General features: G+C 42.5%; 3 protein-coding genes across 3 annotated transcripts; all 3 read left to right on the top strand.

Moving 5' to 3' along the window:
- Window positions 1–19,959: 19,959 nt before the first annotated feature.
- uts2d (urotensin 2 domain containing) lies at window positions 19,960–22,080 on the top strand. The gene is made up of 5 exons (XM_014149649.2): window positions 19,960–20,236; window positions 20,776–20,880; window positions 21,021–21,058; window positions 21,332–21,419; window positions 21,580–22,080. Exons 1-5 carry the CDS (start codon window positions 20,137–20,139, stop codon window positions 21,603–21,605), a joined length of 357 nt encoding a protein of 118 aa, XP_014005124.1. The 5' UTR covers window positions 19,960–20,136; the 3' UTR covers window positions 21,606–22,080.
- A 17,161-nt stretch (window positions 22,081–39,241) lies between these two features.
- Window positions 39,242–50,338, top strand: LOC106574088 (leucine-rich repeat-containing protein 15-like). Its single transcript, XM_014149633.2, has 2 exons — window positions 39,242–39,499; window positions 46,259–50,338. The coding sequence occupies exon 2, from the start codon at window positions 46,264–46,266 to the stop codon at window positions 47,977–47,979; it is 1,716 nt and encodes a 571-aa protein (XP_014005108.1). The 5' UTR covers window positions 39,242–39,499; window positions 46,259–46,263; the 3' UTR covers window positions 47,980–50,338.
- A 1,658-nt stretch (window positions 50,339–51,996) lies between these two features.
- On the top strand, window positions 51,997–55,520 carry LOC106574087 (carboxypeptidase N subunit 2). Its single transcript, XM_014149632.2, has 2 exons — window positions 51,997–52,133; window positions 52,409–55,520. Exon 2 carries the CDS (start codon window positions 52,414–52,416, stop codon window positions 54,973–54,975), a length of 2,562 nt encoding a protein of 853 aa, XP_014005107.2. The 5' UTR covers window positions 51,997–52,133; window positions 52,409–52,413; the 3' UTR covers window positions 54,976–55,520.
- Window positions 55,521–72,089: the final 16,569 nt, after the last annotated feature.

Here is a 72,089-nt window from a genome sequence, read left to right on the forward strand (position 1 = left end):
TACTGAAGGCACAAGGACACACTTAATATTATAGTATTGATGACATTATGAACAACGTGATTCTGTAGCAGCTGGCAAAGTCACAGTCTATTGTTTGTACTTCGTACAGGCTGATGTTTAGAGAACATTTTGTACTGTCTGATTGGACTATAAAAAGGGACCATCTCCAAGAGGCCATAGACATTTTCTATGCTTCTGTTCTGAAGGTGTCTCCTTAAAATTATTGTATTAAAACTGGACTCATCTTTGATTGATATTATCAACGACCGCTCTACTTTTTGGCTCCCCTGAAAATTCCCGTTACAGCGTATGTGTTTTCTCCCACATCCACCCAAATTGCTTCTGCTGTGCCATGGTCAGTGTGTGATGGAATGATGTGGTTAATATTATCTCACATGTCTCTGTGCTGTCTGTGGGCCTTGGCCTTGGCCCTCCGGTCCTCCTCTTCCTGCAGCTGCTTGGCCAACGCAACGTCCTGCTGCACCAGACGGCTCTTGTGGACGTTGGACGCCAAGTGGCTCTCGACTGTGGGGACAAACACAGCAACAAACACAGCAGTCAGAATCAGTACACACCCAAGGCATCTCTTCTTCACTCTCTCACAGGTCATCCGGCCAACCCACAATGCTGAGGAACAAAAAAAATGGACGACATCATTCACAACCCTCCAGTTTAATTTGTTTTGGTGCCTTTTAAAACCGCAGGTCTTGGATGCAAGTACTTGAGCCGAGAGGGTGTTTATTTCAAACATAAATTTGGATATCCATTTTGACAAGACGAGTAGCATGTTTAGTGTACACTGTGGAGGAGACGAGGGAAATAAACACGGACGCTTCGGCCCTGAAGTTACAGAGCCCAGCTCAATGAGTCAGGACATGACAAACTAGCCCAGGTGAAAGTTAATGACGAGCTGCCATTCCAAGGCTGGCCCCACTGGATGAGAGACCAAAGAGCTGGACAGGGAAGGCTCTAAATCCTCGTTGCTGACGCACTCCCAGCTCAGAATAGGTGGAGGAGCATCACTCAACCCCTTGCTTTGCTACTCATTCAGCTCCTCTGGACTGGTTATTTATCCACTGGTAGGTTCCAAGTGAAAAGTACCAAATTACGCCACAATTTACTACAGGCTCCATAAAGTTCCTACTCGGAGATTGCGAGACGACAACGGAGGAGGAGGAGAGGGGGGGGGGGGGGGCAGTGAATCACAGCTATATGAAGGAAACCAATAGGCTGACATATCGATTATAGGTCGACGCTGATCGATTGTGTAGTGGGTTTTCGGTGCCACACAAAATTGAGGGCAAACATACGACGTCAAAAAACGAAATATATTGTTACGTTCAATGCCATTTTTTTTTCCTCTGGGGGAAAACAAATTACTGTTGGCCGTATTTCTAAGAACTCAAGATAAAGGTTTCGTGTTTACTCAACCTTGGCGAAGCCTCAGAAGTTTCTGAACGGACTAATTCTTCCAGTTCTCTGCGGCTGGCATCCAAAAGGGCCAGACGGCATTGGACAATGTGAGTGCAACAGATTGCATGAGACAGTGATGCTGGACAATAAGTGAAATCATTGAGGCTTAACAAGACCCTAGTTTATAGGCCTAATGTGGTGGAGACATCATCAGCCCTAGTTTATAGGCCTAATGTGGTGGAGAGACAACATCAGCCCTAGTTTATAGGCCTAATGTGGTAGAGACATCATCAGCCCTAGTTTATAGGCCTAATGTGGTGGCAGTTTCCACTGGATTCATTACGCTGTGGCCCTGCTCCAGTCAAGTCTCTCCCCTCACCTAGTCAAGAATCAACCAGTGGCAGAGGGAAGTTTCACGAGGACCCCAGCAAATATTCAATATGATTTTTCTATGACAACCTCATCTCTGTAGCCCACACATACAGATAATTGTAAGGTCCCTTAGTCGGGCAGTGAATTTATTTATAAATAAATAAATAAATAATATAATAAATATATATATATATATATATAAATAAATAATATAATAAATATATATATATATATATATATATATATATATATATATAAATAAATAATATAATAAATATATATATAAATAAATAATATAATAAATATATATATATATAAATAAATAATATAATAAATATATATATATATATATATATATATATATATAAATAATATATATATATATATACACACACGTTCAAAAGTTTGGGGTCACTTAGAAATGTTCTTGTTTTTTTTAAAGAAAAGCACATTTTTTGTCCATTAAAATAACATCAAATTAATCAGAAATACAGTGTAGACATTGTTAATGTTGTAAATGACTATTGTATCTGGAAACGGCAGATTTTAAATGGAATATCTACATAGGCGTACAGAGGCCCATTATCAGCAACCATCACTCCTGTGTTCCAATGGCACGTTGTGTTAGCTAATCCAAGTTTATCATTTTAAAAGGCTAATTGATCATTACAAAACCCTTTTGCAATTAGGTTAGCACAGCTGAAAACTGTTGTGCTGATTAAAGAAGCAATAAAACTGGCCTTCTTTAGACTAGTTGAGTATCTGGAGCATCAGCATTTGTGGGTTATTAATGTTGTTGATCACTATAATAAGTCAGAAATGGAAGGGGAATGGAAAAACTATCTGTAGCCCCATAAAAAATAAAAAAAAGCCAAAACAAGCTGTACTGAACTAAAATATAAAAACGCAACATGTGTTGGTCTCATGTTTCATGAGCTGAAATAAAAGATTCCATAAATGTTGCATACGCACAAAAAGTTTATTTCTCTCAAATTCCGTGCACAAATTTGTTTACATCCTGTTAGTGAGCATTTCTCCTTTGCCAAGATAATCCATCCACCTGACAGGTGTGGCATATCAAGAAGCTGACTGAACAGCATGATCATTACACAGGTGCACCTTGTGTTGGGGGCAATAAAAATCCACTAAAATGTGCAGTTTTGTCACACAACACAATGCCACAGATGTCTCAAGTTGAGGGAGCGTGCAATTGACATGGTGACTGCAGGAATCTCCACCAGAGCTGTTGCCAGAGAATTTAATGTTAATTTCCCTACCATAAGCGGCTTCCAACGTCATTTTAGAGAATTTGGCAGTACATACATCCAGCCTCACACCACGTGTAACTAAGCCAGCTCAGGACCTCCACATCCGGCTTCTTCACCTGCGGGATCGTCTGAGACCAGCCACCCAGACAGCTGATGAAACTGAGGAGGAGTACTTCCGTCTGTAATAAAGCCCTTTTGTGGAGAAAAACTCATTCAGATTGGCTGGGCCTGGCTCCCAAGTGGGTGGGGCTATGCCCTTTCAAAGCCCACCCATTACTATGCCCCTGCCCAGTCATGTGAAATCCACAGAGTAGGCCCTAATAAACTTATATCAATTCACTGATTTCCTTATATACACTAACTCAGTAAAATGAAATAGTTGCATGTTATGTTTATATTTTTGTTTTGTATAAATACTCAATGTATGTATACACTCCTATTGAATATGCATGCACCTATATTGTGAATAGGTCTAGGCTACATCTTGACTTAACCAGTTTATCAAAAGAGATTTTCCATTCAAATAAATGTTTACCATTATGTTATGTAGTTAGATGGTAAAAGTTTCTAAAAAATGTAAATTGATTTGAAAATAAAAATACTGATTTCGGTTGGTTTCTAGTGTAGCAGGTAGAACAGCAACTGACACAATGCCGATGGCAACGCATAGTATAGCTGACTTGTTAAGACCTTAACATCTCCCCATCTGGGTGATCATGTTTATTTGTGCAAGTAAGAGGAAGACCTTGTTATGTCTGTCCTCAGAGGCCTGGGCTTTCATCTATTCTGAGTTGTGACCTTTTGACCTCAACAGCTAAGGAATACTGGGAGGGAGCCAATTACAGTGCCGAGTACAGTGAGATGACATGTCCGTTATAGAACGCTAGGCTTGGAGTGAAACAGTGAAGAGGGGCTTCACAACACACACAAAGAAACTGATATGGCAAAGATGACATTCATCTAAAAATACTCAAACTAAGCTGAACTAAAATGAATTTGATTAATTCTAAATGTATGTTTTGCGAGATATTCCGAATGCCTGTATCGCAAGAATCAACGTTCTGTTATTTTCCATTTTTTTGAGAGTTTAGTGGGGCTTTTTCTCATGTTGTATGTTTGGTCGTCTCCTTCGCTCCTCTGTCTGCACCTTCCCATTTACACCAGAGATCTGTATATAATGACGCGGTGCACATCACCGCCCTAACAAATGGGAGTCGTTGTCCCAAAGGCAGGAAGGCAGACGACAAACTTAAGTCCATAGAAACACATTGGCCTTATTTTGGTAAGATTTTAACTTTCACTTTACCTCTTCCTCTATGGTTTCCACACAACCAAGCCCTTCCCCCTGCCTCTCACGCCAACAAGGTTGAGCGATCACATCTTACTACCTGACAAGAGGTTTCAACTTGCATTTGAGGTTTGGTCTAACAGAATCGTTCATATGGACACCAAAACACACTGAGACATTATTTTACTGTAATAAGAGATATATTTTCTAACGATACCCTTATGGTTCAACTACTCAAATTTCACACAGAGCAGACACCTCTAAAACGAGTATCAATTTACATTGATTCTGGCCCATTAACGCTAAGTGAGTCACATTAGGGTACCACTAGCACCATTTTAACCAAAGACACTTATACTAGCTGTCTAGTCTGTGTTTTAGAAATGTGCAATAAGTATAACACATACATATATATATGGAATTGGCAACTTGTTCTCATTCTGAGAAATGAGGTAGGCCACTTGATTTCAACATCAGAACAAAGTGGACAGGCTAACATGCTTTTCAAACTGTTGGAGACAAACAGAAGGGTGTGTTCATAACAATTAAACTGTTCAACTTTGTTGGCTAGCAAATAGATCCAAGTTGGCTAAACATGAAATATAAAGATTAGCTGGCTACTCACTAGCACATGGGCTTGAGAGACTGTTGATGAGACCTGTGTTAATGTTCTATAGCATAATGCCTGCTACAAGAAGTTAGTCATTATAAACTGGGTGGTTCGAGCCCTGAATGCTGATTGGCTGACAGCCGTGGTATATCAGACCATATACCACGGGTATGACAAAACATTTATTTTTACTGCTCGAATTACATTACATTTAAGTCATTTAGCAGACGCTCTTATCCAGAGCGACTTACAAATTGGTGCATTCACCTTATGATATCCAGTGGAACAACCACTTTACAATAGTGCATCTAAATCTTTTAAGGGGGGGGGGGTAGAAGGATTACTTTATCCTATCCTAGGTATTCCTTAAAGAGGTGGGGTTTCAGGTGTCTCTGGAAGGTGGTGATTGACTCCGCTGTCCTGGCGTCGTGAGGGAGCTTGTTCCACCATTGGGGTGCCAGTGCAGCGAACAGTTTTGACTGGGCTGAGCGGGAACTGTGCTTCCTCAGAGGTAGGGGGGCCAGCAGGCCAGAGGTGGATGAACGCAGTGCCCTTGTTTGGGTGTAGGGCCTGATCAGAACCTGAAGGTATGGAGGTGCCGTTCCCTTCACAGCTCCGTAGGCAATCACCATGGTCTTGTAGCGGATGCGAGCTTCAACTGGAAGCCAGTGGAGAGAGCGGAGGAGCGGGGTGACGTGAGAGAACTTGGGAAGGTTGAACACCAGACGGGCTGCGGCGTTCTGGATGAGTTGTAGGGAGTTCGGAGGCCTCAGACCATCATTTGAACAGCTGCCTTGACTATTTTGAAGCCTCAACTACCGTGACTTGTATGGCTTAGCCTATAACTGGTCATACTTACACGTTAATGTTTACAATAACGTAGCTGGCAAATTGACTCAAATCTAGTTAGACCAAGACAAATGAGAATCACCTAGCTAACGTCAGCACCAAAATAGAGAAAGCAGTATGTTAGCACTCAAAAAGCTCTGACGGTCGGTCCCAAGTGAATTTCCCCAATTACATTGGTAACCAGATTATAATAGCAATAAGGCACCTCAAGGGTTTGTGGTGTATGGCCAATATACCACGGCTAAAGGCTGTATTCAGGTACTCCACATTGCGTCGTGCATAAGAACAGCCCTTAGCCGTCATATACTGGCCATATACCACACCCTCTTGTGCCTTATTGCTTAATTATGCATGGTTCTAGTTACATTTGTAAAAAGGGCATTTTCATAGACAGAGTTGAAAACTAGATCATGGATTATTGCAAAAAATAAAGCAGGTTAAACTATTTTGACCAAACAATTAAATTATTAGTGGGTCTTATGGTTGTGGAATGCTTAAATTTAGCCTAGGTATAACGTGAAGCCCCTCTTCACTGTTTCACTCAAAACACACCCTTCTGTTTGTCACAAGCCCTGAATTCATTAGATTATTGCTGACTGTTTAAAATGCAGTGTATTTTACAACAATGCTTATTTAGAGAAAACATTCACCACTATATTTTTGCTGATACAGGCGATGCACAATATATATTGTAATTTTCCCCAGAACTGATATGATTTTTAGGCTATATATCCCTAACTCAAAAACGCAATCAATAATTCATGCAGGGATACAAACACCAGACATACACACAGGTTTCTCAAGGAAAATCATAGAATCTCTAACGTTTCCCTGATGACATCCCCAATCCCTGCTAAGCTGATTGTGCTGGCCTAACGTCCACCCAGACTGGACTGGTTTGTTGTACTACTGCAGACGGGCATGAATAATGTGATCCAGACACAGTGAGCAAACGCCCAGCCCAGCCCGCTAACAGCCACCAAAGAACCAGTGTGCCATTGTTGTGGCTGCAGATTAGCAGCTGTGTTTTACTGCCTGCTACCACTGACGCTGAGGTTTAGGGTCAGACATGAGATTTTCAGGGGGAACACGGGACCATTTGTGTTTTCATTACATACTTTTCTAATTCCAAATGCATGGAACATTGAGAGTTTGTATTCCCATAAAGAAAGCAAAAAAAAGGAAGGGTGGTACTTGGAATACTTGACATGAAATAGCCATACGCTGCAAAGAAAGCTCAATGTGCTTGCCTAAAATAGTTAGTACTATTATAGATAATGAGACGTAAAGGAGACTTCGATGGAGGAGGTTTACTGTGCACAAAGCGGACAGTCTGCATCCAGAGGGCGCTGCTTTGGGAACAGCCGAGACGACCTGAAACCATTAGGGATGGGAGAGTAACGCTGATTCCAGGTCATCCTCAGGTGAGGTGGTATACTTACTTTCCTGCTCCTGGAGGTTATGGGCCAGGCAGTGGTCCTCCAGAACAGCAAAATCCCGAACAACTGTAGACAGAGAGACAGGAAGTTACTTCAAAATGAAAGTTTAATGAAAATAGGCAATACTACTCCACACTTGGGAAGTTATGTCTGTGTTGTTGCGATATTATGTCTGTGTTAAAGTTGTCTGTGTTGGGGCGATATGGCTGAAGTATTATGGAAACACAGACCAAAAGGCCTTTTGAGAAGCTGTTTTTTTGTTGGTACTGTATGAACTCAGCTTGATAACCATTGTTTCATGTTACGAGACATTGTGTACACCACCTACACATGATGTTCTACTACAGCACTGATAACAAAAGATACAACCTGATCAAGGGCAGGAAATTAACTAGAACAGAGCACCAAAGACTAAACAAGGGTTTTGTGACCCTAATAACAAAAGCGCCACCAATTTAACCTTGACGGCTAATCTTACACTTTGCACCTGTGGCAGCTATTGGGGCTGAACTACAGCATCAATTGGAGAAATGGCAAGGCCGTTGTAACAATCAGACAGAACATCAGGCCCACAGAGGGGAAGCCCATGACCCGCTTTGTGGTCAAAAGGACGATTGCTGCACTAACAAGCCGTCTCTGTTTGATGCCTGTTCAGAGATCTAGAAGACAAAAGGAGAAGCTGAACTTGCCCATGTCTGAAGTAGGGGCCCTAAAAGAAGAGCCTGTATTTAATCGCTCTGTAAAAGTAAGAGAAAAGCCTTAACTGAAAGTGGGGTTGAGCAAGCGACCCTGTTCTTTCATGGTGAAATCATCTGGGCTAAATAAAGATTGATGATATTGTTCTGTTGGCAGAAGCAAGTTTTTTTTTTCAACAAATCAACAGATATGCTCATTTCGAATTAGGCTAGGCCACATCGCTTTCTAGACGGTGTATAGGCCTACCTAAACCAAGCCTAAGCATTTTCTTTATGTAGAAAAACAAACTGCCAGTAATAAGTTAAGTCTTATAAGAACTTAAGTCCTGGCTTCCAAGGCACGACAGCATGGCAAAGTGTTTGCTATAATGAGCCTTCTTAGATGTCACTCAGTCAGAATAGTAAAGCTCTTTATTTGCTGTCTCTGGGATATGTTGGGCCACTTCTGAAATCACATGAACTTTTGCGAGGACATGCAAACCTTTTAATTAGTTTATGGGGAAAGAGGATGGAGGCAGCAGCTTCCAAACAGTAGCACAACACTGTCAAAAAGCATTCAGACTGCCAGACGGAGGCAAAGCAGTTGTGAAGATGAAGTGGCAAAGTGCCATAGCTTAAGACGAATCAGCTCAAGAGAACAAGAACAATCACAGGAGCAGAAATTACAGACAGAAGAATGGAACTCATGGAAGGAATCTGAAAGTCTGTCTGAGATGATGGACGTCTCTGACAATGAGCATTGTAGGTTTCCCCTAGGGCATCACTTGAAGGAGAATTGAACTGCCAGTCATCATGCAAGCTAGCGTTAACAGCAGTGCTGACACGATATTCATATGATAACCAGCACTATTAGCATAATCTTCATAATTTAAGGGGATCAACCAGATTACATAGGAAAACCTAATCTAGGGTTGGGACAATTACCGTATAAGTGACGGTTATGGATGAAGACACCCGTGAAAATATAATAACTTCCATAACCTAAAAATAAATAAAAGCTGACTGAAGACGGGAGGGCTGGGCATTCGTGCGGTTGAGTCTGTTTCTTCGATAACATGGACTCTTAAAGACGAAATATGTAAAAATCGCTCCGTCGTTTCCTGGTTGTTAAAATTCAAATAGTTTGCCTAATTTCAGTTTATGTGACTAAACAAGCAATAGTCTAGAGTATCATTGAACCATCTAAACCGCTGTTAAATATATTTTCAATAAACAAAAATATAGTATTTTCAGCTGTTTAGAAGCTGGTGTACAAAACCGAAAGTAAGAGACGCAAAAACGTAGTTCTAGTGCGTTTCACATAAACCTGTACGCACCACAACCCATCTCAATCACATAAACCTGTACGCACCACAACCCATCTCAATCACATAAACCTGTACGCACCACAACCCATCTCAATCACATAAACCTGTACGCACCACAACCCATCTCGATCAGTTGACACCCAACAAGAAAATGATTATTCGAAAAGACATGCTAATGTCTTTTTGCATTTAACTCCATCAGTCCAATAAAGCATATAAACTTGGATAGAGCCCTGCTGCCGTAGGGCTGTTTTCATCTAGAACATTCTCAAGGTGAGCAACACCGGCAATATTTGCTGATGAACATTCAAAATGGCTTCTGTTTCAAAGGCTGGATAAACTGTACTTAAACCTCTTCTGTTTAACTGGAATGGAATCATTCTGGAAATGCTATTAAGTGACTTTCCTATTACTGGCACAAAACTGTGGTGAACATCTTTGAGGAGGATACAAAAAAAGCTGTGATTATAAATATGTAATTAACCATGTACCTATCTGTTACTGGCAGTGTGTGGCTAACGTCTAGACAAAATTTGACTACCATATCAGATGTTTCTTTCGAATAATATTCAAATAGCCAGACCAATCTCAGGGACATAGTCTAAAGATGGGAGTATGTCAACTTGATTATTCTACTGAACATTTAGGCCTTAAATTTGACTAGTTCTCCTCCCTCTCTCTGCCACAGTTCAACCTCACACAGCAAGGCAAGCCACAATCTGTTCTCAGAGATGATCTCATCCATATCATCCATAATTAATGACAAAAGCAGCAGTCCACAAACTGTGCAGCAGTATTTCTCAAATCACTGTGTGTCAGCTGCTGTAGTGGCATGTGAAGACAACCCAGAGGGCCTATGATTAATGGACAGCCCCATAGCGAATCAAACTCCCCTGACACATGTCACTGCTGGGCAGGGGAGGGATGAGCTGCAGCTCCACTGGGGTTAATAGATAGAGAATGGGCAGAACGGGGAGGGGGTAGATAGATGGATGTGTCATAGTGAGAGAGGATGAATTAGGTCCCATTCCATAAAACCCCCCACCCCAGACAGGCTCACATAAACGTTGATTAACACTGCCACGTTTCAACCTTACGCTTAATCTCTTAATTGAAAAAGAAACCCCAGGAGATTCAATATAGCACTGACCTAACCTACTGAACATTGTTATTTCTCCATTAAAATGTGCCTCAATGTTTCAATGCATGGCCCTCCACTGTACCATGCATGGATCACGGACAAAGAGCAAAGCAAAAGTCTGTCCACCATGAAACGTACTGAGGTTGTACGTCTAGGAACAGGCCTGGAAGAAATAACCCACACTGTTTCATCCAAAAGTTAACTGAGGCTGGCAATACATTCTTATTTTCCCTGTGAACATAAATCCTTTTGTCATTTGTAAGCAGAAATACATTAATAAGTAGGGGGTGGGGGTGGAACCATCTCAAACAACCATATGTATCACTTGGATGGTTCTCCGGAGACAGCTGCGGAGCAGTGGAATGGCACGTTCTCCCATCATGCTCTCTTCCAGGCCAGCATGTCAAAAATTCCATGGAGTTGGACCAGAGCAGCTGTTTCCCAATCTCAGGAAGAGAGTCTGCTCCACATCCCCAATCCGAGCAGATTGAAAGCATACACAAGAACAGGATATTTGTAGGAGATATCCAAACAAGGGGATTGTTTTAAGTGTGATATGGCCTGTCTGTCGTGTCCACTCATATCTCAACAGCTGTTATGAGCTATTGTTTTGGAGAAGAGTTAGGACTCACCAATTCCCACCACTCTTCAAATTCTGAATAACATTTTGTTGCGGCCCAAAACTAGGCCATTTTGAGGAAACTTTGTGAGTAAAGGAAATTCGTTTGGGAATGTTTTGCACACTAACATGGCATATTTTTTTTCAACACATAGCTAGGTGGGACAACATAGCACGGTACACCAATCTGTGCAGTCATCTGTCAGGGGAACACGGAGTGTGTGCTCAGAACAGGTGGTGAGAAACGTTACAAAACCATACTCTGATGTTGCCCACAGCATCTTCAGATGTCCAGACCGTATCCTGGAGAGAGTGAGTGACAGCATCTTGCTCAACCACTTTACATGCAAACCACCTGAATGCCATTGAATACAATAACTAACTAGCCAGGGGAAAAGCAGACCGTTTGCAGTAAAAGTTGAAAATCCATTGCCATCTCTGCAGACCAGAGACAGCTAACTTACACGTTAGCTGCCAGACAGTTAAAAACTCACAATCATTCCAAATTCCAGAATCACGTGTGAATTTATTTGTCCCCAGTTAACGTTAGCTAACTAGCAAAAACATGAAAGCCAGATACCTAACAGTGACCTAGTGTAACGTTAGCTAAACTGGCAAACTAACGTTAGCTATTTAACAAAACAAACATAGATTAAGCATATATGATGCAGGTATTTGTCACCTGTCATACAGGTGTAAACAATCGAGGCTAGCTCTAGCTACAGTTTATCTATCGTGCTGCTAAGTAGCTAGCTAGCAAACGTTACCTTCTTTTACTCCAGGCAGGTTGTTCTGATCGATGCTAAATTCAGCCATGTTGTCAGCGAGGTGTCAAAGCCGTTCGCGTTGAATTACGCTTCCACGATTTCCCGAAGGGTACAGTACCGGAATCTGATTTATTATTTTTTGTCATAAACCCAATTGATGATTCCAATACTAGTACAGGTGTCCCTTTGATTCGTTTCAGTAGCTAGTTAACCACCTCTAAACCTCCCTTCGCCAGTCCGATTCTTGTGGGTATCTCTCTCACAGACCCTCCCTCTTCTTCTTCCTCCTTTGCAGCTGTGGATTTCATTAGCTAGCTTGCTGGCTTACTTCAAGGCCAGCTACGGGATGCAGGGCGGGTCATATCATTCACTTTTGAATATGTGAGGAATGAAAGAGGGTAGAGGAGATTAGGCTATTTATCTATGTAAAAACAAAAGAGAAAATGAAGGTGTAATATCAACATAAAAAAAATGTCCTTATTTGCACACGACATAGTTGTAATCACTTCGGTTTTTACCAAACAATACATCATTAGTAATGAATGAGATAGTTATTGACAATTTTGAGAACCATCTCCAGTCCAGCAAATTGTATTTCAATCGGTTTTCAAAAATAATTGTTTGATTTAAATCTTCACTGGGGAGGACACAGACACACGCACACGGTTTCTGATAGCACATTTCTGATAGTCACAAAATTCCTTTCTGCATGGATGTCACAGTTGCTTCCCCTGTTAAATGCAGGACCAAATTACACAAGAATAACAATTATCAAAGCATTCTCACAAGTTACACTGTGTGAGAATGATTGTGACAGATGATGCCAATTGTTTTAGTTTATTGGAAGTTCAATCAATTGTGCTATTACCAGATAACCATAATGCACCACCATAGCATAAAACTAATGGTCTTTGAGTGTTCCATGTTTTTATTTTATTTAATGAACCATGAGTCACGCTGAGACCAAGGTCTCTTTTACAGAAGAACTCTTTAAATACATAGAATATTCATATCAATACACGACAAAAAGCAAAACAGAGATGCAAAACACAATCATAGAAAACAAACACATTTAAAGTAAAAAGTCCTCAATCAGCCATCTGAATTGCCCTAAAGCAGTGGTTCCCAAACCTTTTTATAGTCCCGTACCCCTTCAAACATTCAACCTCCAGCTACGTATCCCCTCTAGCACCAGGGTCAGCGCATTCTCAAATGTTGTTTTTTGCCATCATTGTAAGCCTCCCACACACACACTATACGATACATTTATTAAACAGAAGAATGAGTGTGAGTTGTCACAACCCGGCTCATGGGAAGTGACAAAGAGCTCTTATAGGACCAGGGCACAAATAATAATATAATAATAATCAACCATTTTGCTCTTTATATAGCCATCTTACATATAAAACCGTAATTCATAGGGGTGGAAGGTAGCCTAGTGGTTAGAGCGTTGGGTCAGTAACTGAAAGGTTGCTGGATTGAATCCCTGAGCTGACAAGGTAAAACAAATCTGTCGTTCTGCCCCTGAACAAGGCAGTTAACCCACTGTTCCTAGTCCGTCATTGTAAATATGAATTTGTTTCTAAGTGACTTGCCTAGTTAAATAAAGGTTGAATGAAAACATTTGTTCATCAAAAATTGTGAATAACTTACCACAGGTTAATGAGAAGGGTGTGCTTGAAAGGGTGCACATTACTCTGCAATGTTGGGTTGTTTTGGAGAGAGTCTGTCTTTTTCCACACAGTCTGTGCCTGTATTTAGTTTTCATGCTAGTGAAGGCCGAGAATCCACTCTCACATAGGTACATGGTTGCAAAGGGCATCAGTGTCTTAACAGCGCGATTTTCCAAGGCAGGATACTCTGAGCGCAGCCCAATTTACAAATCTGGCAGTGACTTCTGATTAAATTCAGTTTTCACATAACCGCTTTTTGCAATTTCGAAGAGGCTCTCTTGTTCAGATATCAGTAAGTGGACTGGAGGCAGGACATGAAAGGGATAATGAATCCAGTTGTTTGTGTCATCCGTTTCAGGAAAGTACCTGCGTAATTGCACACCCAACTCACTCAGGTGCTTCGCTATATCACATTTGACATTGTCCGTAAGCTTGAGTTCATTTGCACACAAAAACTCATACAATGATGGAAAGACCTGTGTGTTGTCCTTGTTAATGCAGACAGAGAAGAGCTCCAACTTCGTAATCATAGCCTCAATTTTGTCCCGCACATTGAATATAGTTGCGGAGAGTCCCTGTAATCCTAGATTCAGATCATTCAGGCGAGAAAAAACATCACCCAGATAGGCCAGTCGTGTGAGAAACTCGTTATCATGCAAGCGGTCAGACAAGTGAAAATTATGGTCAGTAAAGAAAGCTTTAAGCTCGTCTCTCAATGTAAAAAAACGTGTCAATACTTTGCCCCTTGATAACTTCCGTATGTTGTAAAAGCGTTACATGTTCGCAGCCCATATCATTGCATAGTGCAGAAAATACACAAGAGTTTTGGGGCCTTAACAAAGTTAACCATTTTCACTGTAGTGTCCATGTCACAAAATCCTTCGTTGTGTTGCAGGGAAGACCAAAATGCAGCGGAGTTGTGGATACTCATATTTTAATGAACAAAAAAAGAGTAAAGCATCCACTTGACAAAACAATAAATGATAACCACAACACTAAACAGTTTTGCAGGCTCACCAACGCAGTGCAAAAACAACTACCCACAAAACCAAGTGACAAACATACTCCTACATATATGACTCCCAATCAGGAACAACGATCCCCAGCTGTTCCTGATCAGGAGTCACAAGACCAACACAGAACAATCACACACACACAAGACTGCCACGTCCTGACCCCAAAACTACTACAACAGCTCCATCTGCTGGTCAGGACGTGACAGTCCAAAACGTCTTTCAAGCTGTCAGGCATTCCCTTGGCAGCAAGAGCCTCTCGGTGGATGCTGCAGTGTACCCAAGTGGCATCGGAAGCAACTGCTTGCACACACGTTACCACTCCACTTTGTCTGCCTGTCATGGCTTTTGTGCCATCAGTACAGATGCCAACACATCTTGACCACCAAAGTCCATTTGATGTCACAAAGCTGTCCAGTACTTTAAAAATATCCTCTCCTGTTGTCCTGGTTTCCAGTGGTTTGCAGAAGAGGATGTCTTCCTTAATTGACCACCCATAAACATTTACATTTACGTAATTTAGCAGACGCTCTTATCCAGAGCAACTTACAGTAGTGAATGCATACATTTCATACAATTTCTTTTTTTTTCTTTTTTTACCTGTGCTGGCCCTATACCAGGAGCTGTGCCAGGCCCGCCACTTCTGTTGACTCATCCAGCTGTAACGCATAGAATTCAATGTCTTGTATCCAAAGCAGTAACTGTTTCAAAATATCTCCTGCCATGTCACTGATGCGTTGTGAAACAGTGTTGTTTGATGAAGTCTATGTCTGTATAGTTTTTGGGCCTTTTGCCCCAGCATTGTCTCAGTCATATCCGCGGCAGCAGGAAGAATTAAATCCTCCACAATAGTATGGGGCTTGCCTGTCCTAGCCACTCGGTAGCTCCCCATATAAGACACTTCTAGCCCCTTCTTATTAATGTTATCTGTTGCTTTTATACATGTCTTACTACTCAAAAGTCATCTTAATTCTCGCTCAAAAAACTCCAGTGGCTTATTTTTCAAATTGGCATGTTTTGTTTCTACATGTCTGCGCAAGAGTGAAGGTTTCATCGAGTTGTGAGATAGTACTTTTGCACATATAACACACTGGGGCTGAGGAAAGGCACTACTCCCAATATAAGTGAACCCCAAATGAATGTAATTCTCATCATATTTGCGCCTCTTTGATGGTCCAACATCCCTGTCTGTTGTTCGGTGCTTTCCCGGGTAAGGGGGCAGTAGCTCTTCGGCTGCATCAGATTCACAACTGTCAGCTAGCTGGGCTCACAACAAATGTAGAATTACTGATGTTAGCATTGGATGTGCTCGTGGAAGTGTAACAGTGTAGGTTCCGTCCCTCTCTTCGCCCCAACCCGGGCTCGAACCAGGGACCCTTGCACACATCAACAACTGACACCCCACGAAGCATCGTTACCCATCGCGCCACAAAAGCCGCGGCCCTTGCAACGCAAGGGGAAACCCTACTTCAAGTCTCAGAGCGAGTGATGTCACTGATTGAAATGCTATTAGCGCGCACCACCGCTAACTAACTAGCCATTTCACATCGGTTACAGAAGCAGAACAACTTGTGTCATCAACAGGTGCAGGTGTAGTACTGCTGGTAGTAGCAGAGCTGGTATGTGTCTCTATGGACGCTGGCCTTACTTTTTTTTAACCATTTATCAATTTTTGAGCAAACGGAATGAGCAGCAGCTACGTTTGGCTACATACAGACCGTTAGTGGAATTCCCGCGAGAGAGTAATGGTTAATGTGATTGGATGTTAATTATTTGACTAGGCTACCTATATTTGACATTGTGTTGTTATTTCGCTGAACACTAGATGGTTTAATTTTCTTTTTGGCTCCTCCTGCACACTCACAGACACCTTAGATAAATCATGTTACTGCTCCTCCTGCACACTCACAGACACCTTAGATGAATCATGTTACTGCTCCTCCTGCACACTCACAGACACCTTAGATGAATCATTGTTACTGATCCTCCTGCACACTCACAGCCACCTTAGATGAATCATGTTACTGATCCTCCTGCACACTCACAGCTACCTTACAAATCAATACATGGAGATGCAGAGCTACTGGAGTTCATGGTATGAACCAGACTAACGGATTGGAAACACTGCTTGGTAGTCTTGATCGCTCTGTTCTCTAAAGAAAGTAATCAAATGGAATTTTGAAATGACTTATCATCCACATAAAAGGAAAAGATAAGCCATGTAATTCTAAATAGACACCGGCTGGAATGCGGTTTTTACCAATCAGCATCCAGGATTAGACCCACCCGTTGTATAAATCTAAATAGACATTCACAATAGAGATAACACTCCAAGTATATCAGATATGACTCTCAGAACATAAGAACAATTTGTCAGGCTAATCTGTCAAGCTAGAAATATCTGCTTTGACACCATTATAGAACGTAAGCTGTTGAATGTTTCAAGCAGACCAACATAGTCCCTGTGCCCAAGAACACCAAAGTAACCTGCCTAAATGACTACTGACCCATAGCACTCACATCTGAAGCCATGAAGTGCTTTGAAAGGCTGGTCATGGTTCACATCAACACCATCATCCCAGAAACCCTAGACCCACTCCAATTCGCATACTGCCCCAACAGATCCACAGATGACGCAATCTCTATTGCACTCCACACAACCCTTTCCGATCTGGACAAAGGAACGCCTACGTGAGAATGCTGTTCATTGACTACAGTTCAGCGTTCAACACCATAGTACCCTCAAAGCTCATCACTAAGCTAAGAACCCTGGGACTAAACACCTCCCTCTGCAACTGGATCCTGGACTTCTTTACGGGCCGCCCCCAGATGGTAAGGGTAGGCAACAACACATCTGCCACGCTGATCCTCAACACGGGGCCCACTCAGAGGTGCGTGCTTAGTCCCCTCCTGTACTCCCTGTTCACCCACTATTCCGTGGTCAAGCATGACTTCAACACCATCATTAAGTTTGCCGACGACAACAATGAGACAGCTTATAGGTAAGAGGTCAGAGACCTGGCAGTGTGGTGCCAGGACAACAATCTCTCCCTCAACGTGATCAAGACAAAAGAGATGATCGTGGACTACAGGAAAAGGAGGGTTGATCACGCCCCCATTCTCATCGACGGGGCTGTAGTGGAGCAGGTTGAGATCTTGAAGTTCCTTGGTGTCCACATCACCAACAAACTATCATGGTCCAAACACACCGAGACAGTTGTGAAGAGGGCACGACGAAACCTATTCCCCCTCAGGAGACTGAAAAGATACTTGTCATGGGTCCTCAGATCCTCAAAAAGTTCTACAGCTGCACCATCAAGAGCATCCTGACTGGTTGCATCACCGCCTGATATGGCAACTGCTCAGCATCCAACCACAAGGCACTACAGAGGGTAATGCGTACGACTCAGTACATCACTGGGGCCAAGCTTCCTACCATCCAGGACCTCTATGCCAGGCAGTGTCAGAGGAAGGCCCTAAAAATTGCCAAAGACTCCAGCCACCCTAGTCATAGACTGTTCTCTCTGCTACCGCACGGCAAGCGGTACCAGAACGCCAAGTCTAGGTCCATGAGGCTTCTAAACAGCTTCTACTCCCAAGCCATAAGACTCCTGAACAGCTAATCAAATGGCTACCCAGACTATTTGCATTGGCCAACCCCTTTTTTTAATGCTGCTGCTACTTGCTGTTTATTATCTATGCATAGTCGCTTTACCCCTACCGACATGTACATATTACCTCAATTACCTCGACTAACCTGTACCCCCATACATTGACTCTATACCGGTACCCCCTGTATAAAGCCTCATTATTGTTATTTTATTGTGTTCTTTTTTCTTCCTTTAGTTTATTTAGTAAATATTTTCTTAACTCTTATTTTTCTTAAAACTGCATTGTTGGTTAAGGGCTTGTAAGTAAGCATTTCACGGTAAGGTCTACACCTGTTGTATTCGGCGCATTTGACAAATACAATTTGATTTGATTTGAATGATTCCAGAAGAGCATCGTACAGAGGAACACATAGTGTCTAGGAATGTTATCCTCTGCAATGCGAGTCATGCCTGGAGATCCATCAAGATATTGATTATGTTTTCAATAAAATTACTGAACTACTTCACAAGATGCAATATCTCCTTGATGTAACAAGGTTCATTCACTGTGACTCACTCAACCAGGTTCTCTAAGTCCTCAAGTTCCCAAAATCTGTATCATAAGTAGATGGATATGTGATGGGTTTCTGGATGAGAGACATGACTAGCCATCAATAACTTCCTCAGCGGAAGACACAAGGCGTCAATGAAATAGCAGCCAAGGAGCTTTATGAGGCAAACAAGCCAGACACTTAATTTAACTAAAACTACCGTACATAAATACAGCAGCCATTACACTGACGCAGGCATTGAGTCATGATTTCCGGATGCAACAGACAGGCCAGAGTCGTGTGGTTTGACCTCGGTGATGGATGTTCAATCAGCTCCACATTGTTGCCGTAGCTCAGACCTGGAGCCAAGACTGAAGAGCTCATCTCCGGGCATGGTGCACTTTATAGGGACAGAATCAATTCACTTCTCAGACTCTTAACCCTGTCCAAAATTCTCCCTCTACATTCTTAAGGAACTCATTCATATAAAAGTAAAGGACTGAAAGTGCCAAGAACATCTGACTGTCCTCTCCCGTAAATAATAGGTGATTGACAACTTCCTCACTCTGCTGGCTTTGTATATGTCACGTTGATGAAGGGCCTCTGGCCCCAGATCTGTCAGCCCAAACTGGTCTCATAGTATTTCGTATTATTCTGTATGTACGGAAGAGACGCTCCATTTATTATGATATGTTAGGTTTCGTATGGTATGTATTAATTTGTGGATGTCCACCACCCATTTCGTATGATATGTTACAAATGACAATTCCTATTATAGGTTACGAATTAGCAAAACGTACAATATAATATGAATTTGCGAAACATACACGATGTTACAAATTTGCAAAATGTACACTATGTTACAAATTTGCTAAACATATAATATGTTATGAATTCTATCTAGGTGGCTAGGTGGCTAACGTTAGCTAGCTGGCTAATGTTAGCTAGGCTAGGGGTTAAGGTAGGGTTAGGGTTAGCTAAAAGGGTTAAGGTTAGGGAAAGGTTAGCTAAAAGGGTTAGGGTTAGGGGAAGGGTTAGCTAATATGCTAAGTAGTTACAAAGTAGCTAAAAAGTAGTAAGTAGTTGAAAAGTTGCTAAAATGCTGATGTTGTCCATGATGAGATTTGAACTCGCAACCTTTGGGTTCATAGACAGTCGAGTTATACACCTACCCATCCACCCCGACCAACCATCATATTTAGTTTCTGCCTTAAGTAACCATCTGTCTTATGTAACCATACCAAACATAACATATACTAATTTGAGTGTCCCTGATTTACATTTACTATCTTACGTCTAGTCTATGAGTCCAGGCTGGTCAGCCACTACAACATCCCTCTTGCAAAGGACAGTGGTCCATTGACGAAATCGAAGGTGGCTACCTATTGATTGAGAGCACCGGGGGCTGAGCCCCCGTCTCCTCCTTCCACGTCAGACAGGATAAAAGTATGGTTGGGATGGACCAAAGGCAGTAGATCCTTTGGGCAGGTTGAGAACCAGCTGATACTTGAACACTTCTTTGGGACAGTTGCTTCATTGTCATGGACAGGACTGTCTCTGTGAACTACTGGCTGGGACTGCTAGCCTTCCTGCTCCTACAAGGGGTAGTCAGTGTGGAGGGCAGAAGCATCTTCAACCCTGGTGAGTCTGCTGGCTTGGTGAATGTTCTAGCTTGTTGCACGTACTAGCTGGCTTATTTGAGGCATAGACTACCTGACGATGTCTGAGGATGCAACCATGGGCTCCTTTCCATCACTGGCTTGCATGCACTGTTAGTTGTTTATACTTTTTGTCAAAATGTAGCCATGAGAAAGATCTCCTGGTGAATAATTAGTGCAAATTGCACACAAGATGTGCAACAGGTAGTTTCAATAGTTGTTACATTTGACAAGCCATTCATCATGCATATATGAATAATTTAATTATTGACGAGCTCAGAAAATGCATTGTCATGCAGAACATTATTCAATAGTTCCGAATTATATGTAAAGAGGATGAATATGTTACTGGTATTATGCGGCAAGCAAATTACATTATTTTGCTTGCCAATTCAATTGTTCTTCTAAAAATACTCTGAATACTACATTTGTGGAGTTTTAAGTGAATATTGTGTAATTCTAGATTAATTTTCAAGTTGTTTATAGTAATCACAGATGTATTGTCATTTCCCACATATTCAGGAAACCATGTGTATCAGCCAAGGGAAGGCACAGATGGCCAGAACAAGATTCTAGCATTTCTACTACATAAAAGCTTAGAACCTGTTGAAAGAAATTACGCTTTAGGTAAGGCATTTACAGTATAGCAGCACACAAATATCACTAACAGTCTCAATGTTGATCATGTATAATATTGCACATGGATTGACCAAGTGTTTCTTGGGTTTGCCTTCTGTCATGATGTTATCCGATTTTCTTCTCTGCAGGTTTACATTTGGACAACAAACTAGCAGAGTTGGAGGAGGTAAGTCATTAATGCGTTTTTGTTACGTACAGTAAAATATTAGATGTGCAGTCATACCAGTATTTATTTTCCTCAGCAGATAAAATACTTTTTAGGCAGGGTTTATGAGACGAATAGATAAACATAGTTATCTTTGACTGAGGTACTTTGTACATTCTCAGGATAATTATCTCTGGATGTCATCTTTGTATGATTCACCAGCAAAAGGCACCTTCCATAGAAACAAACACAGTGTTCCTTTGACCGCCTGTAACCAGTGTTCTTTACTTACAGCTAGAGGCTTTGAAGGAGGGCTTGGAGCTGGAGAGGGAGCTCTCATCCAGCGTATTAGCAGAGGACAAGTCCATACCGAGGAAAAGGGGTGAGTGCACTTTTCTTATTGATGATTGTTGATGATGGCAATCATTTTCAAGTCACAACATATTTTATTTACTGTAGTGGACTTAGTTTTAAAACAAAATGATATTCCTCCATCTAATAGTTCAAGAGAGACTGAACAGTGTTTTTCTCTGTGTCCACAGATTGTTTCTGGAAGTACTGTGTATGACAGCCTAAGGGAGAGAAACTCTACTGAGTCCTGGTGCATCACCCTAACCCTCCAAAGCCTTAAGACTCAACACGCTCACAGACATCAACACAACTCCCCATTTCCATCACCAACTATTGAAATGTTGTAACATAACTAATGCACTCATCGCACATTGTACTGCTGAAGTCGTCATGACTCGGGCCTACTAGCATGACTAGGGTATACTAGCATGACTAGGGCATACTAGCATTTCTCTAAGACGGAGAGTGTTGTTGTCTTAACCAAAGATCTGCTGGCAAAGGCCTTGGTCCATAAAGTTTCCATACCCAGAGGAACCGCCCTCTTCTCAAAACGTTGACTTTGTCTTCCCCTAGTGGTAAATGGGGGCAGTGGTGCAATTCATTTTACTTTCCATAGTCAAATATTATAAAGTATTGCTTTTTGAATGTGTTACTGTTTCCTACATTGAATAAATAATATATTATCATGCTAACCTTTGTCTTGGCTGCGTGTGTAATTGGAATTTCAGGAAGAGAGACTGGGAACTGAGTCAGGTCGGGTCAGCTTCACTGATAGGGCTCTATCTGAATCATACACACAGATAGATCCTAGTGGATGGAGGCCTCTGGGAAACCAGTCAGTCTGTGCCATCAGCTACACTGCCACCAAGTACTAAGTCATGTTTTGCAGAGGGGTCAAATACTTATTTCCCTCATTAAAATGCAAATCAATTTATAACATTTTTGACATGTGTTTTTCTGGATTTTTTTGTTGTTATTCTGTCTCTCACTGTTCAAATAAACCTACCATTAAAATTATAGACTGATCCTTTCTTTGTCAGTGGGCAAACGTACAAAATCAGCAGGGGGATCAAATACTTTTCTGGGTGATTAAAATATTGACTGGCTTTCATCAAGCTGCCCACTCAAGAAAAAGCTTCAAACTGTAACCAGTGCCTGCAACCTGGTTCAGGTTAACAGTCAACTTACCAGGGTAGTTACAAACAGCACAGGAATGAAATCATCAACATGTATTGATCACATCTTTACTAATGCTGCAGAAATGTGCTTGAAAGCAGTATCCACATCCATCGGATGTAGTGATCACAATACAGTAGCCATATCTGGGAAAACCAAAGTTCCAAAGGCTGGGCCTAATATAGTGTATAAGAGGTCATACAATAAGTTTTGTGGTGATTCCTATGTTGTTGATGTAAAGAATATTTGTTGGTCCGTGGTGTGTACTGAGGAGCAAACAGACGTTGTACTTGACACATTTAAGAAATTGCTTATCCCAGTTACTAATAAGCATGCACCCATTATGAAAATGACTGTAAAATCTGTTAAATCCCCGTGGATTGATGAGGAATTGAAAAATTGTATGGTTGAGAGGAATGAGGCAAAAGGAATGGCAAATAAGTCTGACTGCACAACCGATTGCAAACATCCTGCAAATTGAGAGATCATGTGACTAAACTGAATAAAAATAAGAAGTAACTACACTATGAAACAAAGATAAATGACAAGAATGATTGTAAAAAGCTTTGGAGCACCTTCAATGAAATTAAAAAACACAAACTCAGCTCCATCATTCATTGAATCAGATGGCTCATTCACTACAAAACAGACTGATATTGCCAACTACTTTTACAGATTTTTTAGGCATGACATGCTAGCAACAAACGCTGACACTACACATCCAAGTATATCTGATCAAATTATGAAAGACAAGAATTGTCATTTTGAATTCGGTAAAGTGAGTGTGGAAGAGGTACATTTTTTGTTGTTGTCTATCAACAATGACAAGGCACCAGGGTCTGACAAATTGGATGTAAAATTACTGAGGATAATAGCAGATGATATAGCCACTCCTATTTGCCACATCTTCAATTTAAGCCTACTAGAAAGTGTGCGCCTTCAGGCCTGGAGGGAAGCAAAAGTCATAGTGAAGCCTCCTTTATGGGCTCAAATAGCCGATCAATCAGCCTGTTACCAACCCATAGTAAAGTTCAGGAAAAAATTGTGTTTGAGCAGATAGAATGCTATTTTACAGGAAACAAATTGACAACAGTCTTTCAGCATGCTTATAGGGAAGGACATTCATCAAGCACTTACACAAGTGACTGATGATTGGCTGAGAGAAATTGATGACAAAAAGATTGTGAGGGCTGTTTTGTTAGACTTCAGTGCAGCTTTTTACATTATCGATCATAGTCTGCTGCTGGAAAAACATATGTGTTATGGCTTTACACTGCCTACTATATTGAGGACAAAGAGTTACCTGTCTAACAGAACACAGAGGGTGTTCTTTAATGGAAGCCTCGCCATCAAAATAGAATCAAGAATTCCCCAGGGCAGCTGTCTAGGCCCCTTACTTTTTTCAATCTTTACTAATGACACTCCACTGGCTTTGAGTAAAGTGTGTCTATGTATGCGGATGACTCAACACTATACACGTCAGCTACTACATCAACTGAAATGACTGCAACACTTTAAAAAGAGCTGCAGTTAGTTTCAGAATGGGTGGCAAGGAATAAGTTAGTCCTAAATATTTAGAAAACTAAAAGCATTGTATTTGGGACAAATTATTCACTAAACCCTAAACCTCAATTAAATCTTGTAATAAATAATGTGGAAATTGAGCAAGTTCATGTGACTAAACTGCTTGGAATAACCCTGGATTGTAAACTGTCATGGTCAAAGCAGTCTGTCCATAATAAAGTGTTACTCTACCTTCTTAACAGCACTATCCACCAGGGCAGGTCCTACAGGCCCTAGTTTTGTCACACCTGGACTACGGTTCAGTCATGTGGTCAGGTGCCACAAAGAGACACTTCGGGAAATTGCAATTGGCTCAGAACAGGGAAGTATGGTTAGCTCTTGGATGTACACAGAGAGCTAACACTAATAATATGCATGTCAATCTCTCCTGGCTCAAATTAGAGGAGAGATTGACTTCATCACTACTTGTATTTGTGAGAGGTGTTGACATGTTGAAAGCACCGAGCTGTCTGTTTAAACAACTATCACTCAGCTCAGACACCCATGCATACCCCACAAGACATGCCACCAGAGGTCTCTTCACAGTCCCCAAGTCCAGAACGCTACTACATAGAGCCTTGACTACATGGAACTCTATTCCACATCAGGTAACTGATGCAAGCAGCAGAATCCGATAAAAAAAAACAGAGAAAAATACACCTTCTGGAACAGCGGAGAGTGTGAAGCAACACAAACATAGGCACAGACACATGCAAACACACACATGATAACATACGCACTATACACACACGTACACATTGATTTTGTGTTGTAGATATGTGGTAGTGGAATATGGGCCTGAGGGCACACATTTAGTGTTTTGTGAATTCTGTAATGAATGTATCGTAATGTTTTAAAAATTGTATAACTGTCTTAATTTTGCCTTGGCAGCAGCTAATGGGGATCCATAATAAATACAAATACTCACAAACACGAAACACTCCATAATATCAGAGAGGAAGCAGAAAGACCACATTAAACTGTAGCCTCTTCCTTAGCAAAGGCGTAGATTATGTCATTTAAAGCAGAATATTGTGGTGAAATGGTTCAGACAAGATCTCAGCTCCTGCCAGTGGTATGACCTTTGAACTACAGACACAAATAATGGTTATCTTGAGGGGCCAGAGCCTTACAGATTTAGACTAACTCTTTTTTTTTTTTATTGTGAAAATAACTGATGTCAGCAGTATTGATGACTACACAGACTTAGCAATATATGTCTCACTTGTGTTGGGTGAACCATGTTTCCCCCAAGCAGTTGGTAAAATTGCCTGCTACAGTATAAGCTAAGCAACCTTTTATTAATCCGAGCAATTTGCAATTCTTTATCACTGTCACGCCCTGACCTGAGAGAGCCTTTTTATGTCTCTATTTAGGTTTGGTCAGGGTGTGATTTGGGTGGGCATTCTATGTCCGTGTTTCTATGTTTGGGATTTCTTTGTTTCGGCCGGGTATGACTCTCAATCAGGAACAGCTGTATATCGTTGTTGCTGATTGGGAGTCATACTTAGGCAGCCTGTTTTTCCTTTGGGTTTTGTGGGTAGATGTTTTCTGTATAGCTACTTTGCCTTATGGAACTGTGTAGTCGTTGTTTTGTTAATTTTGTAAGTGTTCACTTTTCTTAAACATTAAAAAGATGAGCATTCATATTCCCGCTGCGTTTTTGTCCTGTGTTCACGACGACCGTTACAATCACAGGATAAAGTCAAAACAAATACTTAAAATCATGGCCATATAGGGAAACTTAGTCAGCTGTACAATTGAATGCATTCAACTGAATTGTGTCTCCCGCATTTAACCCAATCCCTCTGAATCATAGAGGTGCGGGGGTCTCCCTTAACTGACGTCCACGTCTTCGGCACTCGGGGAACAGTGAATTAACTGCCTTGCTCAGGGGCAATGACAGATTTTTACCTTGTCAGCTCAGGGATTCGATGCAGCATGACTTTTGGTTACTGGACCAAAGGTCTAACCACTAGGCAATTGTGACCATATGCATGCTTTCAGCGATACAAAGATAGGCTACATCTAAACAATGGGGAAGAAAGTGATCAAGGCTTATTAGGTAGACATAAATGTTCCAGTTGATAGAGGTCATACTGTTTTATTGTCATAAGACTGCTGGCCTTCTAGGCAGAGTTCCTCTGTCCAGAGTCTGTGTTCTTTTGCCCATCTTAATCTTCCCTTTTTATTGGCCAGTCTGAGATATGGATTTTTCTTTACAACTCTGCCTGGAAGGCCAGCATCCCGGAGTCGCCTCTTCACTGTTGACATTGAAACTGGTGTTTTGTGGGTACTATTTAATGAATCTGCCAGTTGAGGACTTGTGAGGAGTCTGTTTCTCAATCTAGACACTCTAATGTACTTGTCCTCTTGCTCAGGTGTGCACTGGGGCCTCCCACTCCTCTTTCTATTCTGGTTAGAGACAGTTTGTGCTGTTCTGTGTAGGGAGTAGTACACAGTGTTGTACGAGATCTTCAGTTTCTTTGCAATTTCTCGCATGGAATAACCTTCATTTCTCAGAACAAGAATAGACTGACGAGTTTCAGAAGAAAGTTCTTTGTTTCTGGCCATTTTGAGCCTGTAGTCAAACCCACAAATGCTGAAGCTCCAGATACTCAACTAGTCTAAAGAAGGCCGGTTTTATTGCTTCTTTAATCAGAACAACCGTTGTCAGCTGTGCTAACATAATTGCAAAAGGGTTTTGTAATGTGATGACAGTATTGCTGGACAACCTCCTTTACCGTCCTAAAAACAGGAAGCTGGCGTACATTTCTCAATATCATTCATATTATAGTAACAAATTATCGTTTGGAAATGTTCCTTCCAATGTTCCTTCCAATGTTCCTTCCAAAAATAGAGCCAGTAATTTCAGAAACCACCATAACAAACAAAACCACAATGATGGGGACATAGTTAGCATTCCCTATGAGTGGTTTGAGGTGTTGGTCTAACTGAAAGGGACAGTAAATTATACTGATGGTATATTATTCTTCAGTTATAAAAACAGCATCAATATGAAACATTGCATAAGGGATTCATTTATCACCATGTACAAAATTGCCTATTCTTCAATACAATTGCTTTATCCCATTACAATTGTGTTTGCAAATGTAAGAACTCTAAGTACTTTGAACAGAAGTTCATAGTACTAGGATTTAAGTCAATGAAAGGGTTATCAAATCTGAAAGGGCACAAATTTTAAATACTTTGTATTAATTGCATAAATTCCTTGCCTGACGACTCAAACTGAATTCTTCCGCTGCTCTATCATTCATTACATACTTCAGTCTGAGACTGCCCTCATTGAAGTCATTTGTGGTGACTTCAAAATGAGGGATGTTGTACAAAATAAAGTCATCAGCGATTGAATCATCTCTAACCAATCAGAGTATCAAAGCCAATGCCGCATTTTCAAACTGGCACTTTACCCAAGTGTGTTCTGGCCCTAGTCCAACCCATCGGTTTCTGGGACCAATCAGAATGGCTAGAATGTTTTTCGCTTTCTAGAAATCGTTGGTTAGGTACTCAGATCCAGACTCATTGCGGAGCAGACACTATCGTCCGTGGGCGTGGCGTAGAGTTTGGCCGGAGCAAGGAGTTTGGGTAGCCAGGCAAATAAATTCCCTGACAAAATAAAACAAACAGAGAACAAAAGAGAATGAATTGCTGAAAAGCACCAAGTTCATCACTATGGCGACTGGTGATTAAGCGTTTCCAGTACGTTTAGCTCACATAATAGAGGGAAGAGATCACACTATTCACATCACTGACACACACTCAAATTGCTCACATCAAACACAGGATCTGAGGGAAACAGAGTGAGAGTATGTACAGGAAATAGCAAACACTGTTTTTACCCATAACCGTAAGTCATGAGAACTATGCTATAAAAATATCCGTTATAGGGTTAGAGTTTGAATCGTCAGAATATTTTCCGTAAATAGTTAGTCATTGTAAATTGGCCAATCCAAACATTTCAATTCACGAAAGAGAATTCCAAAGAAATCAACTGAGCACACTGTTAAAAGGAAGTGCTTTGTAACACTTCAAAACTAATGGCGACTGAGCTGCCACCACCTTAAAGGAGACCAAACCTTAACTTTGCTGGAGTATTGAAACACATGGTTGCGAGGGTATAGGGACAGATTTAATGTGTCCTGAAACATTCATCCTGAGGTGTTCTGAAACATGACATGGGGTGTTGTAACACCACATAATCAAGAGTTGTGCAACACCTTGCCAGAGACTGGGAGCACTAACCCGGAAAGGTTGAAATACGCTGTTATTGAGTCCTGTGTAGTGCAGAATTGAATCCCTTCTCTTTTGATGGATGCTGTTTCCTCGCATGAAAGCTCCTAAATAACATGATGATGTTTTGAATCTTGTCTACTGCAGAAATAGCTCCCTTCTGGAGTTTCCAAATACTGTAATTGGAAGTCCCTGCTCTTACTGTATATTCCTTGTTCCATATGGTGTGTTTACGTACTCCTAATCGGTCATTCCAAAAGGTAAAATGTACAGTATTATACTCAAACAAAGGACATGAGAAAAGATAAGTTAGTTGGTAACATTTTACTGTAGGTGTCCTTTTCCTTTCCATTATAACAGCTATGCTGATTGGCTGAAAGTCATGGTATATCAGACCCTAAACCACAGGTATGACAACATTTATTTTTACTGCTCTAATTACATTGGTAACTAGTTTATAATAACAATAAAGCACCTCAGGGGTTTGTGGTATATTGCCAAAATACCACAGCTAAGGGCTGTTCTTGGGCACAACGCAACGCCATATACCATACCTAATCAGGCCTTATTGTTTAATTATAACGTTTCATAAGCTATCATAGTTTGAAATAGTAACGGCATAAGATGTTATAAAACTAGTTATAATGGGTGTTATAGATGACTATTCATCCTGTTGTCATATGTTCTAATGTCAACTGCTAATAACAACTGCTATTACACAGTCTGCATGACAACTTATGCCAAATGTTATTACGTGCTGTATACTGTAAGTGTCTACCGACTAGATGTTATAACAGGGCGTTATATAATTTACCAAACTCTGTGCCACATTATTACATTTAATGGAATGATGGGCATCATAACCATGTCATATGTCATTCTAGAGTGTGCATAGGCATCTTAAGAAAAGTTACATTCATTTGTTATAAAATAGTTATGTGCTTAATACCACAGAGTTGACAGTATCACACAACCATTCAGGATCTCCAAGAATCATAGGCAAATGACAATGAGAAAAACTGCTCTGGGGCAAAACAGGATTTGTGACAGCTGTGAAAAAATGAAGATGTGCAGGCTACAGTAACAATGACAGCTGTATTATACAAAAAATGGATAGTTAGTCAGGTAGTGAATTCACTAAGTAATTTCAACATGTAGCACTCCGGAAACAGGGTTGGAGAGCCTTGCTCTACACAGTCCAAACAAAGTGTTTTGTTTGACAGTAATTTGACAGTATTACCATTAGCTAGCTAGAACCATTCATTCACCCGTAGGGCCAAGACATGAGGCACCAGCAGCCCCACTGTGCCCCCTTTGAAGCATAGCTAGCTAACTAGGTAGAGCAAGTGCTAGCAGTTAGCTAGCTAGCTTGCTAGCTACAGGAGGACTTCCGAATTATAAAGCTGACTTTGTAGCACCTCACACGATACATTATTTTTCACATACACTTTAAACGCAATTGAATTTTTTACCTTAATACACGTTGGTTCATTCAATCTAACTAACGTTATGTTATCCATTTTATTTGCTGTGGTTTGCCATGGGCCTTGGTGAGAAGCAGAGCTAGGGCTTGCACATAGTAGCAGTGTTTGTTAGTGAGACTAGATTTGCAGTGCATGATACTGTCATCGTAAAGGGCTGTATCCCTGCGAGAAGTGGTCGGTCGGTTACACAAACATCATGCTAGGAGGGGGGAAAGATGGGAAGAGAGATGGTTGGTAGTGTCATGACGTTGGCCTGTGGGTAAGGTTTATGACCCCCCCATAAATACCTTTCTCCCTTCCCCTCTCTTTCTGACCCTACTGAAGGACTGCTGTCCTGAAGGACTGCTGTCCTGTTAAATATAGAGAGTCTGGGAACATCAAACAAATGGGGAAAGGAACCATATTTTGGTAATAAAACCAGTTGGAAATATGCTTTGGAACGTAATGAGTATGGATGTCAGTTCGGTTGTCATCTGAGACATTATGACTGATGACAGGACGACATAAACTGTACCTGGGAAAGTATACACCCTCTAGTTATCAGAGCCACATGTAATTGTTATGCAATTGAAATGTTTGATATTGAAATTGTTTGTTAGGAGATTAAATGTAATTTTAGCTTCCAAATGAGAGAATTGGGTTTTCATAAGGAAAGTGCCCTGCTTGATCAGTGGCCCACCCCTGTGAAGAGACAGGGGTTATAAACGATTAAACACATCCTTCCCCCTCTCCACTATATAAGCCTTTGACGAAAAGATAACCACATGTTCCAGTACGTGAGGTCTGCAGCCTCTACGTTAAGAAGGACACACGTCAAGTACAGAACTAAGCCAACCTCGGCGTGAGCTTTGGTGGCGAATGGTATGAACTTTGAGCTTATTCACTACAGAAGTGATACTTCCTAGCCGTTGAGTTAGCAGCGGCCACTGTAGACGGGGACTAGGAAAGGATGGACGACGGATCCAGTCTAACAGACAGACGAAGATACCACCACGTATCCAATTTACCACCAGAGACATTCTTCCGAGGACAGGAAGATCTGTTGGCCAACCCGGCCGCATCTACGACCAATCTACCGAAGCGCAGCTCAGAGTAAATATTTATTGCATTTTCCTTTTCCAAATGGGCGGTAATTTAGAATGCATAAGATAATGTATTTACGATAGCATAACTGCTGTTTTTTTGTTCCTAAGTCTTCCCGCTCTTTCATTCAAGCCCAACCCCCTTTCCTTTGTGTAACCAGCCATCATGTATGACATCATTTGTATTCGGTGTATTTGTAATTCTGTGTGATTAGTTTAGGTATTTAGTAAATAAATAATTAAACCCAATTTTGTATTGCTGATTCAACTTGTTAGCCAGGGTTCGTGAAGATAGCCAAGAATTTACAACTTTCATTATGAGACTGAAAATAAGATAAGGGTTAATATTGACTGCTATCGATGTAAAATATTACTAAGTATTTTAAGAGTTTATTCGGAAGATAACGGCTCTATAAACGTTCTTCCGTGGTGCCCCGACTTTCTAGTTAATTACATTTACATGATTAGCTTAATCAGGTAATATTAATTACAGAGAAAGGATTTTATAGGTTAGCATGTCATATCACTTAATCCGGCATTGCCAAAGACACGACAGTAGGTAGCTAATCGAAAGAGTTTACTAAAGCAGAAAGAGAGGGAGAAGGAGAGTGGAAAGGTTATGAAGATTGAACAAAGTGGGGGGGGAGTTGAAGGTTATTGTGAAGATTACGGAGAGAGAGATGCGCAGTAGCATTAACCCACTTAAAGTATCAGACGCCTTGTGCTAGGAGGTTGGAGACATCCTCCATGCAAAAATCCTGTCGAATGCAAACCTGCTAATCTTTTGCAAATCTGCAGCCCAATGGACCAAAGCCTCAAAACTGAAAATGTTGTGGGAAAAGGCAGTGGAGCGCTATTTTTATTTAAAAAACATTTTTTACCTTTATTTAACTAGGCAAGTCAGTTAAGAACAAATTCTTATGTCCCAGGACAGAACCAAAGAGCCAAGGGAGTCATTAATGAGGAATCGCTGGATATAACGGAGGATGAGTTTAGGAACATTCTGGAAGGGTCTCGAATTGTAGACACATTCCAGTTCAAGGGGACTCAAAATGGACAGAGAAGCGAGAGCACGGCTGTATTAGTTACATTCGGTGAGGAGACCTTGCCACAGAGAGTGAACCTGGGATTCCTAAACTTCACGGTCAAGTCACATGTGTGGCCTCCCCTGCGGTACTATAAGTGCCAAAGGCATGGGCATGTGGTGGCGGTGTGCTGGCAGACAGGAAGATCTGGGGAATGTGGAAGTGATCATGGAGTTCTCAGAGTGTGCAGGAAGAGAGCCGGAGTATTGTAATTGTGGGGAAACCATGTGGCAGCATTTTCGAGGCTGTGAGTACCATGTTCGAGCTGAGCAGGTATTGAAGATTCAAATGGAGGAGGGAGAATCTTACGCAGAGGCGGCGAAACGAGTATTGTGCGGCGCTGCTGGACAAATGGGGGTGAGAGTGCCGCTGGTAGTGCGGGTTCCAAGGATGGCCCCTCCGCCAGCACCAGTGATTCCAGTCAACTTGTACGTGATGAAGAAAAATAAGTTATTGGGCTTATGGTGGAAGTGTTGTGGGTAGCAAAACAGCTGAAGATGTCATCCGGCCTGAAAGATGCAGTGATTAAGCAAGCAGAGACATTCTTAGGGATCAAGCATCAATCAGTGGTGAGTTTACACTCCTACATACAGTACAGGCAGTGAGGAGAGGTGGGGCTCCGTAGAACGGCGGGGTTGGGGATGTGTCCGAACCGGATGATATGCACTGACGTTTATGATGCTGCAGTGGAATGCAAGAAGTTTAATCTGTAATGGGCAAAATTTAAGAGGTTTGTGGATATATTTAAGGATAAGCCTGAGATAGTCGGTGTGCAGGAAATGTGGTTGAAACTATGTTTAGGTTTTGTTTTGCCTGGGTATATAGCCATACGGGCTGATTGGGTAGAGAGAGTGGGGGGTGGGAGTGAAATGTTTCTGAAATTAGGGGTACAGGTTGGAAGAGTAATGTTGAGAACTGAGTTGGAATGTATAGTGGTTGAAGTGTGGATTGTCCAGGGTAAAATTACAGTAATTCACTTTTACAACCCATGCCTTGTGCTCGAGATTGGGGCGCTTGATGAGATAAAGGCTGCGGTCAAGGCTCCTGTGATATGCATATGTGATTTTAATGCACACAACCCGCTGAGGCGCAATACAAAGATGGATCGGAACGGGGAAGTTATTGAAAATTCTTCGATAACTATGGATTAGTTTGATTAAACGATAGATGGCGAACAAGATTTCAGATTGGAAGGGTGAATATATCATGCATTGATCTGACGCTGGCATCGGGGGATCTAGCAAGAAGAGGCGATTCGGATGTAATGGACCGGTATTCAATTGGGAGCGACAATTTCTCTATTCTGAGCTGGTTTGGCAGAAAACTGTTGGTGGAAGTGGATGAAAACCTAGATCCCAGGACTTTGGAAAAGCTCAATGGGAGGAATTTGCTGAGAAATGTGCAGAAGGAGTGAGTAAGGTTAATAGCGATGGCTCCGTTGAAGAATGGAATGAATCCGTGTTCAATGATAAATCAAGTTTCTGCGCTTACTATCCCACAGAAATTGCCTCCTAAGACATGGATCAGTGTGCCCTGGTGGAACAAGGACTGTGGTGCTGAGTTTTGTGCTAGAAATGTAGCATACAGGGTCCTGAGACTATATTCAATAGAGAGTTCAGAGGTGGACAATAAAAAGCTATGTGCAGTAGCGAGGAAGGTCATTAACGAAGCTAAGCAGGAGTGTTGGAGGAAATATTGGGGGAAATTGGGGGCCAATACATCAGTGGGTGAAGTGTGGGTGGTGATTCGGCGAATGTCAGGGAGTTACAGACGGTTGGAAATGTCGGTGTTGGAGGATGGAGAGAGATTGTTGCAATCCACAGTGTAGATCATTTTGGGGAGGAGGGAATTATGACACAGACCATAATGATGTCATACAGAGATGGTGAGCTTGAGCCTAACTATGACAATATTGACCCGAGCAACATGTTTTTTTACAATAAATGATCTGCGCCGGGCGATACAAGGAGGAGAAAATACGTCCCCGGGTAGGGATGGGCTATGCTATGAACAACTTAAATACTTGGATGATTTGGTACTGGAAGAGGTACTGGAGGAGGTTCTGGTGTTAATGAATACAGTATGGGAGGAGGGGATGTTCCCGGCAGCTGGAAAATAAGTATCCCACTGTCACGTCCTGACCATAGTAAGATGTTATTTTCTATGGTAGAGTAGGTCAGGGCGTGACAGGGGGTGTTTTGTGTTTTTTTCTGTTTCTATATCTATGTTTAGTTCTAGTTTTCTATTTCTATGTTGGAGTTTTTTGGGTTGATCTCCAATTGGAGGCAGCTGGTCCTCGTTGTCTCTAATTTGAGATCATATTTAAGTAGGGGTTTTCTTCCCGGGTTTTGTGGGTTATATTTTGAGTAGTGTTTGTTTCTCTCTGCGTCACGGTTTGTTTTGTCGATTCAGTTATTTGTGTATTGCAAAGTTTCACGGATTTAATAAAATGTGGAACTACAACCACGCTGCACTTTGGTCTGCTCCTTTCGACAGCCGTGACAGAATAACCCACCATCAAAGGACCAAGCAGCGTGCCAAGGAGCAACAGAAATGGACCTGGGAGGAAATTCTGGACGGGGAAGGACCCTGGAGTCAGGCTGGGGAGTATCGCCGGTCGAAGGAGAAAATTGAGGCAGCAAAGGCGGAGCGGCATTATTATGAGGCGCTGTACCAACCACGAGGCAAGTGCGAGAGACAGCCACCAAAAAATGTTTTGGGGGGGCACACGGGGAGATTGGCAGAGTCAGGTTGGAGACCTGAGCCAACTCCCCGTGCTTACCGTGGGGGGCGAGTGATCGAGCAAGCACCATGTTATGCGGGGAGGCGCACTGTGTCACCAGTGCACAGCTACAGCCCGGTGCGCTCGGTGCAAGCTCCCCACAGTTGCCGTGCTAGAGTTGGCATTCAGCCAGGAAGGAGTGTGCCTGCTCAGCGTTCCTGGTCTCCGGTGGGTCTTTTCGGCCCAGGTTATCCTGCGCCAGCTCTACGCACGGTACCCCCAGTTCACCAATACAAACCTGTGCGACCTGTCACAACGCCTCGCGCTTGCCGGGCCACGGGGGTTATCCAGCCAGGACGGGTTGTGCCAGCCATAAGCTCCAGGCCTCCAGTGCACCTCCACAGCCCAGTACGTCCTGTGCCTCCTCCCCGCACTTGCCCTGAGGTGCATGTTACCAGTCTGGCTCCACCTATGCCAGTCCCACGCATCAGACCTCTAGTGCCTATCCCCAGTCCTGAGCCTCCAGCGACGCTCCCCAGTCCGGAGCCTCCAGCGACGCTCCCCAGTCCGGAGCCTCCAGCGACGGCCTGCAGCCCAGAGCCTCCAGCGACGATCTACAGTCCGGTTCCTCCGACGACGATCCACGGTCCGGTGGTACTAAAGCAGAGGGATCAGCGGGTGGAGCGGGGGTTATGCCCTGAACCGGAGCCGCCTCCTCTGCTGGAGGATGAGGTTATGTGGACTGCACTAGAGCCGCCATAGATAGGAGTTACCCACCCACCCAACCCTCCCTTTTGTTTTTGTGTTTTTGTTCAGTGGCATTCGGAGTCTGCACCTTTGGGGGGGGGGGTGTACTGTCACGTCCTGACCATGGTAAGCTGTTATTTTCTATGGTAGAGTAGGTCAGGGTGTGACAGGGGGTGTTTTGTGTTTTTTTCTATGTTTTCTATATCTATGTTAAGTTCTAGTTTTCTATTTCTATGTTGGAGATTTTGGGTTGATCTCCAATTGGAGGCAGCTGGTCCTCGTTGTCTCTAATTGGAGATCATATTTAAGTAGGGGTTTTTCTTCCTGGGTTTTGTGGGTTATTATATTTTGAGTAGTGTTTGTTTCTCTTTGCGTCACGGTTTGTTGTTTTGTAATTTCAGTTATTTATGTATTGCAAAGTTTCACGGATTTAATCAAATGTGGAACTACAACCACGCTGCACTTTGGTCTGCTCCTTTCGACAGCCGTGACACCCACTCGGGCTCATACAGACCCATAGCATTGACCTCTGTACAGTGGCGTGTATTCATGGATGGCAAGGGAAGCCAGGATTCCCCCCAAAGATGTACTAAGAAAAATATTAAATGTGTTTCTTTATTTTTCCTCCAATTCGCAAGTGGCAGAGCGAGCGAAACAGCTCCTCTCTGTGTAGGCCATATATATATATATATATATCTGTTGCTATCTGGTCAAAAACAATATGGCATTGTTGCCGCCCCCTTAGCATTGAATGCAAGGGTAGCCAGCTAGCATTTGGCCTCCTTTGATTTAAAAAAAAAGTATAAAATAATAATCAATCAGCGTTGAGCTAAACTAAGTGAGCTCAACTGTGAATGGTCCTGGTGCGCCAAAAAAAAAAGTGTCAAGGGAAACCAGTTTGCATTTGGCTTCACTCCAATCACATCACATTGAGAGCAATAAATAATTGACAAAAACAACTTGAATTGTTGCATGTCGTTGTGTTGTTGTCCTACAGTGGCTAGCTAGCTAAAATTGTCCCTTTCCAAAATTAGCCATGTATGGAGATGGGGATTTGGACTTGTGGTTTTACTTAATTCTCCGTACTGGTCAATGATTATAACAGCATTTCTGATAAAACCATAAATTCATACATTGTGCCCATGGCCTAAGAGGAAGGAAGTTAAATATATATAAAGTATTCAATTCCCAGTGTCTTTAAAAAAATGTGTTATCATATTAGAGAGATCATCATCAATCAATATTTATGTTATAAACCATTTTCAATTAAAAACGATTTGATTGTATGAGAGACAGTCTGGCAGAACATTATTTTTGTGTTTTGATGCTGTCTTTTACATGTTTTCACAACACTCTTTGGGTGTTTCAGAGTACTTCAATTCTATTTTGAAATACATTCGGTGTATCCAGTGGTGGAAAAAGTACCCAATTGTTGTCACGTCCCGACCAGTAGAAGGGTTAATTGTTATTGTAGTTTGGTCAGGACGTGGCAGAGGGTATTTGTTTTATGTGGTTCGGGGTGGTGGTTGATTTAGTAGGGCATTTGATTTATGTATTCCGGGGGTTTTGGGCACTGTGTTATGTTTATGTATTTCTATGTTTAGTCTAGTGAATCTGTTTCTATGTTTAGTTAATTGGGGTAGGGACTCTCAATTGAAGGCAGGTGTTGTCTATTTGCCTTTGATTGAGAGTCCTATATATTAGGGTGTGTTTGTAGTTGTGGGAGATTGTCTCTTGTTTTGCGTGTCTATGCCTGACAAGACTGTTTTGTTGATCGTTCGTTTTTTGTTTGTTATTTTGGTGTTCTCTTTGATTTAAAATAAACTACAAGATGAGCATCCACATTCCTGCTGCGTTTTGGTCCTCCATTCCAGACGACAATTGTCATACTTGAGTAAAAGTAAAGATGCCTTAATAGAAAGTTACTCAAGTAAAAGTGAAAGTCACCCTGTAAAATTCTACTTGAGTAAAATTCTAAAAGTATTTGGTTTTAAATATACTTAAGTATCAAGGGTAAATGTAATTGCTAAAATATACTTAAGTATCAAAAGTAAAAGTATAAATCACTTAAAATTCCTTGTATTAAGCAAAGCAAACGGCACCATTTTCTTGTTTCAAAAATGTACGGATAGCCAGGGGCACACTCCAACACTCAGACATTATTTACAAAAGATGCATTTGTGTTTATGAGTCTGCCAGACCATAGGCAGTAGGGATGACCGTGTATTCTCTTTATAAGTGCGTACATTTCTAAATGTTCTGCTATGCATTCAAAATGTAACGAGTACTTTGGGTCATTAGGGCAAATGTATGGTTCTATGTCTTTGTTGTAAATGTTTTGTGGCCAAACTGGTGTCAGTTGGGAAAAAAGACAATAGTTGGAAGAGTTGCAGAGTTCATTGAAAATAATGCCATTGTTGATTAGATGCTTTTAAAAAAATTAATCAGGCTATTTTCTCTTGAACCATATGGTTTATCCACTAGAAACTTATGGACAATATGGACACAGACATAAAACATTTATTCTATAGTTTATATGATAAGTTATTGAAGTATACATTACCAAAATTACCACAGATTGCCATAGATTAGCTGTTAATTACCTAAATTACTGAATATTCCAGTAACTTTAGTAAATTACCGGTACCTTTGCAACCCTAAACTGCACCAGAAAAAAAACTCCCAAAGCATTTGCAAACGGTTAGTTAAGTGTTACTTAGTGGTAATCATTTACATCTGTATTTTGACAATGCTGGTCATGCTAAATGTCTTGGGTGCTGCTGGGACCCTCTGAGAATTATGTTAACTCCACCCTTGCAATCTTGTTTCAGGGGGAAGTGGGGGTATCCATGCCCTTGCTCTGCGTCTGTGTCGTAAAACAAATGGATTTCCCTTTTACAGCAACAGTCAGCGGAATGTTAACAAGAATAATATGTGAATATAAACCCTCCTTTCTCTACAGTGCCTTCAGAACATATTTTTTTTTTACCATCTACAGTACACACAAAAAGTGAAAACATGTTTTTAGACATTTTTGCAAATTTATTGAAAGTGAAATACTGAAACATCTCATTTACATAAGTATTCGCACCCATGAGTCAGTACTTTGTAGAATCACCTTTGGCGGCGAGTAAAGCTTTGCTTTGTCTTGGGTATGTCTGTATCAGCGTGCATATCTGGATTTTTATCCCATTCTTCCTTACAGATTTCATCAAGCTCTGTTAAGTTAGATGGGAAGCGGTGGTGAACAGCAATCTTCAAGTCTTTCCACAGATTTTCAATGGGATTTAAGTCTGGGCTTTGGCTGGGCCACTCAAGGACTATGACATTTTTGTTCTGAAGTCATTCCAGTTACAGTGGTTATCTGTTGGGATTGATCCCTAGGCTAGTATTTCTGTACGCCTCTGAGCAATGCATGAGAAGAACCCCTCGGCCCGCCCCTCTTATGTGGGGAACATGATCAGGCTTTTGGTCATCAGTAAATTGGGCAGCCCCTCCTACCCATCCCGAAAGCTCAATGTCAGTGTCTAACACACATACAAACTTATGCTCGTGCAGACACACAACAATAAAGTCCCATACACACACACATCCCGCCTCCCTACATTCTTAACAGTCCTGAATTATACAGTATATACATTCATATTGCATGCAAATAATCCCAAGCACACACTCACACAAATACAAACCCAGCCCTTTTACAGAAAGGGTGGGGCTTTCCCCTCCACCACACTTCCCAAAAATGTGTGAGAGAGAGTATGACAGAGAGAGAGCACAGGGCGTTGCAAGCAAGGGGGGAAATATTGATGAGGATGATGGACCTGATGACGAAGAGTAGAACAATGTGATGATGTGTGGTTCTGGACGAGACTGGAATCTCTAATTAAATCATATCAGACAGTCTGAAGAGAAGAGGCATAGTGACGAGAGAGGATAAAAGCTAACAGACGGCCCCCACCAAGTCATTTCCCAGTTCACTCCACTGCCAAGTACTGTACAAGGTAAGCTCTTCTTTACCACGAAGACTGCAGCATCTTGTTTTACAATAGTTAGCAGGACACTACTTAATAATCGTCAAGTGTTTTCTAAACTTTATTGTGAAGTAATTGTCCAAGCAAAACCAAAGCTATCATTGTGATTATAAAGTAGACGACTGTTTAAGTGTGGTTTTCTGTAACCATCAATAAATCATTGGGCTGCGACCCTACTTGAATAACTTCAAATGGGTTCCCGGGTGGCGCAGCGGTCTAAGGCACTGCATCTCAGTGCAAGAGGTGTCACTACAGTCCCAGTTTCGTATCCAGGCTGTATCACATCCGGCCGTGATTGGGAGTCTCATAGGGCGGCGCACAATTGGCCCAGCGTTGTCTGGGGTAGGCCGTCATTGTAAACAACAAACTTGCCTAGTTGAATAAAAAAGGTACTATTTTGGGGTCTTACTGTTTGCAAATGATGTGGGAATCTGAATAGAAATTTGTATTTGAAGAGAACTGAAACTCCACTTTCAGCCCATAACAGATTTTTTCAGGAACTTTTGAAAATAAATCATAATTCATGTCACTTTCTATTACCTTTGTGATATTGTTAGTCTGTGTAACTTTCCACATATTCTCACCCTCCTGTTTGCTGGAAGGATCTTTTGTGAAAGGGAAATTGCTGATAATTCAGTCCTGGGAAATCGGGGGAAAAAAATCTTAGCAATTAATGGTGAACTGGAAATGTTTTAGCCATTATACTGTAGAAAGTTCCAGCCCATTCCAGACTGTGGTTTGGTGAAACTGGGACAGATTATATCAAAGAGGAGTCATGGTTTTAAATGTCAGAGCTCTTTCAAATAGGGACCTTAAGAATTGAATATTGCTGAGGAGTCAGAAGAGGCATACAAAATAGACACCGTTTTCAGATTATTCTGTGTGTAATGCTTGGGCGTAGTGGAGGAGGAATCAGACGCAGGAAGCAGCGATACGGGTGATGGCTATTTAATGCACGACACAGCAAAACACCAGCCACCACAAATAGCGAACAGAGCGCACACAAAAATCAAAGTGCCCCAAACACAGGGGACAAAACACAGTGAGCGCAAAACCACGCACTAGCGCTAAATACATACAGCGCGTAAACAAAGCAACCAAAAGAGAAACAATCCCGCAGAAAGAGCAGAATGCCATCTGCTGGCCAATGGTGCTGTTAAATCATGTCTGTCATGTCTTCCCTCCCAACACTTTAAGGGGAACTGCGATAGGATAATGTTCAACTACAGTTTCTTCAGATGAAACATCTGCCTCAGAGTCAGAGATAAAGCCAGGGAACGATTTTGCCATTATACCGCTGCTATAGTCAATACTGACCAAGGGCCTTCCCTGTAGCTCAGTTGGTAGAGCATGGTGTTTGCAACACCAGGGTTGTGGGTTCGATTCCCACGGGGGGCCAGCACAGAAAAAAAAAAATCTATGAAATGTATGCATTCACTACTGTAAGTCGCTCTGGATAAGAGCGTCTGCTAAATGACTAAAATGTAAAAAATGTAAAAATGTTGTCATTATGTCTCATGGGGAGCAGCATGTTACATACACACCCACACAGTTTGCTATGTTTTGATGAGGACAAAAGTTATCAAAATCTAGTTGCAGTCATATGATATGACACCGATATTTTGATAATAAACTATAACTATGTTATTATAACTCTAAGCAAATAGGCTACATACTAACTGAACTGAAAATGTATTCAAATGGGTAACATCTGGGGAAACACCAGGAACGATTTTATGTTCTTTATTTAAAAATAATAATACATGGCCTGAATAAAAACAATTCCTCTGTGGCTGTGTTCAATGGAAGGACAAACACGCTGCCTTGGAAATACATTTCCTCGGAAAGACTCTGTTTGCATCTTAATAAGGATCCGCCCCTTTTTTTAAATTTTCGCCTAAAATGACATACCCAAATCTAACTGCCTGTAGCTCAGGACCCGAAGCAAGGATATGCATATTCTTGATACCATTTGAAAGGAAACACTTTGAAGTTTGTGGCAATGTGAAATGAATGTAGGAGAATATAACACATTAGATCTGGTAAAAGATAATACAAAGAAAAAAAGATGCATTTTTTTGTATTTTTTTGTACCATCTTCTTTGAAATGCAAGAGAAAGGCCATAATGTATTATTCCAGCCCAGACGCTATTTAGATTTTGCCCCACTAGATGGCAGCAGTGTATGTGCAAAGTTTTCAACTGATCCGATGAACCATTGCATCCAATGAACCATTGCATTTCTGTTCAACTGTCCAAATGTGCCTAATTGGTTTATTAATAACTTTTCAAGTTCATAACGGTGCACTCTCCTCAAACAATAGCATGGTATTATTTCACTTTAATAGCTACTGTAAATTGGATTAACAAGAGTTTAAGCTTTCTGCCAATATCAGATATATCTATGTCCTGGGAAATGTTCTTGTTACTTACAACCTCATGCTAATCGCATTAGCCAACATTAGCTCAACTGTCCTGTGGGGAACCCACCAATCCTGTAGAGGTTTTAATACGTCCTAGCCACTCAGAAAATAGCATTCTGCTGCCATTTGACTTTAATAACAAACCAGGGTCCTTATGGAGAGAGCCCAAAACCAAAAGGACCATAATATTGGTAGAACTTTTCCACTGGGCACACACTGGTTGAATCAACGTTGTTTCTATGTAATTGCTAAGAAATGACGTTGAACCAACGTGGAATAAACGTTGAATTGTCTGTGCCCAGTGGGTTGTAAAAGCTGCCTCCTCTGTCATTATAAACAATTTTAACAGTCCACAGCCCCAGACAGCTGCAGTCAACCAGTCTACTATGGCTTTGGCGTGGCCATCCTCCAACTACAGCACTTGGTGGTGAACTAAGCCACACTTAAATGTTTTATATTTTATGTTGAATTTTGCACTTCTTTTACTGGTACTTTGCAACTTTTCACCTTTCGTTCAATTACTAACATGTTAGTAGTGCACTTATTTTTGACGTTTTTCCTAACAACATTTGAGGTGGTTTAATTTTCCTTACTTGAAGCACTTACTCGAGCGACGGGACAGTAGTGGAGAGGGTGGAAAGTTTAATGTTTTAAGTTCCTCGGCATACACATCACGGACAAACTGAAATGGTCCACCCACACAGACAGCGTTGTGAAGAAGGCACAACAGTGCCTCTTCAACCTCAGGAGGCTGAAGAAATTTGGCTTGTCACCAAAAACACTCACAAACTTTTACAGATGCACAATCGAGAGCATCCTGTCGGGCTGTGTCACCGCCTGGTACGGCAGCTGCTCCGCCCATAACCGTAAGGCTCTCCAGAGGGTAGTGAGGTCTGCACAACACATCACCGAGTGCAAACTACCTGCCCTCCAGGACACCTACACCACCCGATGTCACAGGAAGGCCAAAACGATCATCAAGGACAACAGCCACCCGAGCCACTGCCTGTTCACCCCGCTAACATCCAGAAGGCGAGGTTAGTACAGGTGCATCAAAGCGGGGACCGAGAGACTGAAAAACAGCTTCTATCTCAAGGCCATCAGACTGTTAAACAGCCATCACTAACATTGAGTGGCTGCTGCCAACATACTGACTCAACTCTATCCACTTTAATAATGGAAACATTTATGTAATCAGTTTATCACTAGCCACTTTATATAATGCTTACATACCCTACATTACTCATCTCATATGTTTATACTGTACGCTATACCATCTACTGCATCTTGCCATCTTGATGTAATTAAATGTATCACTAGCCACTTTAAACAATGCCACTTTATATAATGTTTACATACCCTACATTACTCATCTCATATGTATATACTGTACTCTATACCATCTACTGCATCTTGCAATCTTGATGTAATGTATCACTAGCCACTTTAAACAATGCCGCTTAATGTTTTCATACCCTACATTACTCATCTCATATGTATATACTGTACTCTATACCATCTACTGCATCTTGCCTATGCCGTTCGGCCATCACTCATTCATATATTTTTATGTACATATTCGTATTCATTCCTTTACACTTGTGAGTATACGGTAGTTGTTGTGAAATTGTTAGGTTATATTACTTGTTAGATATTACTGCATGGTCGGAACTAGAAGCACAAGCATTTCGCTACACTCGCATTGACATCTGCTAACCATGTGTATGTGACAAATACATTTGATTTGATTTGATTTTGATTTTGATTTGGTCTGCTAACTAGGGTTGCAAAGCTACCGGTGATTTATCAAAGTTACCGGAATCTTCTGTAATTTTGGTAATTAACAGGCAATTTATGGTAATTTAGCTAATTTATACTTGAATAACTTTTAAAAAATGTATTCGTACATACTATTCATTTTTTTTTATATCTGTGTCCATATTATCCATGAGTTTCTAGTGGATAGACCATATGGTTTAGAGAAAATAGCCTGAAAAGTGAACATCTAATCAACAATGGCATTATTTTCAATGAACTCTACAACTCTTCCAACTGTTGTCTTTTTTCACAACTGCCGCCAGTTTGGCTGCAAAACATTAACAACAAAGACATATTGACATAGTAAAATATATCAAATAATATGGAAAGGATATTTCATGCTGAAAACTTCCTATTAAATACCAACCACATAGATCAACACAACATAATCCCTTTTTCCCTGGAAACAACAGCCATTGTGGATCCAATCAAAGATAGAGAAACATGAAAACCAAAACATCCCATTCTTATGTAGTCTATCTCACACAGTTTCTTGTAAACTATGAATGCATGGTTGTACTTTTGGTTTACCCTCGTTTGAATAGAAAGGTGTGATACTTATATCAGGTGAACAGTCCCATTCTGTCCAACGATGAAGTACTATTAAATGGGGACTAAGCAGTTGAAACAATAACAAAGCGCATCCCCTCCCCTCCCCTGTTTGGATAAAAAGCTGAGGAGAGGGGCTGGAGAAATTTAACCACTCTCAAATTCATGGACAGATGCAAGGATTGACCATCTATGATATCAACATTATAGTTTTATTCATTTTTTGAGGCTATTATTTGTTTACATTTACTTTGTTTACAAACATTGGAGTAAAACAAGCTTATATTTTGTGACACAGTTGATCTAAGCCCATGAGGCATTTCTAAGTTATATTCTTCAAGAATCAATGGTTACATACAATATATATACAAAAGTATGTGAACACCCCTTCACATCAGTGGATTTGGCTATTTCAGACACACCCGTTGCTTGTAGGTGTATAAAATCGAGCACACAGCCATGCAATCTCGATAGACAGACATTGGCAGTAAAATGGCCTTACTGAAGAGCTCAGTGACTTTCAATGTGACACCATCATATGATGTCACCTTTTCAACAAGTTAATTTGTCAAATGTCTGCCCTTCTAGAGCTTCCCTGGTCAACTGTAAGTGCTGTTGTTGTGAAGTGGAAACGTCTAGGAGCAACAACAGCTCAGCTGGGAAGTGTGTAAGCCACACAAGCTCACAGAATGGGACCGCCGAGTGCTGAAGCGCGTGGCGAGTAATAATTGTCTGTCCTCGGTTGCAACACACACCGAGTTCCGAACTGCCTCTGTAAGCAAGGTCAGCACAAGAACTGTTCTTCAGGAGTTTCATGAAATCGGTTTCCATGGCCGAGCAGCAGCACACAAGCCTAAGATCACAATGTGCAATGCCAACCGTTGGTTGGAGAGGTGTAAAGCTCGCCGCCATTGGACTCTGGAAGAGGTGGAACCACGTTCTCTGGAGTGATGAATCGTGCTTCACCATCTGCTAGTCCGACGGACGAATCTGGGTTTGGTGGATGCCAGGAGAACGCAGCCTACCCCAATGCATAGTGCCAACTGTAAAGTTTGGTGGAGGAGGAATAAAGGTCTGGGGCTGTTTGTCATGGAATGGGCTAGACCCCTTAGTTCCAGTGAGGGAAAATCTTAACACTACAATATACAATGACATTCTAGATGATTATGTGCCACCAACTTTGTGGGAACAGTTTGGGGAAGGCCCTTTCTTATTTCAGCAGGACAATTCCCCCGTGCACAAAGTGAGGTCCATACAGAAATGGTCTGTCGAGATTGATGTGGAAGAACTTGACTGGCCTGCACAGAGCCCTGCCCTCAACCCCATCGAACACCTTTTGGATGAATTGGAACGCTGACTGCGAGCCACGCCTAATCGCCCAACATCAATGCCCGACCTCACTAATGGTATTGTGGCTGAATGGAAGCAAGTCCCTGCAGCAATGTTCCAACATCTAGTGGAAAGCCTTCCCAGAACAGTGGAGGCTGTTATAGCAGCAAGGGGGGAACCAACCCCATATTAACGCCCATGATTTTGGAATGAGATGTTCGATGAGCAGATGTCCACATAGTTTTGGTTATGTAGTGTATCATTAATTGATAAGTACAAAAAATGGATATAGCAACTGCCGATTGGCCCTAAGTCAACAGAGATTTAAGATTCCAGTACTAGACAATAGGCTGGTCTCTTTGGCCTGCACCTTCCCATGGTCTTATATCCACATAAAACCAATTTTACAAAACATTATTTCAAGAAATTATGATGTAGCTTTATTTGTCTGACGCATTTTTCACTTCACTCATTTTATTTATTACATCTTATTTTACTTTGTGGATTTTTTTTTTAGTGTCACGTGCAAACACATACTGCTTTATAAACTTGACAATTTGCTTGTGTGTGCATGACATCAAACAAAGCTAACCCCTCTTCCTCTTTTCTAGCATCAATGGACCTGTCAATCATCCTCCACACCTTTCTCCTCCTCTTTTCCATCAGTGGAGTTCTTGGAGTGTGCCCAGATGGATGCCAGTGCAGAGACAGCAAAATCCTCTGTCAAGGCAGGTCAATCACAGAGTTCCCGTCCTCAGTGCCTGGCTCTACCACCAACTTCTACATCTCCAACACCAACATTACCACTCTCAAACCCCATGACTTGGCTGCTTTTGCCGAGGCCCTTGGCATCTTTGTGGTCAAAGACACTGGGATCAGAGAGGTGTTCCCTGGCACCTTTGACCTCAGTCATAACCTGGGTGCCCTGGGCTTCACCGGCACTGAGCTGAAAGACCTGCCTGAGGCCCTGTTTCTAAATCTGGTGAAGCTGGAATCTCTGACTCTGAGCGGCAACAAGTTCCTGGTGCTCCGCCCTGCCTGGCTCAACTCCCTCACTGCTCTTAGGAACCTGGACATAGGCAAGAACCTCATCACGTCTGTACCTGAGGAGGCCTTTCGCTCCGTCACTGAGCTGCAGCATCTCTCCCTAGCCAGGAATAACATCAGTCAGTTCTCAAGGGACACCTTCAGGGGCCTGAGAAATCTCAAATCCCTGCGTCTGAACCGAAACGCTCTCAAGGAGATCCCTGCTGGAGCGTTGGATGACCTGGTGAGCCTGGAGGAGATTTCTCTGCAGGATAACGACATCACTCATCTCCCCGCTAACCTGTTCTCCCAGCTGCAGAGCCTGCAGAAGCTTTATCTCTCCAGCAACCGGCTGACTTCCCTCCCACAGGGGATTTTCCTCAACCTCCCAAACTTGGCCCAGATCTCCCTGTATGAGAATGAGCTCCAGAGTCTGTCCCCAGGGGTTTTTGGGCCCATGGCCCTGAAGGAGCTGTGGCTGTATGACAACCGGCTGACACGCCTGGAGGACAAAACCTTCAGCAACCTGACCCAGCTACGTCTGCTGGTGCTGAGCCGGAACCAGATCAGCTCTGTGTCCCCCAGGGCCTTCAGTGGGCTGGCCGAGCTGGGGGAAGTTTCCCTGCACACCAACTTCCTCACCAGCCTGCAGGAAGGGACCTTCCAGGGGCTGCCCAAGCTGGTCAACATCTCCCTCAAGCACAACTACATCAGATCCCTCCCCGCAGGGCTTCTCCAGGGCCAGTCCCAACTTGGCCAGCTGGTCCTCCACAACAACTCCCTACCCAACCTGCCCTCACAGCTCCTCAGCACCCTAACGGTGGCCAAGGAGGTGCTGCTGGCTGACAACCCCTGGAGGTGCGACCAAGACATTGTGCCACTGCGAGACTGGCTAACACGGCACCCCACCAAGACCAACCTCAGTGCTGTGGTGTGCCTCACGCCCTCTGCCCTGAGCGGTTACAGCATAGCAAACCTGACCAACGACGAGCTGATGCAGGATACTACGACAGCCGTCCCTGATATCGCCCCCACAGAGAAGAGGAGGAAACCCCACACCCCCCCTCCCAAGACAAGCACCCCCTCTCCTGCTGCAGAGGCCACACCCACCCAGGAGCAGGGGGAGGACACCGGCAGTGGACGGGGGAACGGAGAGGGCGTGTCCAGGAACACGCAGATCATTATTACCGCGGTGGTCTGCACCGCCGTCATCACCAGTCTCATCGTCTGCTGCGTCTGTTGGAGGAGGAACAAGAGAGGCAGCCGCAATCTTGGCCGCAGGAACAAAAACAACTCAGTCATCTAGACTGGCCCAGAGGCCTGAGAACCACATAGGAGGTGTACTGTACAGTAATGCTGAACATGCCAGAGCAAACAACCTTCTGATGTGGTTTTTCCCAAACATGTAAGCACAGGAACCCATCATGTCTCTATTAAGAACCCATGACCAAGGACAGACGAGCTTGGCCCTGACTTTTGGGAAACTCCACTCTGATGGAATAAGTGGCTCTGATTGGGATTCCATAATATGATTGCTAAGTCCCTCTTGAAGCTCTTTAGCAAGCTTGCTGTGGTCTGATGTTTTGCACAATTTTTTTTTTTGATATCATAAACTGTAACAATAATCACAAAATGGCATGGATGGTATGCACAAAATGCCATGCATGTTTTTCTTCTCAATACTGGACAAATACTTCATACTGAACAAATCTAATGCTCAACATATATCTAATCACATAGCTGTTGATTTTCAAGTAAAGCTTTCTTTCTATGATTTACTAACTGAAATTAGGCTTGTTATTGTGTAATTTTTATATCAAGACTTATTGCAGTAATTCATAGATATACAGTGCATTCGGAAAGTATTCAGACCCCTTCCCTTTTTCCACATTTTGTTACGTTACAGCCTTATTCTAAAATGGATTAAATTGTTTAGTTTTTTTCTCATCAATCTACACACAATACCCTATAATGACAAAGCAAAAACAGGTTTTTAGAAAATGTCTTAAATATCACAATGTAAGTAGCTCTCCGAATGCACTGTAGGCTGGTTTCATCTCATAGCAAGTGGTTCTGCTTCACACACACAAATCAAGTAAAATGACTGACTGTATTATTTAATAAATACACTACATATTAGTGATATTCTGAAATGCTTAAGAGACAAGGGTTCATTGTGTGGCACAGTGTGTTAAAAATTAAATTTTAACAACAACAATGTGTTCAATTGATGTGAGGGCATTCAACTTCTCTTCATCAGTATTTGATCAAGTTGCACATCACAAACATCTTCAGGAAAACTGAAGCCTGGCTATTGGAGTGAGAAGTCAACACACTAATCAAATTTGGATTGCATTCTGAGTAGGCTACAACAGAGATTCATGATCAGATGGGTTTATGCCAGGTTTCATGATGCGGTTGGCTGGGGTTCACATTAAGAGCTCTGCAATGACCTTGGCACCCAGTGGTTGTGCGTAGGCGAGATTCTGACTTTATCCTTGTACATTCCATGTGTCTAATGCTCGCTGATGGTATTTAGCGGCGGAATGTAAAACTTATCTCAACTGTATATTGCAGTGGGTCACAAATCAACCAATGGTTTTACATTTCATTAGAGTAGACTATAAAACACTCCCATCTAGTAGACACATAATAAGTCATATTTGATTTGTCAAGCTCAACAAAATTTCACAAATCATAAAATTCAGAGGCTAAAGCAAGGTTAGTTGACTAGCTAACTAGGCTAAAATAGTAGGCCTAAATAGTATTAGGCTAGTTATTTGTCACACAGCTACTGTACCTAGAAAATAAACACATTACAATGAGAAAACACACATTAACCTAGACAATAGCTATACTATCAGGAAAAACGGAGTATTAGCTGACTAGCTAGTCAGACAGACCAAATGTAGCTAGCTAGCTGGGTAGCTGAACAGAAAAAAAGTCTGTGAGTGACGGGAATGTGGTATAGGTTTGTCTTTATCACCAGATACAAATAAATATTTGGTATCTCCAGCTGGCAATGAACGAATGAGAGTTTACAAAAACAAATGAATGAATGAGAGTTTACAAAAACAATGGTAAGGTATAATTATGAATGTCTAATTACAGGTTACCTTAAATTAATTCTAGCATTCGAACAGGATTCATCAGTTATTTTGAAGAGAAATTGTCTTCAAGAAGCCAATGCTGTCAAAAATGACATGGCCAGTAATATACCTACCCAGGCTACATGAAATTGCTCATAAAGAATAGGCCTTAATCACTTGTGTTCATTATGGAAAAAGATAGTAGGCCTTGTACCGATCATTTCATTTCTGACAGCATTGGCCTATTGAAGACAATTTCTCTTCAAAATAACCGATGAATTGAACAATAACATTATTATATGGTACATAAGTCACAATACATTTGAATATTGAATAGAATATTGTGATGACCCTCCCACTCTGTCTGCTGTATTCTCTCTCTTTGTTCTTGTTTCCTTATTAGGATGCCGGTGGGCGGAGTTGGGAGGGTCGTCAGCTACATGGGAAACACCTGGGACCGGGTGTGTCCCAGGATAAATACACCACTTCCCCATTCATGGGGGAGACTCTCTCCATGCAGACACTATGGTTTATTTGTATATAGGTTACTTTAGTTAATAAATATATATTTTGTTATTCCTTGTCTCCACGTTGTCTCCCTTTTGTTACGAACGTTGAGCCGGTTCGTGACAATATAGTGATTCACATCGTAAAATGTATAATGTATTAGCAGCAATATATTACAATACATTCCCGTTGCATAAGCATCAATCCCTCTCCTCTGGGGAAAACTGTGACACTGCCTGTTTGACACAGGGCCAGCATTATGGGCGGGCCAGGCCACTCTAAGGCCCTCCCATAATGCTGGTCCTGTGTCAAATGGTGGCCCTGTGTCAAACATGCAGTGTCACAGTGTCTACCATACCTCCTGGCCCAGTCAAATAAAATATTGGGACGGACAATATTTGACCGAGAAGCACGCCGACAAAAAGTCGCTTCAATTTCAGATAAAGCATCCGAGCGAATGAAACAGCACCTCACTGTCTCAATATGTGTAGCCCATGTATGTGATGCTGTCTGGACAGGGAAACAGCGCCCCTCTGTCTCAATATGTGTCGCCCATGTATCTGATGCTGTCTGGACAGTCATTATGTAAACATAATGACTGGTTGTGTTCATGCCACATTAACACATAACAGTTTGTGTGTGTGTGTGGGGGGGGGTCTACTAAGCCATATGGAATTGTATTAAGAAGGTCATACCAAGGATAAAACATTTTTTATCATGATTTTAAATTGTGTGACCCCTTGGAGTATCAAAAAAATATACAGTACCAGTCAAAGGTTTGGACACACCTACTCATTCAAGGGTTTTTCTTTATTTTTACTGTTTTCTACATTGTAGAATAATAGTGAAGACATCAAAACTATGAAATGACACTTATGGAATCATGTAGTAACCAAAACAGTGTTAAACAAATCCAAATATATTTTAGATTTTAGATTCTTCAAAGTAAACACCCTTTGGCTTGATGACTGCTTTGAACACTCTTGGCATTCTCTCAACCATTGGCTCAAATGCATTAAGAAGGAAAGAAATTCTGCAAATTAACTTTTAACAAAGGCACACCTGTTAATTGAAATGATTTCCAGGTGACTACCTCATGAAGCTGTTTGAGAGAATGGCAAGAGTGTGCAAAGCTGTCAAGGCAAAGGATGGCTACTTTGAAGAATGTCATATATCAATTATGTTTTTATTTGTTTAACACTTTTTTTGGTTGCTCTTCTACCTACCATTTTATGAACCTGCTAGTTTATGAATACGTCAATTCATTATTATTCATTCTCTGAACCAATCTGCTTAAAGAGGAATGATTTCCCCTGCTGCATGTGATGTGTGTCTGTGACTTCTGTAGCAGTACCATTAGATCAGACCAGTGACCTTTGACTCAGTGCCACTGTATCCTGTATCTCATAGTGTGTTCTGGAACTCACTGAATCACTTCAACATTTCAACTGAACTTTAACATGACAAAACAAAAACCACAGCTACTCTAATTGAATCTATATGGACACTGGCGTGTGTGTGTGATGATTAGAAACTAGGAAGAATATAGAATAAAGTACTAGAGGACACAAATTGTGCACTAGCCCAAAACCATAAAACCAGTGCCATTTAGCTTCATCATTTTACTATAGCCCCTCCCCCCCAAAGTGTGTTCTATGGGCTCACGCCTCTGTTCCTTCTTATCTCTGAAAGCAGAGGGTTCTCTATTCACGCCCCATGATAGCACACTAGAAGCATGCTGTGGGACTTAGATAAGCTGATTAACAGGAGTAAACTATAAAATGGTGTGTTTGCCTGACTCTCTCTATAACTGTCTTAATCGCCTCTGTCGGTTATAAGCTTCAAGACGAGAGGAAATCATCAGGTATGGCTGTTTCCTTTTGTGTCAGACGTCACTTAGCATTACATGTATTAGTTGACTAGCATGTACAGTATACTGTCACTGCTCTGCTTAGCATTTACCGTTTTGCTGCAGGTATCACTTCAGGGCTTCATAGGCTATCTTGAATAATGCAGCATGTAAGCTTTCTGTTAACTTTCAAACTATTCTCCTTGAATCAGTAATACAAAGGTGAATATATAAAGTTAATTGCAATATCAAAACAAAATCTTTCCATGAAAAGTTGTATATATTTTCAGGAAAAATGACTAGAGGACACACCTTCATCTGTCTTCTGCCTTTACTGATTGGGTGTTCATCTCAGTCCTGTGAGAAGGAGACCGACTGCCCCAAAGAAAACCAGTATGTTTTCGGCAAGGAAGTGTCACAGATCCCAGTAAGTCTGAAAGCAGGTGTCACAGAGGTCTTCTTTGTGGAAAGTAACATCACTGTCATCCCAAAGGGGGCCTTCGCCACCAACCCGAGTCTGGAAAAGATAGAGTTCATCACCACCCCCACCGTGTCCATAGAGAACGGTGCTTTCGAGGGATTGGTCAAACTCAAGCATATTGAGATCTCCAGTACCCCACTAACATCCTTGTCTGTAGACGTCTTCCAAGACCTGCACAACCTGGAAGAACTTCTGCTGAAACTCAACAAGATCCGTAGTCTGGAGAAAGGATTGTTTGATGGCCTTAAGAAACTGAGAGAACTCCAGTTACACATAAACGAGATTGACACCATCGAGGAGGGGACATTTGATGACATAGAAAACCTTCGGATCCTCCATCTGGCCAAAAACAACCTCAGTTCTGTGTCCTCCGCCCTGTTCTCAAAGCTGCACAAACTGGAGGTACTGAGGCTCTATGGGAACCAACTTACCGCCATTCCTGACGATATGTTAGAACATTTATCCAATTTAAAGGAGATCGCTCTGTATAGTAACAAAATCACTTCAATATCAGCTCATTTGTTCCCACACAAAGACAAATTAAACAAGATACTTTTGGACAATAACATGTTGACTGAATTGCCTTCAGAGATATTTGTGGGCCTTCCTCTGCTTAAAACATTGACACTAAATGGAAATAAACTTGCAAGTCTACCTCCTGTCCTCTTTGGAGAGATGCCCAAACTGACTGAGTTGAGTCTCAGTCGAAACAGTCTTACCAGTCTTCCTCAGGGAGTATTTAGTCCTCTTAAGAAACTCAAGAAGTTGGATCTGTCTAACAACCAATTGTTCGCCGTATCTGAAGAGTCTTTTGAGGGCCTTGAGAAGCTAACAGAACTCAATCTTCAATACAACCAGATCAAATCATTGAAAGCAAACACCTTTGAAAAGCTGACATCACTAACCACCCTTAGACTGGCTCACAATAGCCTGGGGACTCTTCCAGAGGATATATTTGACCCCCTACCAAAACTCAGCAAAGTCTATTTAAACAACAACACTTGGCATTGTGACTGCAGGATGGTCCCCCTCTTCAATTGGATGAAGGCAAACCCTGGCAAGATCAAGTCTATGTCTCCTGAGATCTGTAACCAGCCGGAGGATTTAAAAGGACAAGAAATCATGTCTCTCAAAGAGGACCAGCTCATATGTCCTGTATCTCCTCTGACCACCATCCCTTCACTCACCACAACCACCACAATGACCACAGCAACCACGACAGCCAAAACAACCACACCACTTGTAACCACCATGACCACTACTACAGTCACAACTACATTGACAACCCCTCAGCCACCTACAACCGCCCAGCCTACTACAACTACTTTGCCAACCACAATGGCCACAACAACTGAAGCCACCACCCCAACTACAACCACCATTGTGACCACCTCACTAATAACCACAAGTCTGATTCCCACCACCGGAAGGACAACCACAGCACTGACCACAACCACATTACCCACAACCGCAAAAATCAACACTTTAGCTCCTACCACAACCACCACCTTAGCCCCTACCACAACCACCTACTTATCCCCTACCACAACCACCACCTTAGCCCCTACCACAACCACCAACTTAGCCCCTACCACAACCACCAACTTAGCCCCTACCACAACCACCAACTTAGCCCCTACCACAACCACCACCTTAGCCCCTACCACAACCACCACCTTAACTCCTACCACAACCACCACCTTAGCCCCTACCACAACCACCACCTTAGCCCCTACCACAACCACCACCTTATCTCCTACCACAACCACCACCTTAGCCCCTACCACAACCACCACCTTAGCTCCTACCACAACCACCACTTTAGCTCCTACCACAACCACCAACTTATCCCCTACCACAACCACCACCTTAGCCCCTACCACAACCACCACCTTAGCCCCTACCACAACCACCAACTTATCCCCTACCACAACCACCACTTTAGATCCTACCACAACCACCTTAGCCACAACCACAACCACTGTCTCAACCCCAATACCCACCACCACACTTTTTACCACTATCCCAACAACCACCATCACAAGAACCACCCTGAGAGATTCAACACAGCCACTGACCAAGCCAAGGATCTTCAGCTGTCCCAACATAGCACCTTCTCATCGCCCGTCCCCCTCCTACTACACCCGCCAGGCCTGGAGCAAGGCCTCGCAGTGCAGGGCCCAGATGATATCCTACACAGCCATGCTGGTGGTGGAGATAGGCTGCACCCTGGTGCTGGCTAAGTTCACCCTGTCTCTGTACAGCTTGCTCCAGCGCAGGGAGAGGCCGTACACACGGGTCAACCTGACTCACTTTTCCTACAGGAAGGAGATCACGCTGAGGCCAGTCAAGGTGACAGAGACTGTGGGTCTGTGATCAGAGGGGGGGGGGGGCAGATGGTCCAGCTCCATCCTCAGACAATTGATTTCATTTTTGGTGAAATTCTCATTTCTGGATAAGGCTTTAAATACGGGATAAAAAAAAACTGCTATGTCACATGATTGCGCAATACAAAGGGCCCTAGTGATGGGGTAAGGTGAAAGAAAATAGGGAATGTTAGTCATCTTTTCTGAAAATTAAATGAACACAAACATATCAATCAATCAAATGTATTCATGAATCCCTTTTTACATCAGCCGATGTTTTGGGGTGCAACAGCCCAGGAGTAGTCTAATACAGTAACACGTTATGTAAGTCATAAAGATATTTTCTGTGCTGGTGTAATTATTGCTCATAGTGAACAGGCCTACTTAGTTCATACTCATCTAATAGTTGAATGCCAATACAATATCTACTGTACACTGAGTATACCAAATATTAGGAATACCTTCCTGATATTGAGTTGCGCAGAAAGCTCTCTCTGCATTGTCTACTGATGTAAAAAAATATATACAAACAAAATAAACTCTTAAAAAAAGAGACCTGTCTTTAAACAAGCCTGTGTGTCCATGTATGCTGATGATTCAACCACAGCTAATGAAGTCACTGAAACCCTTAACAAAGAGTTGCAGTCTGGTCCTGAACATCTAAAACTAAGAGCGTTGTATTTGGTACAAATCATTTCTAGACCTCAGCTGAATCTGGTAATGAATGGTGTGGCTGTTGAACAAGTTGAGGAGACTACATTTCTTGGTGTTACCTGAGATTGTAAACTGTCAAAACATGTATATTCAATAGTTGTAAAGATGGGGAGAGGTACGTCTGTAATAAAGATAAAAGCGCTGCTTTTTTTTGACACAGTCCACAAAGCAAGTGCTGCAGGCTCTAGTTTTATCTTATCTTGATTATTGTCCAGTCATATGGTCAAGTGCTGCCAAGAAATACCTAGTTAAGCTGCAGCTGGCCCAGAACAGAGCAGCATGTCTTGCTCTTCATTGTAATCATAGGGCTAATATTAATACAAATATGAATATTAATACTATGAATAATAATATTAATACAGTCTCTCTTGGCTAAGAGTTGAGGAAAGACTGACCGCGTCACTTCTTGTTTTTACAAGAAAATGTGTTGGAAATTCCAAATTGTTTACACACAACACTGACACACACACTTACCCCACCAGACATGCCACCAGGGGTCTTTTCACAGTCCCCAGGTCTAGAACAAATACAAGGAAAAGTACAGTATTATACAGAGCCATGATTGGATGGACCTCCCTTCCATCTCATATAGCGCAAGTGAACAGCAAACCGGCACAACGCCTCTCCCCCATGTGACCTACTTGTTGTGTCTATGTACTGACATGTATGTGCAACTGATAGATGCACACACACACACACTTCATGTCAATGTTTTTAAATGTATGTAAATTGCAAAGTGGTATGTAATGTCCTTTCATTATGTGTTGGACCCCAGTTAGACAAGCTGTTGCCATTGGCGTCGGCTAATGAGGTTCCTAATGAATGTAATCCAATCAAAAGGAACATTAGGGGGTCTATTCAATCACATCCGCTTTAGCCGATATCCGCATAGCTCCACTTTCTCATTCTGAACTTCTAATGTGAGTGGGACAGTTGTGGCTCCGTGATCAATAGCTCCAGTAACACCTCCGACACAGCAAAACATCAGCTATGCAGGTGTTGGCTATCGCCGGTCAACTCTGGATCTGACTGAATCTAGGCCACGATGGAGTACTTGGACTGTTGCTATATACTGCATTTCCAAACTAACAAGCCTTTCACATAACAAATTAATCTGTATCAGCTTCCTGCTGATTCTAGAACTGGTCACAGGTGCACAGCATGCCATCTACATTGCACATCTGTAGCATGTAACTCAAAACTAAAACAAAACTAAAACGTGCACCCCTTGGGGCCCCCAGGACTGAGTTTGGGAAACGCTGCTGTAGCTATAACCCTTCCCTAGGTAACACTGCCTAGAGCAGGTTTTCCCAACCTTCTCCTGTGGGTCCCCCGCAGACATTTCACATTTTTGTTTTAACCCTAAACTGGCACACCTGATTCAATTAGTCAATGGCTTGATGATTAGTTGACTAATTAAATCAGGTGTGCCAGTTTAGGGACAAAACTTGAGGGAGGCTTGATCAGAGGGTTTTGCATGTCTGTAACACATCTTCAGATAAATACACACTGGTAGTATCAATACAGAGGCTGTCCTAATATGGACACCGTACAGCAGTATGTTAAGTGCACTGTCATTCCACACCAGCAGGTGGTGCTAGAGTTGAATGAAAGGTGGTTCATCATGAGACGATGAGTGGGAAAACACAGCATACTGTTACCACAGTACACTGGTAGTTATGTAATCTGAAATAGACAAATAATTATTCTACTCATTACAATAATGTGTATGGGGATGACTCAGAGAGGAATTCCTTCAAAGCACAGATGTTGTATGAAAAGACTGACTCTTATAGTACCCAAGAAATGAGTATGGTTGTCTGGACTGAATGCGGCAAAAATAATGTTAGTGACCATATGGAAGACTCCACATAAGCTCAGCATAACTCAATGGCAACAAAACTTCCTTGACATTCTTTCACTAGAGTTCTCCATAGCTCATGTGAACAGCGCCAAGAAAACAACATTAGATACATTCAATAGAGCAGTCGAAAAGGTCAAAAGCTTATTATGAGTTCATGTAATGTAATCATCTTTGAATTTATCAATTGTATTTTGAATATCTGTGTCGAATACTGATATACAGCAGGGTGATTCTATTCACGTGTGCCTTGGTCACACAAACAATTTTACAATCATAAGATGAGTTACCCATGATGTTTCGTTTTATGCATAGATGCGTTCACAACATGAATTTTCTACTGTTTTTTGTTTCTTTATATATTTTTATTCAAAAAAATGTATTTCACCTTTATTTAACCAGGTAGGCCAGTTGAGAACAAGGTGATCTTATACAACTACGATATATACTATTGTTATATTATTGCCTGTCTGTGATCTGAAACCCTCACTAAAAAAGTGGTCAAAAATAAATAATAAAAAGTTGGTAACAAAAAAAAGGAATAAACTGGTTAAATTATCAAATGAAAGCACTTCACTAAGCACATTTAACAATATGGACAAAGTGGTGAAAAGCCAGCATAGCAATAACACATGACAATGTATGGAACCTCTCTATCTCACAGGCTGGGGATCAGTCAACACAAAGGTAGTGGAGTGGAGCCCCTGAGAAGAGCTGTGTGTTTGGGGTGACCCAGGTCAGTGCCCGGGCATGGCCCTGGAGGGAAAACGCCTCCATTAAGCCCTTTATGAAGGGCTCAGCTAGCAGCTAGCACAGGTGCAGGGCAGGAAGCCAGCCTCATTACCAAGGAAGAAGAAGAGGAGGAGTGGGGCACGGGCCAGCGTTGAACCCACTGTCATCACATGTTATTGGAGGGCTGAATGACGCCATTGTTGTTGCTCATAGAGAGGGAGAGAGCGAGAGAAGAGGGAGAGGGGGGTAGAAATTGGAGGGGATGGAGAGTTAACCAGTTCTGACCTACTGCGCAGTAGAGCTGTGGCTCTCTCTCGAACTCTTCATAGCTCTTCAAAGTGCCCGGGGCCATCAGCTGTGTGGCTGTGACAGGGCCCAGGTCACATGTCACTGGAGGCATGGCTGCATCCCAAATGACACCCTATTCCCTATTTAGTGCACTACTTTTGGCCAGGGCTTTGGTCAGAAGTAGTGCACTATATAGGGAATACGGTGCCATTTGAGGCGTGGCCAGGGAGATTGAATTGGAGGCAGCCTGTTCAATGCTCATTAGAGGCTGCATCCTGACTTCAAAAGTAAAAAAATACATCTTACAATACATTCATTATTTAAATCCAGATTTGCACGCATATAGATCCAGTTTCAGTCCAAGCACTGTGGTATATGGAGAACTACTCCTAGTACTGTATTAAATACCATTGACCAGGTCAAAGATTACTAGCAGAAGCATACAATTAGTATGGAATATTTCTTCATTCTCTTGATTTGATGGAAAGGTTTTCTGACGTTATAGTATAGAATAGCCATTAGATGGCAGGATTGTATCATATTGGCAGACTCAATACTAATGGTTTTGTACAACGTGTATAAGTACATATCTCTTAGGCCCTCTGAAAAACATTGTGTAATGTTTCATATAAAGCATAATCATTACTGACACTGTATGTGTTGAGTTTAAGCTAAGTTTAGGAAAATATGCACCTAAATACTTATGTGTCCCCATTCCAATTCTCTCCACTAGGTGGTGCTGTTCTCCAATGAGAACCAACTGATTTTGAGGCATAAAGTTTCCCCTGTCAGTTTTTAGTTACCACTGCTATGTCAAAGGTGCACTCCGCTCAATCAGAGGAACCACTATTACCAACAGACAGAACAACGATGACTCAGCTGTAGGAATCATCTGAGAACATCAATCTTTTTTATTTATTTCACCTTTATTTAACCAGGTAGACTAGTTAGAACAAGTTCTCATTTGCAACTGCGACCTGGCAAAGATAAAGCATAGCAATTTGACACATACAACAACACAGAGTTACACATGGAATAAACATAGTCAATAATACAGAGAGTGCAAATGAGGTAAGATAAGGGAGTTAAGGCAATAAATAGGCCATGGTGGCGAAGTAATTACAATATAGCAATTAAACACTGGAATGGTAGATGTGCAGAAGATGAATGTGCAAGTAGGGATACTGGGGTGCAAAGGAGCAAGATAAATAAATAAATACAGTATGGGGATGAGGTAGGTAGATAGATGGACTGTTTACAGATGGGCTATGTACAGGTGCAGTGATCTGTGAGCTGCTCTGACAGCTGGTGCTTAAAGCTAGTGAGGGAGATATAAGACTCCAGCTTCAGAGATTTTTGCAGTTCGTTCCAGTCATTGGCAGCAGAGAACTGGAAGGAAAGACGACCAAAGGAGGAATTGGCTTTGGGGGTGACTAGTGAGATATACCTGCTGGAGCGCGTGCAATGAGTGTGTGCTGCCATGGTGACCAGTGAGCTGAGATAAGGCGGGCTTTACCTAGCAGAGACTTGTAGATGACCTGTAGCCAGTGGGTTTGGCGACAAGTATGAAGCGAGGGCCAACCAACGAGAGCGTACAGGTCGCAATGCTGGGTAGTGTATGGGGCTTTGGTGACAAAACGGATGGCACTGTGATAGACTGCATCCAATTTGTTGAGTAGAGTGTTTGAGGTTATTTTATAGAGGACATCACTGAAGTTGAGGATCGGTAGGATGGTCAGTTTTACGAGGGTATGTTTGGCAGCATGAGTGAAGGATGCTTTGTTGCGATATAGGAAGCTGATTCTAATTTTGGATTGGAGATGCTTAATGTGAGTCTGGAAGGAGAGTTTACAGTCTAACCAGACACCTAGGTATTTGTAGTTGTCCACGTATTCTAAGTCAGAGCCGTCCAGAGTAGTGATGCTGGACGGGTGAGCAAGTGCGGGCAGTGATCGATTGAATAGCATGCATTTAGTTTTACTTGCGTTTAAGAGCAGTTGGAGGCCATGGAAGGAGAGTTGTATGGCATTGAATCTCGTCTGGAGGTTAGTTAACACAGTGTCCAAAGAGGGGCCAGAAGTATACAGAATGTTGTCGTCTGCGTATTGGTGGATTAGAGAATCACCAGCAGTAAGAGCAACAACATTGATGTATACAGAGAAGAGAGTCGGCCCAAGAATTGAACCCTGTGGCACCCCCATAGAGACTACCAGAGGTCCAGACAACAGGCCCTCCAATTTGACACACGGAACTCTATCAGAGAAGTAGTTGGTAAACCAGGCAAGGGAATCATTTGAGAAACCAAGGCTGTCGAGTCTGCCAATAAGAATGTGGTGATTGACAGAGTCGAAAGCCTTGGCCAGGTCGATGAATATGGCTGCACAGTAATGTCTCTTATTGATGGCGGTTATGATGTCGTTTAGGACCTTGAGCGAGGCTGAGGTGCACCCATGACCAGCTCGAAAACCAGATTGCATAGCTGAGAAGGTACCGTGGGATTCGAAATGGTCGGTAATCTGTTTGTTAACGTGGCTTTCAAAGACCTTAGAAAGACAGGGTAGGATAGATATAGGTCTGTAGCAGTTTGGGTCCAGAGTGTCACCCCCTTTGAAGAGGGGGATGACCGCGGCAGCTTTCCAATCTTTGGGAATCTCAGACAATACGAAAGAGAGGGTGAAGAGGCTAGTAATAGGGGTTGCAACAATTTCGGCAGATAATTTTAGAAAGAGAGGGTCCAGATTGTCTAGCCCGGCTGATTTGTAGGGGTCCAGATTTTGCAGCTCTTTCAGAACATCAGCTATCTGGATTTGGGTGAAGGAGAAATGCTGGGGGCTTTGGCGGGTTGCTGTGGAGGGTGCCAGGCAGTTGACCGGGGTAGGGGTAGCCAGGTGGAAAGCATGGCCAGCCGTAGAGAAATGCTTATTGAAATTCTCAATTATAGTGGATTTATCGGTGGTAACAGTGTTTCCTAGCCTCAGAGCAGTGGCCAGCTGGGAGGAGGTGCTCTTATTCTCCATGGACTTTACAGTGTCCCAGAACTTTTTTGACTTAGTACTACAGGATGCAAATTTCTGTTTGAAAAAGCTAGCCTTAGCTTTCATAACTGCCTGTGTATATTTGTTCCTAACTTCCCTGAAAGGTTGCATATCACGGGGGCTATTCGATACTAATGCAGAACGCCACAGGATGTTTTTGTGCTGGTCAAGGGCAGACAGGTCTGGAGTGAACCAAGGACTAAATCTATTCCCAGTTCAAATTTTTTGAATGGGGCATGCTTATTTAAAATGGTGAGGAAGGCATTTTTTAAAGAATAGCCAGGCATCATCTACTGACGGGATGAGGTCAATGTCATTCCAGGATACCCCGGCCAGGTCGATTAGAAAGGCCTGCTCGCAGAAGTGTTTTAGGGAGCGTTTGACAGTGATGAGGGGTGGTCGTTTGGTCGCAGACCCATTACGGATGCAGGCAATGAGGCAGTGATCGCTGAGATCTTGATTGAAAACAGCAGAGGTGTATTTGGAGGGCGAGTTAGTTAGGATGACATCTATGAGGGTGCCCGTGTTTATGGATTTGGGTTTGTACCTGGTAGGTTCATTGATAATTTGTGTGAGATTGAGGCCATCAAGCTTAGATTGTAGGATGGCCGGGGTGTTAAGCATGTCCCAGTTTAGGTCACCTAGTAGCACGAGCTCAGAAGATAAATGGGGGGGCAATCAATTCACATATGGTATCGAGGGCACAGCTGGGGGCAGAGGGTGGTCTATAGCAAACGGCAGCAGTGAGAGACTTGTTTCTGGAAAGGTGCATTTTTAGAAGTAGAAGCTCGAACTGTTTGGGTACAGACTTGGATAGTAATACAGAACTCTGCAGGCTATCTCTGCAGTAGATTGCAACACCACCCCCTTTGGCAGTTCTATTTTGGCGGAAAATGTTATAGTTAGCCATGGAGATTTCAGGGTTTTTTGGTGGTTTTCCTAAACCAGGATTCAGACACGGCTAAGACATCCGGGTTGGCAGAGTGTGCTAAAGCAGTGAGTAAAACAAACTTAGGGAGTAGGCTTCTAGTGTTAACATGCATGAAACCAAGGCTTTTACGGTTACAGAAGTCAACAAATGAGAGCACCTGGGGAGTGGGAGTGGAGCTAGGCACTGCAGGACCTGGATTAACCTCTACATCACCAGAGGAACAGAGGAGAAGTAGGATAAGGATACGGCTAAAGACTATACGAACTGGCCGTCTAGCATGTTCGGAACAGAGAGTAAAAGGAGCAGGATTCTGGGCACGATAGCATAGATTCAAGGCATAGTGTACAGACAAAGGTAAGGTAGGTTGTGAGTACATTGGAGGTAAACCTAGGCGTTGAGTAATGATGAGAGAGATATAGTCTCTAGAGACGTTTATTCCAGGTGATGTCATCGCATATGTAGGAGGTGGAACAACATGGTTGGTTAAGGCATATTGAGGCATATTGAGCAGCAAACCATCAGTAGAGAGAGGCTGGATGTAAATAGAGAATTAGTTTGTTTATAAAAGCCACTTACTTTTCAGTAAACATAATAATTTCCATTCCAATCACAGAGCGTTTCTATACACTTTAGTGTTCTTTGCAGCAAAACGACACATATGGCGTAATGACGTGTGCTGATTCTGTATGGAAATGATTTCCAATGTATCCTAATGGGGACTGAGTGTTCGTTCCTCAATAAGATGACTAAGGTGATATATCACAGATTGAAAATGTAATGGGGTGTGTGTCTTAAATGGTATCTTATTCACTATAAAGTGCACAACTTTTTACCAGGGCCTATAGGGAATAGGGTGCCACTTCGGGTGCAGCATGGCTGTGAGTCAATGCCATGTTCTCCATCTGTAAGGGTTTAGAACGAGGGGACTGTTCCCGTTGTTGATTTGTGCTACGATCTTACCAAATGAGGCCAACCACACAGACGTCAGAAGTATTCCCGAAGAGGACGCATCCCAGGTTTCACAGTCAATGAGAACCTCCCTCGCACGTCAACAGTCAAAACCAGCACATGCCAGGGATTCTTGGGTAACTCAATGCAGATTTGAAAGATGCACATGCACCGTCTCAAACACACTTGCCCGGATCAATTACACATTGACAACTGCATATTAACCACATCCACAGACTTGGATGTGTGCAAGCAATCGCACATGCACGTGCACAAACATGCATGCACAGCCTACACTCACACACACTGTATCCGCCAATAAAGAGCTCCAAATAGTGGTCATGTTATTCTTGCTGCTCTTTTTTCTGATTAAAGTGACCAGGGGAGCTGAAACTGTGTGCTTACAAGTTAAACCATAAACAAGTATGTGTCCTCAAAGAAGACCGATTCCTTTTTCCCCTCCCTCTCTTTAGGGTTGAGGAGGTGGTAAAGGCAAACAAAACAGCCCACAGTAAGCAACTTTTCCACACCAGCGACCCTGGACACAGCAGGTATCCTGGAGAAAGGGAGTGGAGGGGGGAAAGAGTCCATCATGGAAGAGGAGGCGGACAGAGAGGGTAACACCTTGAATACGTCGGAAAAAAACCCACAGTGTGGCTCGGGTCAGAGGTCACCAATGTTGACAAGCTCCACAAACCCTGAAGCCCATTGGAAGCCGTGATTAAAACAAGTGAGGTAATTGGACTGTTTTGTCCAGAAAATAGACAAACAATAATCACTGGACTATAGTCAAAATTGATATGCAAATCCCGCCCAGTGGAAATAATTTCAACTTTGGTGGAATTTTTATGAGTTACTTGGATTTTTATAAGAAATAGGCAGAATTGGTTTAAAGTTGAACTGGTTTACAGGTGCGGCTCCAGGACGTAAAACCACTGAAGGGTTGGGTCTTTGCTTCTTGGCCAAGTAGTTTTGCATTCAATCAAAGTTACCATCCACAGAATTGCCTGAATAACAGTACATGCAAAGGTAGTAGAACTACCACTGCAGGGATTCATAACCTAATTATTTGACCTCCATGGACAATAAAAAGACATACTGATGAGATGCGTTTTCCCCTTGTCACTGTACACAGAGTGTACACAACATTAAGGACACCTTTCTAATATTGAGTTGCACCCCTTCCCCCTTTTGACCTCAGAACAGCCTTAATTCGTCAGGGCATGGACTCTACAAGGTGTTGAAAGCGTTCCACAGGGATACCGGTACATGTTGACTCCAATGATTCCCACAGTTGTGTCAAGTTGGCTGGATGTCCTTTGGGTGGTGGACCATTCTTGATACATACGGGAAACTGCTGAGCGTGAAAAACCCAGCATTGTTACAGTTCTTGACACAAACCGATGCGCCTGGCACCTACTACCATACACCGTTCAAATGCACTTCAACCTTTTGTCTTGCCCATTCACCCTCTAAATGGCACACAATCCATGTCTCAACTGTCTCAAGGCATGAAAATCCTTCTTTAACCTGTCTCCTTCCCTTCATCTTCACTGATTGAAGTGGATTTAACAAGTGACATCAATAAAGGATCATATCTTGACGTCATGGAAAGAGCAGGTGTTCATAATGTTTTGTACACTCAGTGTATATTTGCTATGTGTATATTTCTATTTATGCGTGTATGTATTTTTTATTGGACCATACAGATCCATTGAATTGAAACTCCTGCCTCTGAAATGTCTGTCTCAGTCAATTAAAACCATATAGATGTTTATGTATGATACTGTAGATAATATTATGCTGGGGTATAGTTGTAGCCAGAGCCATCTAAATATATGCCTCTGGTTGTAACCATGGAGACAGCCTTGCTTAGCAGTATACAGGCTGCACATGTATTTCCCCATTCCCAACATGAAATGGATAAAACATTATAAGACCTTCGGCTACAGTTTTATGATGCAAATGACAAACACAAGCAGAATGAGTCTGTGTCCCAAATGTCACCTATTACCTGTATAGGTTAGTACTTTGTGTTGATCAGGTTGGTGATTGGTCCTGGTCAGACTACAGTGTGTTGGTCAGGTTGGTGATTGGTCCTGGTCAGACTACAGTGTGTTGATCAGGTTGATGATTGGTCCTGGTCAGACTACAGTGTGTTGGTCAGGTTGGTGATTGGTCCTGGTCAGACTACAGTGTGTTGATCAGGTTGGTGATTGGTCCTGGTCAGACTACAGTGTGTTGATCAGGTTGGTGATTGGTCCTGGTCAGACTACAGTGTGTTGATCAGGTTGGTGATTGGTCCTGGTCAGACTACAGTGTGTTGATCAGGTTGGTGATTGGTCCTGGTCAGACTACAGTGTATTGATCAGGTTGGTGATTGGTCCTGGTCAGACTACAGTGTGTTGATCAGGTTGATGATTGGTCCTGGTCAGACTACAGTGTGTTGATCAGGTTGGTGATTGGTCCTGGTCAGAGTGCAGTGTGTTGATCAGGTTGGTGATTGGTCCTGGTCAGACTACAGTGTGTTGATCAGGTTGATGATTGGTCCTGGTCAGACTACAGTGTGTTGGTCAGGTTGGTGATTGGTCCTGGTCAGAGTGCAGTGTGTTGATCAGGTTGGTGATTGGTCCTGGTCAGACTACAGTGTGTTGATCAGGTTGATGATTGGTCCTGGTCAGACTACAGTGTGTTGGTCAGGTTGATGATTGGTCCTGGTCAGACTACAGTGTGTTGGTCAGGTTGGTGATTGGTCCTGGTCAGAGTGCAGTGTGTTGATCAGGTTGGTGATTGGTCCTGGTCTGACTACAGTGTGTTGATCAGGTTGTTGATTGGTCCTGGTCAGACTACAGTGTGTTGATCAGGTTGGTGATTGGTCCTGGTCAGACTACAGTGTGTTGGTCAGGTTGGTGATTGGTCCTGGTCAGAGTGCAGTGTGTTGATCAGGTTGGTGATTGGTCCTGGTCAGAGTGCAGTGTGTTGATCAGGTTGATGATTGGTCCTGGTCAGACTACAGTGTGTTGATCAGGTTGGTGATTGGTCCTGGTCAGACTACAGTGTGTTGGTCAGGTTGGTGATTGGTCCTGGTCAGACTACAGTGTGTTGATCAGGTTGATGATTGGTCCTGGTCAGACTACAGTGTGTTGATCAGGTTGTTGATTGGTCCTGGTCAGACTACAGTGTGTTGATCAGGTTGGTGATTGGTCCTGGTCAGACTACAGTGTGTTGATCAGGTTGGTGATTGGTCCTGGTCAGACTACAGTGTGTTGATCAGGTTGGTGATTGGTCCTGGTCAGACTACAGTGTGTTGATCAGGTTGATGATTGGTCCTGGTCAGACTACAGTGTGTTGATCAGGTTGGTGATTGGTCCTGGTCAGACTACAGTGTGTTGATCAGGTTGGTGATTGGTCCTGGTCAGACTACAGTGTGTTGGTCAGGTTGGTGATTGGTCCTGGTCAGACTACAGTGTGTTGGTCAGGTTGGTGATTGGTCCTGGTCAGAGTGCAGTGTGTTGATCAGGTTGGTGATTGGTCCTGGTCAGACTACAGTGTGTTGATCAGGTTGGTGATTGGTCCTGGTCAGACTACAGTGTGTTGATAAGGTTGGTGATTGGTCCTGGTCAGACTACAGTGTGTTGATCAGGTTGTGCCCATAGGGAATTGGATGCCATTTGGGACACAGACTGAGCCTTCTAGAATCAGCCCAGTCAGCACAATCACCAACCTGACCAACACACTGTAGTCTGACCAGGACCAATCACCAACCTGACCAACACACTGTAGTCTGACCAGGACCAACCATCCAACCTGATCAACACACTGTAGTCTGACCAGGACCAATCACCAACCTGATCAAAACAGCACTCTGACCAGGACCAATCACCAACCTGACCAACACACTGTAGTCTGACCAGGACCAATCACCAACCTGATCAACACAGCACTCTGACCAGGACCAATCACCAACCTGATCAACACAGCACTCTGACCAGAAACATGTTCATAAAGTGTCCCAGAGTAGGACTGCTGATCTAGGAGCAGGTCATCCCTGTCTACAGATGAAGGATTTTAATTTGCTAACTATTTTGTTACTACAAAGCAGGAAATGCAAACTTGTAGTGTATTTTAGTTCTTAAAAGGCATCTAAAGTTATTAATTTCCACTTAATTTGCCCTAAGAAAAATCTACAAAATTGTTCATTAATTATAACACACATAATAATTCACATTTCCTGTTGCTGCAGGATTATTTTCCTGCTGTAGCAAACTGGCTCAAATTAAGATCCTACATATGTACGTCATCTTATACATTTTGACCTAAAATAAAAACTGATCCTAGATCAGCACTCCTACTCTGAGACACTTTATGAAAACAGTCCTTGACCACAAGATATTCTCATCGAGACCGTCAGAGAGCCAACTTTATATTAGAAATAGTCTAACCAACATTCTGAAAAAACTTTATCAGTTGCCAATGTAAATCCACATCCTGAAAGGAGTGTTTTAAAGTAGCCATGAAAAGGCTGTGATGGGACAAACAAGATGATGACTAGAAACAGAAGTCTCCAGACCTTTGCTATATCTTTTCCCATACACACTTAACACAAGCCGTTGGACAGAGAGAGAAGCTATGAAGCCAGGGCCCAGCATGCTAATTAACCAATTACTAGCACTAATTGCCATCTCCTGAGGTGAGGTTAAGGAGTGGGAACAGGCCCTCCCTGAGCGTCGACTGCTGGCTCTCTGCCACCGTGTCATCCATCCTGGGGCCTAATCAAGTTATTATATCAACAAATCTCTCACCAGGGGCCCAGCGCCTGACACTCCCAGAAAGACACCCAGAGGGGGACTACAAATTTCCAGCAGCAGGACGCTGGAGCTGTCCTGCCAGTCTGGATGAAAGGTACCTGCAGCCCGCGGTCAAGCTCCCGTTGGGAGGACACTCACGCTGGGCAGCACGGCCACCAATCTACCCCGCTGCTCTGGAGGTTGTGAGGGTTATAGTTTAGGAGTGGAGGAATCAATGAGGATTACAAGGGGGACATTATTTAGCGGGACACACAATGGCTAGGGGAGAACACAATGTGGTGAGTTTAGAGGGGGGAGTGCAGGGGACACACCCCTGTGGCTGTGATAGGCGACTCAGGGTCGGAGTTTTAGGTGTCCCCTGCCTGGGAGGAGGTTCATGTACTGTTCATCTGGGGTCAGGGATGCGCCCTCGGCCCCTCATACATCACTCACTGACAGCAGCACTCATTGTTGACTATACCTAGTCTTCTGTCATAAACCTTCAGACGCTACGTGAATGAAGTTATTTCATCTCTCTCTCACTTACCGATGCTACTTGATGGCTTTCTGTCTCAGAATAGAGTCTTTGACTGAGTCAATCCGGTTTCTAGCTGAGGTGAACAACAAAACTGCCGATTGATCAAAATTCAATACTTGTGGAATATATGGAAGTTGTGGGGTAAGACAAGGGCTTAACTAAAGCAAGTGAGTGTTAAAAATATCTTGACAAGGAGCGGGTCTGTGCAAGAAGAGCTAGATAGAGTTAAAACTCAATGAAATGACAAACCACTATGTTACTGTTAAATTGTAATGTGTTAAAACATATTCAACTAAACCAAACAAAACCAATGACAGTGCTAGATAGCACTGCAAGGCCATTAATCAAGGACTCCATGGTTGAGAACATGTTGTTATCTACAGTACCAGTTAAAAGTTTGGACACACCTACTCATTCAATTATTATTCTTTTGTTTTTTACTATTTCCACATTGTAGAATAATAGTGAAGACATCAAAATGATGAAATAACACATGTGGAATCACGTAGTAACCAAAAAAGTGCAAAACAAATACTTCAAAGTAGCCACCCTTTGCCTTGACGACAGCTTTGCACACTTTTGGCATTCTCTCAACCAGCTTCATCTGGAATGCTTTTCCAACCGTCTTGAAGGAGTTCCCACATATGATGAGCACTTGTTGGCTGCTTTTCCTTCACTGTGCGGTCTGACTCATCCTAAACCATCTCAATTTGTTTGAGGTCGGGTGACTGTGGAGGCCAGGTCATCTGATGCAGCACTGCATCACTTTCCTTCTTGGTCAAATAGCCCTTACATAGCCTGGAGGTGTGTTGTGTCATTGTCCTGTTGAAAAACAAGCGCAAACCAGATGGGATGGTGTATTGCTGCAGAATGCTGTGGTAGCCATGCTGGTTAAGTGTGCCTTGAATTCTAAATAAATCACAGACAGTGTCACCAGCAAAGCACCTCCACACCATCACACCTCCTCCTCCATGCTTCATGGTGGGAACGACACATGCGGAGATCATCCGTTCACCTACTCTGCGTCACATAAAGACATGGCAGTTGGAACCAAAAACCTCAAATTTGGACTCATTAGACCAAAGGACAGATTTCCACCGGTCTAATGTCCATTGTTCGTGTTTCTTGGCCCAAGCAAGTCTCTTCTTCTTATTGGTGTCTTCAGTAGTGTTTTTTTGCAGCAGCAATTCGACCATGAAGGCCTGATTCACACAGTCTCCTCTGAACAGTTGATGTTGAGATGTGTCTGTTACTTGAACAATGTGAAGCATTTATTTGGGCTGCAATTTCAGAGGCTGGTAACTCTAATGAACTTATCCTCTGCAACAGAGGTAACTCTGGCTTTTCCTTTCCTGTGGCGGTCCTCATGAGAGCCAGTTTCATCATAGCACTTGATGGTTTTTGCGGTTGCATTTAAAGAAACTTTCAAAGTTCTTGAAATGTTCCACATTGACTGACCTTCATGTCGTAAAGTTGTGATGGACTGTTGTTTCTCTTTGCTTATTTGAGCTGTTCTTGCCATAATATGGACTTGGTCTTTTACCAAATAGGGCTATATTCTGTATACACCCCTAACTTGTCACAACACAACTGATTGGCTCAAGTGCATGAACATTTAACAAGTCACACCTGTTACTTGAAATGCATTCCAGGTGACTAAGTGCCAAGAATGTGTAAAGCTGTCATCTAGGCTACTTTGAAGAAAATAAAATATAAAATATATTTTGACTTGTTTAACACTTTTTTTTACTACATGATTCCATGTGTGTTACCTCATATTTTTAATGTCTTCACCATTATTCTACAATGTAGAACATTTTAAAAATAAAGAAAAACCCTTGAAAGAGTAGGTGTGTCCAAACTTTTGGCTGGTACTGTAACTCTGAGAAGGAAAGGTTGTTTCGGAGTAGCATCTGTGTGTGGTGAAGTGGACGCTGATTCCATATTTCTAAACTCTGTGTGGTCAAAGAGAACTGTGTGTTTGTGTTCCCCTTGCTGACGGTGCATGCAGGCATGACTCTGGAAATTCCCTGGAGGCACAGGAGTGTGATAAGGAGGAAGAATGGGTTCTGGCTCAGCATATACACGTTTGACACGGTCTTCTACCGCCCCATCCTCTTGACCTCCCCATCCCCCCCTACACACACACACACGCACGCACGCACGCACGCACGCACGCACACCTATATCAACAATGGAACTAGTCCAGGTACCATCAGAGTTTTGATTTCAGCCAGAGATACGTGTTTTTATCCTGAGAAGGTATGGACTTGTTCTGAGCTTATCCACAAGCCTCTGACCTCACCACTCACTGCTGCCTCTTACGGACCCATTCATTTAATTACCTTTACATTGAAAAATAGAGACTGCACGGAATCAGCCTGTCCGCTCTGCTACCTCTTAATGTTAAGAGCCCCCTTTATGCCTTGTTGACTGCTCTCTATTCAGCCTCCCTCTCCCTGGGACTGTAGTGGAGGGTAGGGCAGGTACAATTGTTGGATCTTAATTTGATCACGGAGTTTCAGGAGAACTTGTAGTTTATTTGAGATTTAAAAAGATTTAAAAAGACTTCTGAAGTTTGTAATTTCCACTTTGACATTTCATGGTTGGTGTATCAACCCCAATAAAAATGTCCATTAATTATAATCCACATAAAAATTCACATTTCCTGTTGCTGCAGGATTATTTTCCTGCTGTTGTAAACTGGCTCAAATTAAGATCCTACATCTGTATGCAGCAGCCCAGTGGAGGTCTGACCCCTGGTCCTCACTCTGGAAAGGGACCCATCCAGCCATCACAGCCCTCCACAGCTGCCTGCTGATCCCTACAATGAGGCCCTTTGGCTGGGCCACTATCAGCAGAAAGACCCCCTGGAGCTCCAGCCGCCATCCGTAGGTCTTTCACTGCTCTCCCTCTCTCGGCAAGGGCCAAGCTTCCAGTCTGAGGGGGGCCCCGGTTCTCACAGAAAGAGAGGGAAACTCTCTTTCTGAAATAACGAAGGAGATACAAGAGAGACAATGGCCTTTTAGAGAGGCATCTTAACCAAAAACAAACAGCGTCGGCATCTGTGATGCGGGATAGACACAGTGTCCGATCCGAGAAAAAAAGAGCCTTTCTCTCTGGGCAGTAACTGAAAAGACTACAGTGTTTTTGTTGTTTATGACAGGGGATTTGGTCAACTCTTTTCAGTGGCAGTTGAACCGCACCGTGACGCTCCATGGAGAACTTTGTCTCACTCGAGAGCTGGAGCGAAAGCTAGAGCGCAAGCTTTCTTACCATGGCTCTCTCCT

Source organism: Salmo salar, chromosome ssa16 (genome assembly GCF_905237065.1).
Source record: "Salmo salar chromosome ssa16, Ssal_v3.1, whole genome shotgun sequence".
In the NCBI taxonomy this organism is placed as follows: Eukaryota; Metazoa; Chordata; class Actinopteri; order Salmoniformes; family Salmonidae; genus Salmo; species Salmo salar.

Bases quoted from the DNA above. Each gene is read 5' to 3' on its own strand.
- uts2d (XM_014149649.2), top strand. From the start codon at position 20,137: ATGGACAGGACTGTCTCTGTGAACTACTGGCTGGGACTGCTAGCCTTC. The intron at 20,881-21,020 runs GTAAGGCATTTA...TCTTCTCTGCAG, and splicing joins TGAAAGAAATTACGCTTTAG to GTTTACATTTGGACAACAAA. The intron at 21,059-21,331 runs GTAAGTCATTAA...CTTTACTTACAG, and splicing joins AACTAGCAGAGTTGGAGGAG to CTAGAGGCTTTGAAGGAGGG.
- LOC106574088 (XM_014149633.2), top strand. From the start codon at position 46,264: ATGGACCTGTCAATCATCCTCCACACCTTTCTCCTCCTCTTTTCCATC.
- LOC106574087 (XM_014149632.2), top strand. From the start codon at position 52,414: ATGACTAGAGGACACACCTTCATCTGTCTTCTGCCTTTACTGATTGGG.